Source organism: Bos javanicus, chromosome 3 (assembly GCF_032452875.1).
Source record: "Bos javanicus breed banteng chromosome 3, ARS-OSU_banteng_1.0, whole genome shotgun sequence".
Classification (NCBI taxonomy): domain Eukaryota; kingdom Metazoa; phylum Chordata; class Mammalia; order Artiodactyla; family Bovidae; genus Bos; species Bos javanicus.
The window spans coordinates 79,892,084-79,955,396 of record NC_083870.1 but is presented as its reverse complement, the minus strand read 5'-3'; the positions used below and the strand labels follow the sequence as shown (position 1 = coordinate 79,955,396).

The 63,313-nt window shown below is 41.1% G+C and overlaps 1 pseudogene; it reads right to left on the bottom strand.

The window, feature by feature from the left end:
* Positions 1-37,751: 37,751 nt before the first annotated feature.
* On the bottom strand, positions 37,752-52,307 carry LOC133245208 (craniofacial development protein 2-like; annotated as a pseudogene).
* Positions 52,308-63,313: the final 11,006 nt, after the last annotated feature.

The window sequence follows — 63,313 nt, the reverse complement described above, 5'->3', positions numbered from 1 at the left end:
CTCTTTATTCACAGTTGGTATGTTAATGTTATAAACATAAGTGCTGAGATATGCATCACCAGTTGTTCTATACAATTTAATTGTCCTATTTCACCTTTTTGTCCCTAAATTCATTAAAAAAAAGTGTAAATTATGATGACTGTGAATTTTTCATCACCGTGAATCATAGTGTTGAAATTGATGTGAGATCAAATATGAAAAATGGAAAGTGAAAATAGAATTCTTATGACTTAAGTTATTTTAGGGTTATTTTATCTATTACGTGATTACTACTTTCAGCAAAATTTGGAAAACATGAAGAAATAATCCTTGTAGTTTATGTGAATAGGTAATATATTTATTTTTATTCATTGTTAGCATTTGTGTTTTTAAAATTCTTACAAACATGCTTTGCCTTTAGGGATTTGAAAACATTTCAGATCCAAGCATCACTCTTTATGGTTATTCTCTCTGTATTCTCGATATATCCCCCACACCAAATTCTTGCTGGCATTATAGCCACTTACATGAAAAATTACTCATTTTAAGCAGCAAGAGCTCTTTACTTTGACTCTCTATTTCCTTAAGAAATCTTAATGTACAGTGATCTGTAACATTAGTTTCATCACTTAGCTTTCTGGCAATTTGAGTTTTGGGGCTGGTATTTGGGCTACTATTCATATATGTTCTCTTTCTTGCTTAATTTTAAAATGTAAATAAAACAAACACATACAAAAAATTTCAAACAGTACCGAGAAATATAAAATAAAAAGTGTTGTCTCCTTCCACTCTCAATCTTTATTTTCTATTTCTCAAAATAACCTGTTATTATTATACCACATACTTCTAAAATTTTATATAATTGGGATCATATTCTGCTTGCTGTTATAAAATTACCCTTTTCCTTAATATTTCTTGGTGATATTTCCATATAAGCTCAAACATACTTCATTATTTTAATGTTTGTGTAGTATTCCATTATATCAAAATACAGTTATTTAAGTAAACAGTTCAAAACTGGTGAACATTTAGGTTGTTTCTTTTACTTTTGGGGGCAACATTGAAGTGAGCATTCTTTAAAAAAAAAAACAAGATGTATTTATTTGTCTGTGTGGGGTCTTAGTTGCTCCATGGCATGTGAGGTCTTAGTTCCCCAACCAGGGATTGAACCTGCACCCCTGCGTTACAAGGCAGACTCTCAGTCACTGGACCACCAGCAAAGCCCCTGAAGTGAGCATTCTTATATGTAATTATATCTTGGCATACTTTTTCAAATATACTGTTAAGACTCTTGGTTACAAGTGTAAGAAACCAGCTGTAAATGTCTGAAGTACCTTTTTGCTATTTTAATTTTAACTTGATGAATGACATTGAGCATATGTTCATGTTTATAAGCCATTTGTTTTTCTCTACCTTCCTATTCATTGCTTAATTTTCTATTGTTGTAATTTTATTGCTTTCTAATCATATTTTCATACATGGGATCTAAATGTTCATAATTGAAATATGATTTATGTACTGTAAAATACACATCTTCACTGTGAGCTGAATGAATTTTCACACATTTTCCCCTGAGTAAATGCCTGAGTAAAATAGATAACACGCTGCCGAATAATGGTTGGAAAAATTAACATTGCTCTTCTGGTGCTTCATATACCAATTCCTTAGTCAACATTGATATCATTAGTTTTTAATTTTAGCCATTCTGATGGTTGTGTAATGGTTTTAGTTTGCACTTCTTTAGTGTGTAATGATTTACAAATCCCTCTCCTACTTTTTTTGCTATTTTGTCCTACATTTTATTTCTGTGTATTTCATAAATATCTAAAATATTGTTATATTGATGCCTTAGGCAGTACCTCATCTTTTAAATTTCCCCTTTGTAGTGTTTGTTTGGAGAAGGCAATGGCACCCCACTCCAGTACTCTTGCCTGGAAACTCCCATGGGTGGAGGAGCCTGGTGGGCTGCAGTCCATGGAGTCGCTGAGGGTCGTACACGACTGAACGACTTCACTTTCACTTTTGACTTTCATGCCTTGGAGAAGGAAATGGCAACCCACTCCAGTGTTCTTGCCTGGAGAATCTCAGGGACTGGGAGCCTGGTGGGCTGCCATCTATGGGGTCGCACAGAGTCGGACACGACTGAAGCGACTTAGCAGCAGCAGCAGCAGCAGCAGTGTTTGTTTATTACTTCTTTCTTCTTTCTGTTTCCATCTGGCATAATTTTCCTTCATCCTAAAGAACTTTATTGTACTGTGGATCAATTGTGACAAGGCATTGTTTGGGAAGGTCTATATTTTATCTTCAATTTTAATAGATATTTTTTCTGACTATTGAATTCTAAGTTGGCAGTATTTTCCATCTTTGTAAGTTGTCATTTTGCTGTCTTCTGGTATGCATGGGTGTTGCTGAGAAGTTAGCCATCATTTAAATTGTTATTTCTCATAAAATAATATGTCTTTTTGTTTGTTTGCTTGCTTTTAAGATTGTTCTCTTTATCTTTTGTTTTTAGAAGTTTGACTATTATAGGTTTAGATGTGCTTTCTTTTTTACTTGTCCAGGTTGGTATTCACTGAGCTTTTTCAATGTAAGGGTTGGGGTGTGTGTGTATGTGTGTGCATGGATGTGCACGTGTGTGCTCAATTGTATCTGACTCTTTGTGACCCCATGGACTGAAGTCCACTAGGCTTCTATGTCCATGGAATTTTCCAGGCAAGAATACTGGAGTGGATTGCCATTTCCTTCTCCAGTGGATCTTCCTGATCCAGGGATCAAACTTGTGTCTCTTGTGTCTCCTGCATTGGCAAGTGTTTTTATTACTAGTTGAGCCACCAGGGAAGCCCATGTATGTATATATGTCTCCTGCAGTGGCAGGCAGGTTTTTTTAACCACTCGTGCCACCTGGGAAAACCTTTTATACCTTGAAGATTTCATTAATTTTTGTCCAGCATTAGATGTCTTGTGTGTGGGGGAGTGTCTATTTGTTCGAGACTCTCTAGTCTACCCTCCTGTTCAAAACAGAATCCCCACTTCCACTTTATATAATAGTTTATGTGGTTTTGGACTCCATCTGATTACTTTAAAGTGTTTTATATCTGAGTAGGAAAAGCTTTTTGATTTCAAAGAATAGTTATGTGAATTTAAGGAGACAAGTATTCATTTTAAAAGGAAATAACCTTAGCCAGATAGATCTTCTATGACATGTTTTCCAGTTATTCTGGGATAATGGAACTGCAAAAGAATCACTTTATAAACCTTACTATTTCAGACCTAATGTAAATCTCCCATACTCAAGATGTTTTTATATGTAAGAATCTTTCCGAGTCATTTGTAGTGAGGTGGATGAACCTAGAGTCCATCATACAGAGTGAAGTAAGTCAGAAAGAGAAAAACAAATATTTTATGTTAGTGCATAGATATGGAATCTAGAAAAATGGTACCGATGAACCTATTTTCAGGGCAGAAATAGAGATGCAGACATAGAAGAGTTGTGGACATGGAGTGAGGGGAAGGAGAAGGTGGGATGAATTCAGAGAGTAGCACGGACATATTTACACCAGCAGATATAAAATAGAGAGGTAGTGGGAAGTTGCTGTATAGCACAGGGAGCTCAGCTTGGAGTTCTGTGATGACCTAGAAAGGCGGGATGGGGGCGGTGGGACGGAGGCTCATGAGGGAGGAGATAAATTCATTCATATAGCAGATTCACGTTGTTGTCCAGCAGAAACTAACAAAACATCATAGAGCAATTATCCTCCAATTTGAAAAAGAAAGAATCTTTCCTACTTACTTCTTTAGTTTGCTCCAACTGAGTGTAAAATCTTTCATCTTTGCAAACTTGGTGCTGTTTGAATGAATGGAGATACTTTACATTTAATTTTGAAAAATTACACTCTTAGTTACCTGAGGACTGAGTCCCTGGCCTCTAAGGCTGCCTCTTTTTATTTCCCACTGATGATCCCTGAGCAACCATCTATCTAGTCAACTACTTCTGCTTGAGATTGGTGCTGGCACTGGAACCGGAAGCCTGTCAGAGACAAGGCAGCTCCAGGGGATGCTTATTTCATGATCTTTGTCCCAACAATGGAGCAGGTTATCTTTCAGATACCTCTTTTTCTGAATACGCTCTTCTCTGTATTCCACTGTCTGAATAACAGAGTGACAGTTTGACTGGTTTACTAGTTTCCAGCCGTCCTATTAGGCAGTCCTTTGTGTTTGTATGCATGTTGCATTTAGTTATGTTGCCCACCACTGATACAATCATTGAGTATCAGTGTGAAAAGAATTACCTGTTGTTTCTTCCCTGGGGCAGGGATGGGACAAGGCTTAAAAGTAGAAGGTCACTTTGAATGCTGTGCACACTAAAGCTCTCTACCCACTTATGCATAACATTATCACACCTTTTACACTTCCTAATATCATTGAAACATCAAGTAAAAGGATGACTGTATCTAACAAATGAGGTTATTTAAGTAAGAAAATGCTGAAAGGAAATGAAAGCTTGGTGAAGTGGAAGACAGGTGCACAGCAGGCAGTTATTCTTTCTAAGCTGGGAGGTGTGGGTCTGCAGTCTAGGGCACTTGAAGTGAGAAATGTTCGTTAGTTTCTCCAGGGCAACTGTCCATTAATTTCTCCAGGGCAACTGGCCCCTTAGAGTACTTGCAGCAAATTGACTGCCTCAAATTCCCTAAATAGTCTCCTTTCAGTAACTTCAACAACATGTGCTCAGCACTGTCTGGTACAAGGCTTTCTGCCCTGCATGCTCTGGTCATGAAAACTGAGCAGAGAGACTGCTCCCAGCTGAGATGTACAGCTGGACTGAATAGCTGCATCAGGTGTGTAGGCCAGGCCTGCTGGAGAATAAGGGCATTAGCAGAGGTTTTATAGGGAGTATAGCACAGCAGAAGAGAGAGAATATTTAGAGAGAATAATCAGGCCTGGAAGGAAGACATTGACGCTGTGTAGTACCTGAAAGTATAGAAATACAGGTCAGCCATTTTATCCTTAACTTCATCAGAAATATGCACACTTAAACCTGGAAAAATATATGATTCTGAAAAATTCCATAGGAGAAAGTTAGTTTTCTAAAAATAAAAATTCCTTACAGACATGTAATGTTAATCTTATTTCAAATAGCTAATGTATTATATATCACTGAATTATGTATTATGATCATTACTTTTGAAATCTTACCCAGCAAAAGGCTTTCATTTTAACCACCAGGAGGCATATGCCAAGGAATTTGCAAATTGAAAAATGAAGCCTTTAGCTTTATAGTAATGGCAAAATGTTAGCTGGAGCTACAGTGTAGCTCTGAATGACTTCATGTGAATCAGGCTGAGATGGTGTTTTTGTAGGTTCATGTTGTCTGCTTTATTCCAGCTGGGGTTTGCATCAGCTTTCTAGACAACTCACTTGCACCTCTGGTGTCTACCTTAGGAGCTGGCTACTTAGGTGAGTATTATGACTCATGGCTGGGAAACAGAGAGGCCGATGCAGTGTCCATGCCCTGTCTAAAGTGACTAGTGCAGGTAGTTTTTAAATCCTAAATGGAAAGTATAACTATTCATTTTGTATAATAACACCAATTCTGCAAAGATGAAAAAGGCTACATACAGTTGGGATGAACTAAAATTCTAAGTAGGAAAGATTATAGCATATACTAATTTGTCGAGCTTGGGAGCATTGTATTAGATTTGAAAAACTGAGGTGATAAAGTGACTCAGCTTTAATATTCTCAGAACATTGAAAAATGCAAAACACTTAGATTAAATCCTTTTTTCCAAGGGTTTTTTGTAGTCAAATAATGATGTAGCCATTCCTTTCTTCCAAAGCTTTGCTATTCTAAAAACATCCAATATCAACCAAGGGTGTTCTCTCTACTTAGAACTGTTAAAGGTGGAGATAAAGCTATAATACACACCTGGACATTTACAAATGGACTGGAAATTAGATGATATCTGGGAATTATTGTTCAGTGTTCTTAGGTTATGTAGGAAAATGTCTTCACTCTCAGAAGAGGTATATTGACAGTTTAAGGATGAAATGTCAAAATGACTACAACTTACTTTCAAATGATTGCATATATATGTATCAGTTAAGTTCAGTTCAGTTGCTCAGTCATGTCCAACTCTTTGTGACCCCGTGAATCACAGCACGCCAGGCCTCCCTGCCCATCACCAACTCCTGGAGTTCACTCAAACTCATGTCCATCGAGTTGGTGATGCCATCCAGCCATCTCATCCCCTGTCGTCCCCTTTTTCTCCTCCCCCCAATCCCTCCCAGCATCAGGGTCTTTTCCAATGAGTCAACACTTCACATGAGGTGGCCAAAGTACTAGAGTTTCAGCTTTAGCATCAGTCCTTCCAATGGACACCCAGGACTGATCTCCTTTAGGATGGACTGGTTGGATCTCCTTGCAGTCCAAGGGACTCTCAAGAGTCTTCTCCAACACCACAGTTCAAAAGCATCAAGTCTTCGGTGCTCAGCTTTCTTCACAGTCCAACTCTCACATCTATACATGACCACAGGAAAAACCATAGCCTTGACTAGACAGACCTTTGTTGGCAAAGTAATATCTCTGCTTTTGAATATGCTATCTAGGTTGGTCATAACTTTCCTTCCAAGGAGTAAGCATCTTTTAATTTCATGGCTGCAGTCACCATCTGATTTTGTGATTTTGGAGCACAGAAAAATAAAGTCAGCCACTGTTTCCACTGTTTCCCCATCTATTTGCCATGAAGTGATGGGACTGGATGCCATGATCTTAGTTTTCTGAATGTTGAGTTTTAAGCCAACTTTTTCACTCTCCACTTTCACTTTCATCAAGAGGCTTTTTAGTTCCTCTTCACTCTCTGCCATAAGGGTGGTGTCATCCGCATATCTGAGGTTATTGATATTTCTCCTGCCAATCTTGATTCCAGCTTGTGCTTCTTTCAGCCCAGCGTTTCTCATGATGTACTCTGCATAGAAGTTAAATAAGCAGGGTGACAATATACAGCCTTGACGTACTCCTTTTCCTATTTGGAACCAGTCTGTTGTTCCATGTCCAGTTCTAACTGTTGCTTCCTGACCTGCATATAGGTTTCTCAAGAGGCAGTTCAGATGGTTTGGTATTCCCTTCTCTTTCAGAATTTTCCACACTTTATTGTGATCCACACAGTCAAAGACTTTGGCATAGTCAATAAAGCAGAAATAGATGTTTTTCTGGAACTCTCTTGCTTTTTCGATGATCCAATGGATGTTGGCAATTTGATCTCTGGTTCCTCTGCCTTTTCTAAAACCATGCATACATGTATATAATCTCCTTAGGCATACATATCATTTAAAATGTAGAAAAATGTAAACAATTATTGAATCTAGGTGGTGGTAGTGGCTTAGTTGCTCAGTCATGTCCTACTCTTGTGACCCCATGGATTATAGCCTGCCAGGCTTCTCTGTCCATGGAATTTTCCAGGCATTGCCATTTCCTTCTGCAGGGGATCTTCCCAACCCAGGGATCGAACCCATAGACCTGCTTTTACTGCACTGCAGGCAGATTTTTACTGCTGAGCCACCAGGGAAGCACTGGTGGATTTGTGTGCATTTTATCATTTTTTTGACTTTCTATTTGAAATTTTTATAATAAAATGTTGAAAGAGAAACATAGTTTAAAAAGAAGATGCTTTTTAAAGCCAGAAGATGCTGGCTAATAATCTTACTAGCTAGCACATTGTGAACCTAACATACCTTTTCTTCACAGTAATTTCCTGAATTCTTTATTCCACAGCCATGTACTTATTAAAACTAAGTTATGTCTAAAGTTCATTAGTCCAGGGAATCAGAAAGATATATATTGCTCAGATGAAGAGGTTACATTTCAGCTTTGACTTTCTAAATAAAAAAAATTTTTTTTAAAGACTGTGGCCAAAACCAGAGTCTGGGAAGCCTGAACTTCATCCAAAACAGTAATGCCTTGTTGGTGGGGATAAAGTGCTATGTGCAAAGAGTCATAGCTTAGAGGGTTAATATTAGAGATTATTTTCTAATCATACAGAAAGAGATCTTGCCTCATCTTTAGGGTGGGTGAAATAAGTTGGAAGTTTCTCTTATTAAAAAAAAAAAACTAGAAATGCTCATTAACTATGATAAATATCTTTTAAAATGTATGACTAATCCCACAAAAATGAAAGCATATTTTCATGGGCTTAAAACAAATAGGAACTGAAAACCAGAGCCATAAGCCCCTAAACTTCTGTTGCTGATTCTCTGTACTATTTGCTGGTCGAAGTAACACAGGAGCTTGGGCTTCAGTACCTTCTTAGGGGCAAATGAGATACCAGGCCTTTATTCAGTTGGTGGTTCAGATGGTAAAGTGTCTGTCTATAATGCAGGAGACCTGGGTTCAACCCCTGCATCAGGAAGATCTCGGAGAAGGAAATGGCAACCCACTGCAGTATTCTTGCCTGGAAAATCCCATGGATGGAGGAAGCTGGTAGGCTACAGTCCATGGGGTCGCAAAGAGTCGGACACAACTGAGCGACTTCACTTTCTTTCTTTCTATTCAGTTCAGTTCAGTCGTCAGTCATGTCTGACTCTTAGCGACCCCATGGACTGCAGCATGCCAGGCTTCTCTGTCCATCACCAACTCCCAGAGCTTGCCCAAACTCATGTCCATTGAGTCAGTGATGCCATCCAGCCATCTCATCCTGTCGTTCCCTTTTCCTCCCACCTTCAATCTTTCCCAGCAATCAGGCCTTTGGGAGATATATATTTAGAATTAAATTCAGATTCCTTGAAGGACTCCACCCCTAGTCAAATTATTAGATAAAATCTTGCTATCACCAATGGGAGAATAGCAGTGACCTTATCTATTTGTCCTGAGATCTGAGTGGAAAGATATCTTCCCTGACAATTTATAATCAGAGTTCTGTCATCGCACAAATTTGGGAAATTTTCACCCTTTGCAAGGTCTGGAACCAACAAGCCAAGATGTTAATATACATGTGTGTTGCATGCTAAGTTGCTTAAATTGTGTCTAACTCTTTGCGACCCTATGGACTGTAAGCTGTCAGGCTTCCCTGTCTATGGGATTCTCCGGGCAAGAGCACTGAAGTGGGTTACCATGCCCTCCTCCAGGGGATCTTTGTGAACCATGGATCAAATTATGTCTCTTATATATCCTGTATTCGCAGGCAAGTTCTTTACCACTAGCACCACCTGGGAAGCCCCTAATATGCATGTGGTCCTATGTAATATTCTCACCAAAATCAAATTCTAAACCGCTTAAGAGATATCATCTTCAACACAGACTCCACGGGATTACATAGATTTAAATCAGCCAAACATGAATTCACAGTCCAACATTATGAAACACGGGAGAAAACAGCCTTCCAAGAATAGGAGAGAGAAGACAAACATCAAAATTGGACCATTCTTAGATTCCCAAGAATCTCCAGGAAACCCTGGGTCATGAAGATCCCCTGGAGGAGGAAATGGCAAGCTACTCCAGGATTCTTGCCTAGAGGATCCCCATGGACAGAGGAGCCTGGCAGGCCATGGTCCATAGGGTCACAAAGAGTCAAACATGACTGAAAGCACTTAGCACACATGCTCGCACACGGCTTTTATTAAGTGCTGTCTCCTGGTCTCTTCCACGCCCATATCTATTTTTGAAGTCAGGAAAGCAATTCCATGGCATCGTACTGCATGGTCATTTTCTTTCCCAGAGTACAGTCACCACCGAGTGCTTCAAGGGTGCAGGTGCCCCTCATGAGGACTCAGTTAGTGCCCCGAGGACCCTCACGTCCTCTGAGGAGGGTGTGACAAGAGATGGCTGAACAGGTCACCCGTAATAGATCCATTCCAACCCATCCATTCCTCTGAGATGTTGGTCTCCTTTTTCAAAAGGATATCAAGAAAGTAACAGCCAAACTGTTACCATCCTGAGTCCCAAGAGCTGAGGGGTTGGAGTTCTCCCCAGAGACCATGTGTGTGAGAGAGGCAGACAGACAGAGAGGGAATTAGCTGCTTTGAGAGGAACAGTGGGGTCACTGAGGGACACAGAAAGCTGAAGCCTTGCAGCCTCCATCAGGGAGGGAGCTGGGGAATAGCCACCTCAATATTGCTCTCCTCACCTCCCTCCACTTTCCTCCAAGAGTTTCAACCAGCCAAACCCAACCTGAGAGAGAGAGCTTGGAGCCCTGTTGATGCAGTCATAGATCTCAGCCTTCTGGAGCGAAGAGAAGCATGGATAAGAGGGGAGCATGGATGAGGAAAGGCAGAGAGATGTTTATATCCTCTCTTCAGAAAAGAAGTATCTTTGTAGTTAGTGTCTTTGTTGAAGAAAAAGGTCACATTTCTTCCAGCATAGCAATAATGTAGAAATGTTAAAGCAAGCTGTACTAGTATTTTTTGGTCTTCCTAAAGAAAGCTAAAGAAGAACACAGGAAGATACATCAAGATTGAGAGGTCAGATAAATTAACCTGGGTAAGAACACATTAGAGGCACACTGTCAGAACATCGACAATCTGGTTCTCACTTAGGACCTGTCAACCTGAAATGCTCTACCCTGTTCAGGGGTCACTGCCTCACTTCAGGAATGTCTCTGCTCAGATTGATTTCCTCTCCTCAGAGAGACCATCCAAAACCAAACCATCTAAACTATGCCTTTTCAAGTCATTTTTCTTTTTAAAAAATCATCCTTTAAATTTTAGTAATATTTATTTTGCTTACTTGTTGCTGCTGCTGCTGCTGCTAAGTCGCTTCAGTCGTGTCCGACTCTGTGCGACCCCATAGACGGCAGCCCACCAGGCTCCTCTGTGCCTGGGATTCTCCAGGCAAGAACACTGGAGTGGGTTGCCAGTTCCTTCTCCAATGCATGAAAGTGAAAAGTGAAAGTGAAGTTTCTCAGTCGTGCCTGACTTCTAGCGACCCCATGGACTGCAGCCTACCAGGCTCCTCCGTCCATGGGATTTTCCAGGCAAGAGTACCGGAGTGGGGTGCCATTGCTTACTTGTTATAGCCTGGATATTTCATTAAAATACAAGCTTATACAGGTATAGAATTTGTTTAAAAAATTCTATATCCTTAATGCCTAAAACAGTGCATGAAACATTGTACACCCATCATTTTTTCCCCTCAGTACATACACATTTAACTGCTAGAAGCCTAACCATTATTTTAGCATCATTGGAATCCTTATCACATATCAAGACAGGCGCTTTTCAAAGTCAGTCTTTTTCTTGGTGTTATTTTCTACCCATCATGGTCTCTGCTTAATATATCAAAGTGGCACAACTCAAACAAAATTTAGAGAGTAACTACAAATAAAGCTAGTAGAAGTGATGGAATTCCAGTTGAGCTATTTCAAATCCTGAAAGATGATGCTGTGAAAGTGCTGCACTCAATATACCAGCAAATTTGGAAAACTCAGCAGTGGCCACAGGACTGGAAAAGGTCAGTTTTTGTTCCAATCCTAAAGAAAGGCAGTGCCAAAGAATGCTCAAATTACTGCACAATTGCACTCATCTCACACTCTAGCAAAGTAATGCTCAAAATTCTCCAAGTCAGGCTCAGCGATACATGAACCATGAACTTTCAAATATTCAAGCTGAATTTAGAAAAGGCAGAGGAACAAGAGATCAAATTGCCAACATCTGTTGGATCATCGAAAAGTCAGAGAGTTCCAGAAAAACATTTACTTATGCTTTATTGACTATGCCAAAGCCTTTGACTGTGTGGATCACAACAAACTATGGAAAATTCTAAAAGAGATGGGAATACCAGACCACCTGACCTGCGTCCTGAGAAATCTGTATGCAGGTCAAGAAGAAACAGTTAGAACCAGACATGGAACAATAGACTGTTTCCAAATCGGGAAAGGAGTACGTCAAGGTTGTATATTGTCACCCTGCTTATTTAACTTATATGCAGAGTATATCATGAGAAATGCTGGGCTGGATGAAGCACAAGCTGGAATCAAGCTTGCCAGGAGAAATATCAATAACCTAAGATATGCAGATGAGACGACACTTATGGCAGAAAGTGAAGAAGAACTGAAGAGCCTCTTGATGAAAGTGAAAGAAGAGAGTGAAAAAGCTGGCTTAAAACTCAACATTATGAAAACTAGGATCATAGCATCTGGTCCCATCACTTCATGGGAAATAGACAGGGAAACAGTGGAAACAGTGACAGACTTTATTTTGGGGGCTCCAAAATCACTGCAGATGGTCACTGCAGCCATGAAATTAAAAGACACTTGCTCCTTGGAAGAAAAGTTATGACCAACCTAGATAGCATATTAAAAAGCAGAGACATTACTTTGCCAATGAAGGTCTGTCTAGTCAAAGCTATGATTTTTCCAGTAGTCATGTATGGATGTGAGAGTTGGACCATAAAGAAAGCTGAGCACCAAAGAATTGATGCTTTTGAACTGTGGTATTGGAGGAAACTCTTGAGAGTCCCTTTGACAGCAAGGAGACCCAACCAGTCCATCCTGAAGGAAATTAGTCCTGAATATTCATTGGAAGGACTGATGCTGAAGCTAAAACTCTACTATTTTAGCCACCTGATGGGAATAACTGATTCACTGGAAAAGACCCTAATGCTGGGAAAGATTGAAGGCAAAAGGAGAAGGGGACGACAGAAGATAAGATGGTTGGATGGCACCACCGACTCAATGGACATGAGTTTGAGTAAACTCCGAGAGTTGGTGATGGACAGGGAGGCCTGGCGTGCTGCAGTCCTTGGGGTTGCAAAGAGTTGGACACAACTGAATGACTGAACTGAACAGCTTACATAAATTTGACCAGTTCCTTGAAAGACACAAATTACTTAGTCAAAAAGAAATAGTTAACCTGACCAGTTCTGTATCTATTAAAGAAATGGAATTTTTCATTAAAAATGTCCCCAAAAGAAAACTCTAGGCCCAGATGTTTCCACTGATGAATTCTGCTAACTTAAAGACAGATATAATACCAATTCTGCACAATCTCTTCCAAAATTAAAAAGAGGAAGCAATATTTGCTGGCTTATTTTTGAGGCTATAAATGCCCCAATACTGAAACAAAAGACATTGCAAGAAAAACAAACTACAGTCCCGAATATCAACATAAAATCTTCAAGAAAATAGAAACAAATCAAATGTCTTGTGTTTGTACCTTCAGGGTCTATGATAGTGTGTGTTACCTAGTAAGTCTTTGGTAACTTTTTTATTGAATGTCATTTTTTCAGTCACTCAGTCGTGTCCAACGCTTTGCTACCCCACGGACTGCAGCATGCCACGCTTCCCTGTCCTTCATTATCTCCTGGAGTTTGCTCAAACTCATGTCCGTTGAGTTGATGATGCCATTCAACCATCTCATCCTCTGTGTCCCCTTCTCCTCCTGCCTTCAGTCCTTCCCAGCATCAGGGTCTTTTCCAGTTACTTGGCTCTTAGCATCAGGTGGCCAAAGTATTGGAGCTTCAGCTACAGCAACAGTCTTTCCAATGAATATCCAAGGTTGATCTCATTTAGGATTGACTGGTTTGATCTCCTTGCTGTCCAAGGGACTCTCAAGAGTCTTCTCCAGCAGCACAATTCCAAAGCTTCCGTTCTTCAGTGCTCAGCTTTCTTTCTGGTCCAACTCTCATTGCTGGTGCTAGTGTTGGTTGCTCAGTCATGTCTGACTCTTTGTGACCCCACGGACTGTATGGACTGTAGCCTGTCAGGTTCCTCCGTCCATGGAATTCTCCAAGCAAGAATACTGGAGTGGGTTTCCATTTCCTTCTCCAGGGGATCTTCCAAAGCCAGGGATAGAACCTGGGTCTCCTGCATTGTAAGCAGATTCTTTACTGTGTGAGCCACCAGGGAATTCAACTCTCATTGGATGTCATTGAACAAGACAGTTTGATGTATTGACATGCTTGCATTACACAGCGGGGTTAAAAATAAACTAACAAGGAAAATACTGGTTTAGAATCATTTTCTCTAACTCTTTTAAACTATTTTAAGTGGCACCTCTCCCTGTAATAGATGATCTCTTTACTTACCTTGCCTCTCTGTGGTCTTGGCTAGAGCATCATAGCAGGCACTTACTGAGAACTTCCCATGGGGCTGGTGGTGTGCTGGTGATTTATATTTGTTCTTATTTTAATCCTTGTAATGATAAAATCCCGTGAGAAAATAAATGTAACTTTTCCAATTAAAAACTAGTAAGTGGTTGAGTTAAAAAAAAAACAAAAAGGAGTCCAGACCTAAAGATATATAAAGATAGAAAACAGATTGTCAAATAGTGGGATTCTCATAGGAAAGATCTGTCTTGGAATGCGAAAACTAGAATAGTGGTGGATGAGGACATAGGATCCCCATACTGCAAATCTCCAAAGAGTTAGGAGACAATCATGGGAAAAACAACTGCAGTGGGCTTCATCAAGTTATCCATGAGGCAAAAAAAGTAGCAAACAATAAATATATATATATATGATGGTTCCAACTCCTGGCTTTCCCAGATTCTGCCAACAGCCCTCCTGATTTGAGTTGTGCTCTGCTGCCACCTGCTGCTCATCTATGGGAAGGCAGAAGGAAACTTCATACGTGGTTCTCGCTCTGCTGTCATTACCAGCCCAGCATTACAAAGTGACTGCAGCGTCACCGTCCCCTGCAGCTGTTCTCAAGGAGATGGTTTTGAAATCCTTGGCTTGTCTCTATCTATCAGGTGTTTCTGAAAAGCTCTGAGTGAAGGGTTTGTTGTTTAGTCCCTAAGTCGTGTCTGTTTTGCGACCCCCCGAACTGTAGCCAGACAGGCTACTCTGTCCACGGGATTTCCCAGCAAGAATACTGTAGTGGGTTGCCATTTCCTTTTCCAGGGATTTTCCTGACCCAGGGACTGAACCTGCGTTTCCTGCATTGGCAGGTGGATTCTTTACCACTGAGCCACCAGGGAAGTCCTCTTAGTGAAGGACCTCTCCCCAAAGTCTGATGTTCTGGTCTTCAAACAAGGTGCAGGCCTCTCCCCTGGGTCCCCTGAACCTCCGATATACAAGATGCTTCACCCAGCAGTGCCTGACTGGTGTATAGTGGACATTTTCCAAGTAAGAGTTGTTCCTTCTTCTCCCTGCCCCTCCCACCCCCCAACAAAACAAATGGATAGCCCTTGTAGTCCTCACCATTTAGAGCACACTGAGAGCCTGAAATAGACCCAAGAATTTGGAGCATTCTGGTTGGCATTTAGGACTCCCTTGGCTGAAAATATCTGCCATAGAAGAGAGACTCACCCCATTCGAGGTGCACTCACTACTGGAGAGTCTGCAGGCAGCTGACCTGGTTATGCCAAGACTTCAGCTGGGAGGGTTGTTGAGGTCAGCAGGGGACTCAGACTCCAGATTGTGCAGTAGGACTGAAAAACATCCATTAGTCACTTTAGAAGACTGCCTATTATTTTTTCCCACCTAAAATCTGGGACACATTATGAAATAATGTGTGAATGCATATATTCACACATATACAAAGAATGTAACATGTCTAATAAAAGATCAAATATCAACAGTACTTATTTGACAAGACAAGGTGATGAGATTATTATTTTCCCTTACTGTATTTTATAGGTTTTTTCCCCCTAAGGTGAATATTTATTACTGGTGTAACATTTTTTAACCTACAAAAAAAAAAAAAAAAACAAACTTTTTAATCAGAGACCCGGGTACCTTGGACATTTTGCTGTGGGTAGGACGGATACGGGTCTCCCAGGCAGGAGATGGGAAAGCAGAAAAGAAAAGGCAATTCTGGGGAGTTCCTTGGTGGTCTAGTGGTTAGGATTCTGAGCTTTCTCTGGATTGCCAGGGCTCAGGTTCAATTCCTGGTCTGGGAACTGAGATCCGGCAAACCAGTGCAGCGACTAAAAGGAAAGAAAAAAAAAAAAGCAATCCCTTTTTCTGATTGCAGCTCACTCACATCAGCAGTTTGAAGACAGCAGACTGTTATTCAGCCTTTCTTATGGTACCACCAGTTTGGCTTGGATATCAGGTTGCTGGTTCTGGAATCCAGAGAGTTAGCACCACTCTGTCAACACCTGTTTTCATTCCTGCTTCACCCATGATTTCCTACCACTTGCTCTGTTCCTAGCCCTCCCTGCTTGTGGGAATTGTTCTGTCCTCACTAGGACATCTCTTTCCACTGTCTGGTAAAATGATCACGAACAAGTGGCTAGAGACAGACATTGTTCATTCAGTATTAAGTGAAGGAGGGGGGGGACAACAAGGACTTGATTTTATTTTTGCCATTGGAGATGTTGTAAATATCAGAGTTTAAGACTTAATAACCTATACAGTTTAACATGAACTGAGAGGGGCTAAAATCTAGGCTCTCCCTATTAGTAAGTGAAACACCACATGAATGAAATCAAGCCCAACTTCTCACTCACAATGAGATCTTTTGTTCTTGTCTTCTCCTTTCTGAAAACAGGGCCATCACCCTTCCAGAAACTTAAACATAAAATCTGAGGACTATATTCGCCCCTTTTCCCCATCTAAACAAGTGTTCAGTCTTGAAGATTCTGTCTCAGGGATGTTCGTATCTTCCCTCTTTCCCACTGTGGTTTCCCTGCTCCATCCCAAAGCCTCTGCTCACCCTGTAGCACTGGCCTCTGAAGACCTTTCATGCTCCCAGTCTGCCCTGATCCACTTCATCTGATTAAGACGAGGGCCATTTTTCACCACGCAGCCAAAAGCATTCTCAAGTAGGAGTACTGAAGAAGAAGGTCGCCTGCTGCATCAGTAAACAAAGGATGCTGTGGCCATCAAGCCATCGGCCACTTCAGACACCCCAGGCTGCACCCTGAGGGGGTGAAGGATGAAGGAAGGCAGGATACTGGCCCTAGTAGTTAAGGTGCACCTCAAAGGAATAATTTCAGTGAGCCTGAGGCCGGTCTCTTGAATCCTCCCATACATAGAAACGCACTATATTCATTAACTTGAGAGGCCTTATTTAATTAACAGTAACCTTTTTATGTTCCTGTGTTTTCACTTTTGCAAGATCTCCTTTATATTCTCACTCTTCCCTTATCTCTTTAGAGCAGCCCCTCAGAGCTATCTGAGAGGATGCCTTCTGGACTTAAGTCCTCAGAAATCTGCCAAATAAAATATAATTCTCAAGTTTTAGGCTGTGTATTTTTTTTTTTTCCAGTGGACACCCAGTACTAACCAAATACAATCTGAATTTCAAAGCTGGGCATAGAAGTCCCTCAACAACTCAATCTCAGGCTTATCTTCCCCACTTCCCTCCTTGTAACTTTGTTGTTGTTCAGTCTCTGACTCTTTGCAACCCTGTGAACTGCAGCATGCTGTGCTTCCCTGTCTTTCGCTATCTCCCAGAGCTTGCTCAAACTCGTGTCCATTGAGTCGGTGATGCCATCCAACCTTCCCTTCCACTATCATCCCCTTCTCTTCCTGCCTTCAATCTTTCCCAGAATCAGCTCTGCATCAGGTGGACAAAGTATTGGAGCTTCAGCTTCAGCCTCAGTCCTTCCAATGAATATTCAAGGTTGATTTCCTTTAGGATGGACTGGTTTGATCTCCTTGCTGCCCAAGAGACTCGTAACTTAGCAGACACATTTAATGATTATGTTCCAGCCACTCAACTTGACACTGGGTCTGTAGACATGAGTGAGACACAGTGCACCCCCATCAGCAGCATCGAGTCCCGTTAGAGAAGCAGCGCAGTGTAATGAGTTTTGTAGAGGGATGACCAAGGCTAGGATGGACAGCGTCAGGCTAGGGGCAAGTAAGGAGTGGAATTAGCTTGTTAGCTGGAGTGGGTAAAGGGGCTGGGGACATTTCAGGCGGAGGCAGCAGCTACACAGATGCATGGCCTTGCAAGAATACATGGCAGGTTTAGAACGACTAAAGCAGTTTAGAATCCCAGCTGCTTTCCTACTAGGTTTTACCAATAGGAGGCACTAGAATGAGCTGGAGAGTGAGAGAGGCGGTAAGTTGATGTCTCCTGTTGGCCCTGTTTCTCAAGAGTCATGGGCAGTTGGCTCCAGCCTTTCCATGCCCCTTGGGTTCCAGCAGCTGCTGGGTAGTGACGCTTTTAACAGTGAGTGAACCAGCCCCAGTAGTCCTTCATCAGATGAGCCTTAAAATTCCTTGATAGTTAGTTCAAGCCGCTGCTGGATTCTCCTTCCTTGGTGGTCTGTGTGCCAGCTTTGCAGAGCTTTCTCTCAGAAGTCTAAATTCCAGGCTCTCAGAATTCCTCCTGCAAGCTCTCTAGTCCTGGAAACATCATCAGTTCAGTTCAGTTCAGTTCAGTTGCTCAGTTGTGTCCGACTCTTTGTGACCCCATGAATTGCAGCACGCCAGGCCTCCCTGTCCATCACCAACTCCCAGAGTTCACTCAGATTCACGTCCATCGAGTCAGTGATGCCATCCAGCCATCTCATCCTCTGTCGTCCCCTTCTCCTCGTGCCCCCAATCCCTCCCAGCATCAGAGTCTTTTCCAATGAGTCAACTCTTCACATGAGGTGGCCAAAGTACTGGAGTTTCAGCTTTAGCATCATTCCCTCCAAAGAAATCCCAGGGCTGATCTCCTTTAGAATGGACTGGTTGGATCTTCTTGCAGTCCAAGGGACTCTCAAGAGTCTTCTCCAACACCACAGTTCAAAAGCATCAATTCTTCGGCACTCAGCTTTCTTCACAGTCCAACTCTCACATCCATACATGACCACAGGAAAAACCATAGCCTTGACTAGACGGGACCTTTGTTGGCAAAGTAATGTCTCTGCTTTTGAATATGCTATCTAGGTTGGTCTTAACTTTTCTTCCAAGGAGTAAGCGTCTTATAATTTCATGGCTGCAGTCACCATCTGCAGTGATTTTGGAGCCCCCCAAAATAAAGTCTGACACTGTTTCCACTGTTTCCCCATCTATTTGCCATGAAGTGATGGGACTAGATGTCATGACCTTCGTTTTCTGAATGTTGAACTTTAAGCCAACTTTTTCACTCTCCGCTTTCACTTTCATCAAGAGGCTTTTTAGTTCCTCTTCACTTTCTGCCATAAGGGAAACATCATAGGTTCCCCAGTTCAAGAAGGAACTGTGGTTTGCTTCCTGCATTTCTTACTTTCTGATTATCATCCTGTTCCCCTCTACACTCTCAGTCTGCCAGTGCTTGAGTGATCACTCCTGGTACTAAGTTCCTGCTCCTTAAGAAACTTCATGTGTCCCATTTTTATATCATGTTTATGACTATTTCTCTGTAGGGAAAAGTGAATCTTTGAAGGCACTTAGGCAGAAAACTGACTCTTTGAAGCAGAGCTTATTTTATTCTGTCTTTTGGGAGCATTTGACTCTGTTGATGGGCTTCCCAGGTTGTGCTAGTGGTAAAGAACCCGCCAGCCAATGCAGGAGACGTAAGTGATATAGATTCAATCCCTGGGTCCCTCCAGGGAAGATTCCCCTGGAGAAGGGCATGGCAGCCCACTCCAGTATTCTTGCCTGGAGAATCCCATGGACAGAGGAGCCTGGTGGCCTACGGCTCTGTTGATAACTTTTCCTTCATTTAAACATTACATTATCTTGGCTTCTATCCTGTCATGCTCTCATGGTTCCTCAATAGTTTGACTAGATGGATCCAGATGGCAATAGATGAAACTGGGTTTGACTTTGTTCCTTCCAGTGATTCAAGTGGGTTATGGTATGTTTGTTCTCCCAACCTTAAGTTCTGCTGTGAGAGGTCCCGATTCCGTAAGAGTGGGAGATTCCTCTCCCATGACATGCCTGTGCACAGATCTCTGAATTGGAGGCTGTGGCTGCCACCTTGCCACTTTGGGCTCCTTGTGCACATAACCCATCCAGTAAATAAAAGATTTACCGTGTTGGTTGTCACAGTGAATCCTGATCACCATGAGGGGCTAGTATTGCTGCTACACAGTGGGTTGTGGGCACATAGGAGTATGTTTGAATTCAGAGAATTCATTGAATTCATTCAAGCCTCTAGATCAGAAACGAACAAAAAGTTTTCCCGCAGGGCCAGATAGTAGACATTTTCAGCTTTGCAGACAATATGGTCTCTGTTACAACTATTCAACTCTACTGATGATGCAGTCATAGACAAGGCATAAATAGACGAGCATGGCTGTGTTCCAAAAAACAAAGTTATTTACAAAAACAGGAGCTGGCCTGTGTTTGGGCCTACAGTTTGCTGACTTCTGCTCTAGATTTAACCTCAAGTAAGTGAGTGACTAACACACACACACACACACACAACCAAGAATGAGAGAACATAGAGGAAGATGTCAAATGGTACCATGAAGTCAGCATCAGCCAGATCCAGAATGTGAGCAATTTCACAAAACAAATGTCATGTTTTCTTCAGATATATGATATGAAAACAAAAGAGGAAGAACCTCTCTATATTAAAATCTATCTAAGAACATGTTAATAAAATTCAATATGTGGAGCTTCAGTTATAAAAAAATGTTTTTTTAGATTATCAGGAAAAATCAAACATAAGTTGGGAATTACATGATGCTGAAGAATTGAAAAAAATTTACTGGTATGATATTGATATGTGGCATATATAGTGAGGCTGCTGCTGCTAAGTCGCTTCAGTCGTGTCTGACAGTTATGCACATACTTATATCCACTCCTTTTTAGATTCCTTTCCCATATAGGTCACTGCAGAGTAGTGGGTAGAGTTCCCTGTCGTCTTCTCCATTTTTTTTTTTTTTTTTTTTTAGCATATTGTATTGACTTATAAGCTTTTAACACCCATGATGAAGATAATAAACCCCCAGGCCTATGGATTTTTCAAGGACATATCCTGTGTAAAGTCTAGCCTTAAAGGTTTTAACCTTATTCATTATTCAAAGCCAGCAAAGGCAGAGAAAAAAACACTATTAATTAGAAAGTTGGGGCTGAACTGAGGAGTTTAGCCCTCCCTGAATATCCTTTGGAGGGGCTGTCTGCTGAAGGAGATTGGGAGTCCAGGTGGGGAGAAGCACAGGCCTCCCCATCTTGAACCTTTAAACTCACCCCACACAGAACCTCAGACCCAACATCAGTTCTCCTTGGCTTAGCAAGGAGCCTTGCTAAGCTTAGCAAAGAGGCTTAGCTCTGAAGCCTCTCTGCCTACCTTCTATCACCTGCTCAATCCTGGTTATAAGAAAAAAGGCCTTCATTTAACCCAAGAAGGGTGAACATTTTAAAAAATTCATTTGCCTAGAGGGAGACACCTTTGTTCAATTTTGTAGGATCGTCCTACAGCCAAAAGCTCTAGCTTGCCCAGAGCTTATGAAAATAATCAAGTCCTGAGGAATAAAACATACTGGCTTTAAAATACACAAAGAAAACTGCAAAATTAAAATAAATAAATGAATAATTAAATGTGTTCTCAAGAAAAGTTCACCACTGAACTGAAAAATCTTACACATATATTAAATGTGATATGGGATGTGGGGGCATTATAATGTGCTTGGTATTTGAAAGATGGGCTCTTCAAAAGTAAGCTCTCAGGGCCTTGAAAGGCTAGAAAACAGCCTTATAGGACACAAAAACACTGGGGGTCCTACTTCTCTGGAGACAGCATAGATTCCATTACAGCCCCTCAGGAATCAGAACAGTGACAGGCCTCAGAGCACACTCAAAGTGAGATTTCACTCGGAGTAAAATGTGGGAGTTTTGCTGTCTCCCACTCTTAGCGTGACCCTGTCTTCCCCTTTCTGAGTTTCCATTTCCTCCTCAAGGAAGTAGAGAAGGTTCAGAAGGAAGTCAGCCCCCTGGGTTCAGGAAGACAAATTGTTTTAAGGTCAGAGTTCAAAGCAGTTCTACAACCAGTAGAAGTACTCTAGAGCAGAAGGCTCCTCCCACTCCCACAAGGAGTGTCAAGGAGCAAATCTCCTTCTCACACCTCTGAATCTTAACATCCACCTCACTGGCCCCCACACAATCCCAGAAGTCCATTAAGCTCTGGGTTTCTCGTGCAAATGAATTGTCTTGGCTAAAATTGGTTTAAAGTTCTGCAAAGGACTCTAGCCAGGAGGCTTGAATCATAATCCCAAAGTGATATTCTGGTTTCAGTTGTCATCTCAATGAGTGGCTACCAGGTGGTATCCTGGTGAAAGAAAAAGAATAAAGCAACATTTGAAAACGGCCTGCACTTTTAAATATCTCACTTAACAAACCAATGGTAACCAAACACCTACACTCTGCCGGGTTCCTTCTTGCTTCTGTCCCCGCTTTTCCCAAGGCACCAAACCTCTCCTTCCTCAGCCCTTTGTTTTCAATCCAAGTGTTTAACACATCGTTTCAGACTGTATCTGAAGGAACAATGGAAAAAAACTGAAGTACCTGCTGGAGTATGCTTGTGTGGAATTCACCTTTGGGTATGTCTCCATTTCATGGAGGCAGTGGGAATAGGATGGGTCTTAGAATCCAAGAGGGTATGGGGGAAATGCCTGCTTTCCAAGTTATCTGCTGCAGGATCAAATAGGTCACTTAATCTTCTTGAGTTGAATTTTGTTCTTTAAAAACAGTGATAATTACAATAATAACTACCTAGACAGTATTTGAGGGACTAAATAATGTATGTAGGCAAATTGCTGGCCCATTATAGATTCTTAACAAACATTAGATTCTTCCCATCCCTCCAACCTCCAGTATGGTCTCACTGCGTATTTACCTTGGGCTGCAAAAGTGCTTTTTATTGAAAAACCCAAACTGACTTAATTCTGATGTTACTAAACTCAGGTTCAGCTGCTCACTGCTTGCAAGCCAATACTTGAGAGATAAGTGTTGGCTGGAAAGGAAAGTTTGCTTTGTTCAGGAGACTAGCAACCTGGGGAAAGGTGGACTTGTGTTCATTTTCGTACACATACTACCAGTGGCCAGTGAACAGAAATAAGGCAGACAGTATTGTAATCACAAATGGGAATGGACTGGGGGAGACGAAAATGAATTGACCAAATAGAAGGAATACTGTGTCGACAATATAGTCACAACCTGAATGTAGAGGGTTATTTTATTTGGTGGAAATGTTTAGCACTCTGAGCGCCCAGGAGACAGCATCTCAGTAGCTCTGAGAAAACTACTCCAAATAAATGGGATGGGCAGCCAGGGTATATACAAGTTTGCAACAAAGGGAACAGGAAGTCTGAACATCAAAGATTAGATATCAAGTTAAAGAATTTAGCATTCTATTTATGAGCAAATGCAAGACTTTGGGCTCACTGAAATCACTCCCTTCATATGTACCTCAGCTTGTTGTTGTTCAGTCGCTCAGTCATTTCTTTGTGACCCCATGGATTGCAGCACACCAGACTTCCCTGTCCTTCACCATCTCCTGGAGTTTGCTCAAACTCATGTCCATTGAGTAAGTGATGCCATCCAACCATCTCATCCTCTATCGTCCCCTTCTCTTCCTGCCTTCAATCTTTCTCAGCATCAGGGTTTTTTCCAGTGAGTCAGCTCTTCACAACAAGTGGCTCAGCGATCAGGGGCCAAATCCTGTTTCCTCATTCATAAGAAATGACAGATGGCTGCTTCTTGCATTCCTCCAGCTCCTCAGCAATCACTGTGGTTGGGGCGGCGGTGGCAGCATCTGTTGGATCTCAGTTTTGGGAGCCGTCATTCACTTTTGGAGGCCAGAAATCGCTTATGACTGTGATATTTCTTGTTTATTGATATGGCAGGAGATATTTTCATTTCACAATTGCTTTATGAAAAAAATACATGATCAATATCTAAAATAGATAGTTAATAAGGACATACTCTACAGTACAGCAAACTCTACTCAATACTCTGTAGTGACTTATATTGAAAAAGAATCTAAAAAAAGAGTGGATATGTTTATATGTATAACTGATTCATTTTGCTATATAGCAGAAACTAACACAACTTTGTAAATCAACTCTTCTCCAATAAAAACTGAAAAAGTATATAGGACCGGCTCAGTTCAGTTCAGTTCAGTTGCTCAGTTGTGTCCGACTCTTTGCGACCCCATGAACCACAGTACACCAGGCCTCCTGGTCCATCACCAACTCCTGGAGTCCACCCAAACCCATGTCCATCGAGTCGGTGATGTCATCCAACCAGCTCATCCTCTGTCTTCCCCTTCTCCTCCTGCCCTCAATCTTTCCCAGCATCAGGGTCTTTTGCAATGAGTCAGCTCTTCACATCAGGTGGCCAAAGTACTGGAGTTTGTTTCAACATCAGTCCTTCCAATGAACACCCAGGACTGATCTCCTTCAGAACGGACTGGTTGGATCTCCTTGCAGTCCAAGGGACTCTCAAGAGTCTTCTCCAACACCACAGTTCCAAAGCATCAATTCTTCAGCGCTCAGCTTTCTTTATAGTCCAACTCTCACATCCATACATGACCACAGGAAAAACTATAGCCTTGACTAGACCCAGAAATACCACCAAACATTTGTATCATTTATCTCACCTCTTGGCTTTCACAGATTGAAGGCAGGAGGAGAAGGGGACAACAGAGGATAAGATGGTTAGATGGCATCACCAACTCAATGGACATGAGTTTGGGTAAACTCTGGGGGTTGCTGATGGACAGGGAGGCCTGGTGTGCTATGGTTCACGGGGTTGCAAAGAGTTGGACATGACTGAGCGGTTGAACTGAACTGAACTGAACTTGGCTTTCACTAGATGTGGAATTAATTGCTGTATCCCCAGTTATGTATGCGTTCAGATTTCACTCACAACATTTCCACTTTCCAGCAAGTGTCTGCATTATTATTACCAAAAGGGACACCCAGGAAGTTCCCTATTTCTAACAGTTTTTCTGAGGTGTATCTTTGAAACCAGGCAGGACCCTCCTGGGTACAAATTCTTTTTGCATCTCCCACTTCTTGCTTGCAGAAAAAAGAGTTCTGCTTCCTGGATATTCCCAGAGTATCAAAGGGCACATTTAAAGAGTTGTGAAAAAGAAAGGGAAGGGAATGCAGAAACAAAGGAGCAACCATTGAAAAACAATAGTGTAGCAGTAAAACATGATCCTAGTTTCTCCTCAAGGGATATACATAACAACATCTTTGAGTTCTTCAACATAATCCCAGATGGCTCAACTGGTAAAGAAACTGCCTGCAATACAGGAGACACAAGAGATGCCCGTTTGATCCCTGGGTCTGGAAGATCCCTTGGAGAAGGAAATGGCAACTCACTCCAGTATTTGTTGCCTGAAGCCCATAGGGTCAGGTCACAGAGTCGGATGCCGGGAGCCGGCGAGAGACATTCCGCTCGTGACAAAGGTCATGAGGAAGGAGGCTCGGCATACGCAAAGGCGGGATCGAGCCTCGGGAGTCTCCCCGGATATTCTCGAGTATCTTCCCCCCAAAAAACCAGAGTCTGCCTACTTTATTGCTTTGTGCTCTCACCTCTGACTTTACTGGGGGCTGTCCCCTACCACCATCTCTCTCTCTCTGTCAAAGAGTTAACTTACAGCTCCAATTAATAAAGTTCCTGGGCAATTAGGAGTGTTTAAATCCAAACCCCTCAGATGGCTCTCTAACTCGCCTAACAAGTTTACCCGGACTCCTGCAGCTATGCATAGTATTGTTTACAGTCTCCCAGCCTCCAGAGGCACGGGAAGCTTAAGATATTCAAATAGCTTAGAGCCTCTCAGAGAGTTAGAAACTGTCAGAATAAGACTAGTAAAGGATTTCATTGATGAGCCAATACTTGCTGCCAAGTTTTCACATCCCCTGAATTGTATCCTTGAATATGTATTAATTAATATAGTTGGTATATAGAAAAAATAAGTAGTGGCCTTGGTGTTAGTAACTTTAGACCCTTAAGGTAATAAATTCTTTCCTTTTTTTGTAAACCCATTACACATCCACCCTATAGGAATGCAATTTTATCTTTGGAAGATGGCGCCAAACCTTAAAATAATTACTCTTAGAGAAAATAAGTCTTTGTTGATAAGTCCTTGTCAAGAGTCATAAAATGTTAATAGGCCTTCTGGCCAGAAGATGATGTAAATCACCTAAACCATTTGTATACGATAAATTTGCAGGAAAGAAACCCTGGTTTTTGATAAGAATCAAAGACTGCTGACTTTGCATCCCCTATTATCCTCTATGTGTAACTTAGGGTATATAAGCCCCTGTTGAAAATAAAGCTAGGGGCCTTGCTCACCAGCGCTTGGTCTCCCCATGTCATTCTTTTCACATTCTGGCTGAAGTCTCCATCTGGAGCGCGGAACCCACCACGCTTACTAATTATGCCTGGGCTTCTAAGACCCACTCGAGAAGGTGTCTAGGGTGAGGCACCTTCCGCTATTCGAGAGGGCGCCTGCGGCCTACGTAAGTGGTGCAAACTTCTTGTCTTGAAGTTTTATTGGTCTCCCGCGTAAACCAAGCTACTCAGCCTCTTTTCTCCACTGTATTTTCCTACTGAGCTATCCTCATTCTATTATTCTTTATATCTCTAATTAGCATATAAATAGTCGCCTAGGCCATCTCTCCTTCGAATACCCTGGATCAGCTGGGGCTGGTCCCCGGCAGTCGGACACGACTGAACAACTTTCACTTCAGCAGGAACTAAGGTCCCCACCCAAGTGGAGGATGGTAAATTTGGGCCAAGCACAAAAGTCCTGGAACACTGTCCTGTTATCTCACCAACCGTCAATCAGAAGACAGTCTGCCGCTGCTGCTGCTGCTAAGTCACTTTAGTCGTGTCCGACTCTGTGCGACCCCATAGATGGCAGCCCACCAGGCTCCTCTGTCCCTGGGATTCTCCAGGCAAGAACACTGGAGTGGGTTGCCATTTCTTTCTCCAATGCATGAAAGTGAAAGTGAAAGTGAAATCGCTCAGTCATGTCCGACTCTTCGCGACCCCATGGACTGTAGCTTACCAGGCTCCTCCATCCATGGGATTTTCCAGGCAAGAGTACTGGAGCGGGTTGCCATATCCTTTTCCAGAAGACAGTCCACACAGGGTAAAAGATAGTGAAGACTCTAAACCTCTCTCCAGATGATTAACTGTGATTAACTTCCACTTTCTCCTGTTAGAAACGGTCATGGTTGAGCAGAATCTTCAGAGTTGGTTCTTGGACACAAGTCCACCTTCTCCTGAGGTTGCAGGCCCCCTGAACAAAGCAACCTTTCTTTTCCAACCAACACTTGTCTCTCAGTTGGCAGCCAAACTCCAATTTGGTAACATCTTGATTGTACATATGTTGCCGGAAGGGGGACCCCTTCCAAGGCTCAGGAACGGTCTCTTGTCTAACACTCAGAAATGAATTGTCCCAGGAGACACACATGCTGACACAGTAAGAGACTTTATTGGGGAGGGGCCCCTGGGTGGAGAGCAGGAGGGTGAGGGAAATCAGGAGGACTGCAGTGCCACATGGCTCACAGTCTCAGGTTTTATGGTGATGGAATTAGTTTCCAGGTTGTCTCTAGCCAATCACTCTGACCCAGGGTCCTTCCTGGTAATGCGTGCATCACTTAGCCAAGATGGATTCCAACAAGGAGGATTCTGGGAGGATATATGGACCGTCGTCTCCTGTCTACTTTTGACCTTTCCCAAATTCTTCCAGTTGGTGGTGGCTTGTTACCTTCCCAGTGGCTTGTTATCTGGCCAGGGTGGGCGGTTTCAGTCAGTGTTTCCCCTAACACATATACATCAAAAGCCTTAAAATGGACATGCTCCTTAACTTGGCAATTCTAATTCTAGGAAATTATTCAAAGGAAATAATTACAATGTGCTAAAAAATGTATGAACAAGGATGCTATTTATAAATTAATATGGAATGTTATGTAGCTATTAAAAATGTGTTAGAGAAGAATCATGACATGGGAAAATAGTCATAATTAATTTCTATTCTGGAAAACAAGTAGGCCATGAGGCATTTTGATTTTTATAACTCATTGCTTTAAAATCTGGGCTACATGGCATCTAGAAATAGGCAAATTGTTTCATGATTATTTCTGGATAATAAAATAGGGAGAAAAATTTTCCTTTGTCTTCCTAGGTTCTTCTGACTGATGTAAGAATTAAATTGACATGAGACAGATTAACAGGAGAAAGTAAAGCAAAAGCTGAATAACATGTATATATGGGAGAGTGGGGCTTCCCAAGTGGCTCTAGTGGTAAAGAACCCATTTGCCAATGCAGGAGATATACAAAAAATGCCAGTTCAAGCTCTAGGTGGGGAAGATCTCCTGGAGGAGGGCATGACAACCCACTCCAGTGTTGTAGCCATGCGTTCCAGGAAACAAACTCACTCAGAAGGACAATGCAGATAGTGGAGTGCAGTTTATTACACCGGTGGACCCAAGGCAGCGTCTCCTCTTAGCCAAGGACCCCGACCAGTTTTTGTGCAAACCTTATATACCCTAAGTGTATGTACTAAAACCCACCTCCCCGATTTCCTTGAAACTAGTCTGGACAAGGTAAAAGAGAGATACAATCAAAGTTAACCCATGATTCACATGTCATAAGCCTAGATAGTTAAACAGTGGACATTTATCAATAGGCCTGTGGTCATACCCCGATAAGCATAATGGGATTTACAACTTTGTTCTGTTACAGAGATAATTAGCATATTCATTTAGGCGACGGAAAGTCTAGGTACAAGTCCTGAGGCTCCTTATCTGAGGGGTCTGGTTTTCCAGTTTGTATGTCGTTTCCATAGATACAGGGTATATAGCTCACTGTCCACAGTCTGGCCCAAGATGGAGTCCTGTTTTCAAGATGGAACCTGTTCTGTCTGTTTCCTCCTTCACTGGTATTCTTGCCTGAAAAATCCCATGGACAGAGGAGCCTGGCTAGCTACAGTCCATAGGGTCTCAAAGAGTTGGACATGACTGATGCCACTTAGCATGCACACGCATATATGGGAGAGGAGTAGTAGTCATCATGGTGCGTGCTCGGTCATGTCCAACTCTTTTCGACCCCATGGACTGTAGCCCACCATGCTCCTCTGCCCGTGGGATTTTCCAGGCAAGAATATTGGAGTGGGTTGCCATTCCCAACTCAAGGATCAAGCCCGTGTTTCTGGAGTTTCCTGCATGGGTAGGCAGATTCTTTACTATAGAATTTGTCGTAAAATATGTTTCTTTGGCATATTAATCTTTTTAATATGATAATTTTCTGAGAAACAGCAGACGTGGGAAGGGCTCTGAAAACCTACTAGAATTTGCTTTTTTGTAAGTAACACATATGTCAAGGAAATCACTTGTAAGGGTGTCTCCCTCTCTGTACTTGGAAGAGGATGACCAAATCTCTAGAAACCCTTACTATGAAGAAGACTACAACTTAAATCTGCATTGCAATCACCCTCATCTACCACACTTTTTCCTAGAAATCTATAGGTGACTCTCCCCACCCTCAACACTCTCTTGTCTTTACCTAAAGATGGTATTTACTGTGAAGGATTCCACCATTTTGGAGAGTTACTTAGTTTTCCTGAGTCTCTTCCACATATGAAAGTGAAAGTGTTAGTCACTCAGTTGTGTCCAACTCTTTGTGACCCCGAGGACTGAAGCCCATAAGGTTACTCTGTTCATGGGATTCTCCAGGCAAAAATACTGGAGTGGGAACTTACCTGGTAGTCCCATGGCTAAGACGCTGTCTTCCAATCCAAGGGGCCTGGGTTCAATCCCTGGTCAGGGAGCTAGACCCCACATGCCAAAACTAACAGTTCACATGCTGCAACTAAAACCCGGTTCAGCCAAATACATAAATAAAATACAAGATATATATATATATATATAAAGAATATTGGAGTGGGTTGCCATTTCCTTCCCCAGGGGATCTTCCTGACCCAGGGATCAAATGCATGTCTCTTGTGTCTCCTGCATGGGCAGGCCAGTTCTTTACCGCTAGTGCCACCTAGGAAGCCTACCACAACCTGTTACAATTGCTTCTGTGCTCTTTACTCCCTCTTGCACCTTGAGTTTTTGAGGACAGCAGGGACTAAATCCTCAGCACCAACCATTCTCAGAGATAAATATTTACAGAATATATAAAGTCGGTCAAGACTTGAGTCAGGAAATAGATGGCATCCAGGTTAGACAGTTACGACTGGCCTCCTGTTTGCATTTCATGGGGGCACAAAGAAGTGGGCTTCAGCCTGGATACTTATAAAAGTTAGCTTTTCTTTAGACAAGAGATAGGTGGGCTTCAGTTAAGGCATTTACAATCAGCCTCCAGCCCTCTGAAATGGAAGCAACAACAGAAACAGGGTAAAGAGCCAGTGTTTGTCTCTTGCGGAGACCTTAAGGTAATAGTCATGGCAAGGACAAAGAGGGACAAAACCCTGTTTGAATAAAGGATTAATGGATCTCCACTACCCCCTCTTTTGGGACACGGGAGACACTACACATGCACAGAAAGGCTCCTTGTGTGTCAAAAGTCAAGGGATAACACCTGAATAATGTCTTGTTCATCCCAGAAGGCTTCACTTAAAGGTCCATCTTGGCTGAGGGGTGTGTGCACACCCAATGGAGGGTCCCAGGGTATGGGACCAGAACCCAGATAGTTGGCCTGGAACAATACACAGACCCGGAAGAACTGACCTATATAAATGACTTAAGTGCCTCTTTACAAATGCTTTTCCTCACTAAGGGGGGATGTCCACGTCCTTTCTTTTTGGGTGTGTATCTCTGCCTTGCTTCTGTCTTAACTAAACTGTTTCTCTCTTACCTAGAGCCAGACATCCTGGAGAGCAAAGTCAAGTGGGCCTTAGGAAGCATCACTATGAACAAAGCTAGTGGAGGTGATGAAATTCTAGCTGAGCTATTTCAAATCCTAAAAGATGATGCTGTGAAAGTGCTGCACTCAATACGCCAGCAAATCTGGAAAACTCAGCAGTGGCCACAGGACTGGAAAAGGTCAGTTTTCATTCCAATACCACAGAAAGGCATGTCAAAAAATATTCAAACTACTGCACAATTGCACTCATCTCCCATGCTAGTAAAGTAATGCTCAAATTCTCCAAACGAGGCTTCAACAATACATTCACTGAGAATTTCCAGATGTTCAAGCTGGATTTAGAAAAGGCAGAGGATCAGAGATCAAACTGCCAACATCTATTGGATGAGAATTCCAGAAAAACATCTACTTCTGCTTCAGTGACTATGCTAAATCCTTTGACTGTGTGGATCACAGCAAACTGTAGAAAATTCTTAAAGAGTTGAAAATACCAGACCACCTTACCTCCCTCCTGAAAAATCTGTATGCAGGTCAAGAAGCAACAGTTAGAACTGGACATGGAACAACAGACTGTTTCCAAATTGGGAAAGGAGTATGTCAAGGCGGTATATTGTCACTCTGTTTATTTAGCTTATATACAGAGTAAAAGTGAAAGTCACTCAGTCATGTCCAACTCTTTACTACCCCATGGACTATACAGTCCATGGAATTTTCCAGGCCAGAATACTGAAATGGGTAGCTTTTTCCTTCTCCAGGTGATCTTCCCAACCCAGGGATCAAACCCAGGTCTCCCGCATTGCAGGTGGATTCTTTGCCAGCTGAGCCACAAGGGAAGCCCATATGCAGATTATGGAGTACATCATGCAAAATTCCCTAGCTGGATGAAGCACAAGCTGGAATCAAGATTGCCAGGAGAAATATCAATAACCTCAGATATGCAGATGACACCACCCTTATGGCAGAAAGTGAAGAACTAAAAAGCCTCTTGATGAAGGTGAAAGAGGAGAGTGAAAAAAGTGGCTTAAAACTCAACATTCAAAAAACTAAGATCATGGCAGCCAGTCTCATCATTTCATGGCAAGTAGATGTGGAAACAATGGAAACTGACAGACTTTATTTTCTTGGGCTCCAAAATCACTGCAGAAAGTGACTGCAGCCATGAAATTAAAAGCTGCTCACTCCCTGGAAGAAAAACTATGACCAACCTAGACAACATATTAAAAAGCAGAGGCATTACTTTGCCAACAAAGGTCCATTTGATCAAAGCTATGGTTTTTCCAATAGTCATGTAGGGATGTGAGAGTTGGACCACAAAGAAAGCTGAGCACCAAAGAATTGATGCTTTTGAACTGTGGTGTTGGAGAAGACTCTTGAGAGTCCCTTGGACTGCAAGGAGATCCAACCAGTCCATTCTGAAGGAGATCAGCCCTGGGATTTCTTTGGAAGGAATGATGCTGAAGCTGAAACTCCAGTACTTTGGCCACCTCATGCGAAGAGTTGACTCATTGGAAAAGACTCTGATGCTGGGAGGGATCAGGGGCAGGAGGAAAAGGGGACGACAGAGGATGAGATGGCTGGATGGCATCACTGACTCGATGGACCTGAGTCTGAGTGAACTCCGGGAGTTGGTGATGGACAGTGAGGCCTGGCGTGCTGCGATTCATGGGGTCGCAAAGAGTCGGACACGACTGAGCGACTGAACTGAACTGAACTGAACTGTGGCTCAGCTGGTAAAGAATCCACCAGCAATACAGGAGATGGGTTTGATCCCTTGGTTGGGAAGATCCTCTGGAGAAGGGGAAAGGCTACCCACTCCAGTATTTCTGGCCTGGAGAATTCCACCCACTCCAGGGTTTCTGGCCTGGAGAATTTGAGTCATGTTTGATTCTTTGCAGCCCCTGGGTTGCAAAGAATCAGATGTGATGCGACTTTCATTTTCATGAATACAATTGGGATATTTCTATTGGATTTTCTCATGTTCCCATCCTCTATTTTTATGATCATGATCTAACATTTCTGAAGCAAATATTTTGCATAGGGCACAGTGATGTTTAGAGTGGATTTAAAAACTATTTGCACATCTGTTACCAGGGCCCAAGGCTAGGGAAGCTCACAGAGTTAGGATGAGAAAAAGCAAAGCCCTTGTGTAACAGGAAGGTCATAAAGGGAAGCCACAGTCCCAACACGGCTGGGTCACTGTCCACCTGTGAGTTGCTTTCATTCTCTTCTCATGAGCACCCTCCATTTTCCTTCAAGTGAGAAAACGGGCAAGTACAAATGCAGACAGCCTGCTGGCTGCCGAGAGAGTCCCTGATTAAAGCAGGAGATGGAACTCCTTTTCCCAGTTTCATTTTCTTGAACCTGATAACCAGCTGGGTTTCAAGCTGAGCTACCACACACCTGCTGGGAAACTGTTTGCTACCTGATGCTTGAAAAGGATGGCATTTACTCCTTCAGGTGTGAGAGATGATCGGCTCATTAGGAGGCCAGAGGAAGAAAAAGATTTTTTTAAATTAAGTGTGCATCTTTCATGTTCTGCCCAGTTAAAGGGTTAAGAACAGAAGTGTGTGTGGGAGAGGGGTGGTTCGGGGGTGTATGTTGAACAGTGTTGATGCGAAATTCTCTATTTCCCAAGCATCTATCACTGTAGACAAATTTAATTTCACAAAATTCAAATTGTGGTTGTCATGCTGGCTCTTGAAGGTGCCAGTGGCCTGAAGCTCTGGGGTCTCTCCTCTGCTCTGTCTCTGACCCTTCTGGCTCCATTTGGAAAAGTAGAATTTAGGGAGGCAGAATGTACACTTCTTCCTTGAGTACATTATTAAAAAGCAAGATTTCTTACAAAAAATGGACAGAAGACAAAGAGAAGAGAACAAAGTTTTTCTGTACCAGGCACAGAATGTTTATTTTCAAGAACCTTTTAGAACTTACCCTAGAGGAAAGAAAAAAATTCAATATGCAGTTATCTAAGGGGAAAAATGAAATGTGCTAAGATGGATATTTCTATTCATATATGCACATCATATCTGCCCTGCATGATTAGCACTCCCAAGGAGTAAGAATTTTATTTTTACTTTTTAAAAAAATCCTTTTTTATGATTTGGATTTACAAGTGTTAGAGTATTAGGTGCTGCATGGGGTTGAGATGTTTGGAGTCAGATTGTAAAATTTATAATCTAAATATTTCCTACCCTGATTTTTAGGAAACCAGCCAAACAAGTTTGTGAAAGCCAGCAGCTTCCTTTCAACGTAAGGAACATTTACCTTTCTATGTTGTCATTATATGTTTTTAAGGGTGATACATTTGGCATACAACACAGAATTCATCTGGACCTGCAAGATCATGTCTATCTTGTTCTCTATTGGATTCTCATTGTAAAGCATAGAGCCTAGATCATAGTAGGCCCTCAAGAAAATGTTTTGATGAAACGAGTAATTAAATGATTCTTTCATCATCATTATCACCATCAACACTATCCTCCTGAACACCCAGATTTTGTAAGGTCCTTTCTTCCACTCTGCTTAGCTATAGACACCAATGACCATCATCCCATAGATTAGCACCCAACTCCATCCCTCAGTCTGGGTTAGAAGACTTTGTCATATATTATTTCCTCACTGGTGGGTGAATTCTGGAGTAAATCATGTTGCTCTAAGCCCAGCATTTGCTGTATCTGGATGAAACCTCAGTGTGAAATGCCAGGAGATGCTTAGACCTCCCAGCCTCATTCCTGTGCTTAGGAGTCTGTCCCTCTGTTACTGTCTAGCAGGGGTTTTGCTACAACAACAGTCAACTGATAAACAGCCTTAGACAGTCTAACTGCAAATTTCACCTCTGCCTGGTGCCTCCTGCCATTCTGAGTGCACAGACTTGACCTTGTAACTCAGAGAAATTAACAAATATAACCAATGCTCACTGAGCATTTGTGTACTTGGTATAATTCTAATTGTGTGTCTATTCTAGAATATTTCATCTTCTTAACACTGTGAAGAAAGTACTATTTTTACATATTCTTTATAGATGAGGAGATTGGGTACAGAGAGTCAAAGAAAATTTTTCTGTGATTAAACAGCCACATGATTGAATGCAATTTATTTAATTGAAGAGCACATGTTCCTATATTAATGTCCTAACTAGTATCCCCTTAGGCAGGGAGAACATTCAGCCAATACTTGCAACCATTACAGGTAGTGACCATTCTGACTGGTTGGGAGTCTACTCTGCTTCAGTATTTTGAGTATCAGCTCTTCCCCTTGTGAGGGAAATTCTTGGCCATCTTTTGGAACCTGCTATATAGCTAAGTTCCGTGATGCTTCTCCATCTGGCTGTTGATTTCATTCTTTCTCAATTTGTTCTACACAGTAAGGGTGCGTAACTATAGACGATATGGAGAGGAACAAGGCAAGGTCCTCGATCTCAACCTTGTTAAGAGAGGCCATGAGGGTCATATAACAGACAGTGCCTAGTTAGAGGCATCTAAAAGTTACAAAACACCAGCTCAGGGGCATAGACAAAGCCACACAGAAGCCCAGAAAGGGAAATATCACGGAGACTTCTCCTAAGGGAGGTGGGACTTGAGCTGAGTGTTGAGGGAAAATTTGGGCCAGTAGTATGAAGAGAGACTGGCACCTTTGGCATCAGCCGTTTCTTAAGTGACTTTAATTCAATGTGATCCATATGTGCTTGAGACATATTTTGTGGTGAGCTATCTTAGGCTCAACACTATCATTAAGTCTGCCATTGTTCTCTTAATTTTTTTTTCTTTTGGAGAGGAAATAATGTCCTTTTCCTTGATAAAAGTTCATCTCTGTCAGGTCCCAAGAGACAATTTTGTCTCATTAACTTTAAGTCTGGATCACAAGTTTAAAATATCCAATCCAATATTGATTTTCACTTATATGATAATTGAAAGGTTGGACTTTGTCTAATTTATGAGCCATCAACTTCCAGGGTCTCTGCTCTGTGTTTACTTCCTGAACAAAGAGCCGCTGCTGTTTCTGTCCTTGGCCATAGGGCTTCATGATCTTCAAGGGGACTCACTTTTGGGGGGCTTCTGTGGCCTCAGTGCCGCTCCTTTGATGCAGGCAGTGCTTTGGCTTTTTCTCTCCACCCCTCCTCATCATGCCATCCTAGTCCCTTGTTTCCCAGCTGTCTCTTCAGCAGATTCTCCTTATTGGAGTTCTTCACCCTTCTAGATATTCCTCCAGAAGGGGCTTAACATAGCTCCAGCCTGGCCTTCTCCCTTGTCTGGTTCGTATCAGGCCCACAAAGAACAGACACTTGTGTCTCACCATGACAGCCTGAGAGTGCTGGCTCAGAGCAATGCAGTGGCTTTTATCTTCTGCATGCAGGTCACTTTCATCTTTCTCACATGAGGCTTAAGGCAACCTTTCTTACAGTTCTTCAACTTTAGATACCTGATCGAAACCTCTTGTGGAAGCCAGTGAATGCCCCTTCAGTAGCTAAAGGGGACAGAGATAAACCCTTTTCTCATTTGGTGGTGTAGGTTGGGATTTCACAGGAAAGCCAAACTCTTTCCAAGGAAATTTCTCTATGAGTTCTGTCTTTATATCCACTCTCTCACCCTTTTTATAGGCTGAACTTGCAGTTTGATATCTGCTATGTAACCAAAATTGAGATAAAAAGATCTCATTTTAACATTATGTTACTATTATTTTTAAAATTAATTTATTTTTAACATGTATTTATTTATTTGGCTGCACCAGAATCTTTAGTTGTGGCATGAAGGATCTAGTTCCCTGACCAGGGATCAAACCCGGGCATTGGGAATGTGAAGTCTTAGCCACTGGACCACCCCGGAATTTTCACTATTATTTTTTAATCATAACTGGGCATGGGAAAATCTGCAAAATTTTATTTTTCCCTTTTGCCATATCAAGGACCTAGAGATTCAGCTAAAGAAAATGTCTGATAATCTTTCCATTTTGAAGAATATTGGTGAAGAATCACCTATATAGAAACAAAAAAGCTGGGTCGAGTTTCAGTCAGAAGATGGCAGAAATCTCATGTCTTAAACTGGCAGCTCAATTTAAGCTTCTTTTCTATGTTGCTTATCTCATTAACCACTGGGAAAGGATGCCAGTATGCAGCCTTAGGGACTTGGTTAAAAGCTTTTTAGATTGATAATTGCAGGATCTTGAAATGAATAGTAGTCTCAGCTTTACCAGTGACTTTGCTGAAAACAAACAATTCTTAATACATTTCACTTAAGCTACAGAAATAATTACAAATATGCATTTATATTAATTCAAGTTAGAGATTGTGATGGGGCTCCATGATGGTTCAGTAAGTGGAGAATAACCAATAGTTCTTTCATAATTCTCAAAAATGATATTGATCTCTTTCTTTGTCCTTTTAACCCATAGCAACCACTTTGGTAATAAAAATATTCCCTTTAGGAATAAATTAGCATAAGTACATAAATACTTGGTATTGATGGAGTGTAAGTATATAAGAGCTGTTACATAATCCAGGTGGAAGTGTAATTGTCATAGCCTTTCAAACAATAATTTGATAAAAAGGCACCAAAAGCCTTAAAAATTTCCTACTCTTAAATCCAGTAATTCTCTTCTAGAAATATATCTTATGGAAGAAAAAAACATGCAAAGGTATTTTTTAAAAGACATTTTTATAAGTTGAAGCAATCTTAATATTCAACAATAAAGATTTACTATATTATCACATACATATGATGAAAATTTATGGAATCTTTTAAAATTAGAATATGAGTCCATATTTATCAACACAGACAATGTTGAAATGAAAGCAGGTACAGAGGAATATGTAGAATCAAATATCATTTTTGTTTACATTTTATATATTAATATATGATACACAGGTCAAGAATAACCAATACTGAAATAGTGGTTATCTTTTAGTAGTAGAATTTTGAATGTATTCACCTTTTCTTCTTACCTGTATTTTATAATTTTTCCATTACAGATATGAATCATGAACACTTAAAAAGAAGAAAGTAATTAGAAGAGGTTTCATGTGGTTCAGAAGTAAGGAAAAAATCCAAAGATGAAAAAATACATCTACCCAACATTAATGAAGAGTATAAGAGAAAAACAAAGCTTAGTGCTAATGGAAAAGACAAAACTGGAATCTTCTCAATAAATGTTATTGATCTCCTGCTAACCGCGTGGTTCTGTGCAGCAGAGAATCCCTGAGATACCTAAGGCAAAAGGATAAGATAAAAGGAGCTTTTAAAAAAAAATAAGGACACGTTTTATATTTGAATGAAGAGTTCAATTAAATTTCCTAGATTCTGAATAAATATCTGTCCCCAATAATTCACCTATTAATGTCAATAGATTTTGAATTCTATTTTATTTTTTAACTGAATTAGGTAAAATTGGTCTTTTAGTTTTTGCATGTTTCCCTTCTAGAAGATATCAGTTACCTTCTAGATATTATCTATGTAATTAACGTAGAGCACATCATGGTTGCATTCTATTTGGGTTCATTCAGCTAAAACCTCCTGAATGACCTTTATTCCAAACCCCCATTTGCCATGCAAGTGTATTCTTCTACAAGGCAAATGTTTCTAAGGAAACTTCATGGAAATGAAAAAGCTCCAGACAAATCATCTCATATCCAAAGGAGCAAATGACACACCCATTAATAACAAATGTGATTGTCTCAGGCTCAATGAAGTAAGTTTTGGATGTTGTGTTCCCAATGGAGACCAGTAACTAAAAGGGATTCCCTAGCTCTGTTCTCTTGGAGAAGGCAGTGGCACCCCACTCCAGTACTTTTGCCTAGAAAATCCCATGGATGGAGGAGCCTGGTAGGCTGCAGTCCATGGGGTTGCTAGAGTCGGACACGACTGAGCGACTTCACTTTCACTTTTCACTTTCATACATTGGAGAAGGAAATGGCAACCCACTCCAGTGTTCTTGCCTGGAGAATCCCAGGGACGGGAAAGCCTGGTGGGCTGCTGTCTATGGGGTCGCACAGAGTTGGACAAGACTGAAACGACTTAGCAGCAGCAGCAGCAGCAGCTCTGTTCTATATGCCAAAAGAGAAATGTGTTCACATTGTGAGCTATAAACCATGAAAGGGAGAGTGTGTTTGTGGGAATAAATGGAAAGTCACTAGCAAGTCTCTGTTAAGAAGGAAAGGAAGCTAATGAATTAAGGCCAAACTGACTTCTCAGAATATGTTAATCAAATCTGTTACCTTCCTCCATCAACCCTCTCCCCCTCTTTGCTTTCTCTTTCCAGTTCATCTGAGCCTTGGTCTGTAAGAGAAAGAAGTTATTAATACTTAGATTCTATGGGTAAAATAGCTGACCAACCCAGAATAGGAAGTACAATATAACAGGAGAATGACTGACATTACCTATCAGTAAGGCTTACTATTAAGCCACAATAATCAGCACAGTGCAGTATATGAATAGACCAAAAAAAAAAAAAAAAGGAATACAGGAAAAGATCAATGGAACAGAGTAGAGAGCTCAGAAATAGACCCTCACAGATATAGCCAGTTGATGCCTGATAAAAGAGCAAAAGCAATACAGTGAAGCAAAGACAGTCTCTTCAATAAACGGAGCTTGAAATAATGATATCCACATGCAAGAAAAAAAAGAATCTAGACACAGACCTTACACTCTCACAAAAATTAACTCAAAGTGAACCGTAGACCTAAATGTAAAGCACAAAAATATAAAACTCCAATCTCTTATATGATAATAGAGGAGAAAACCTAGATGACCTTGGATATGGTGATGTCTTTTTATGTACACCACCAAAGATATGATCCATAAAAGAAACCACTGATAAGCTGGATTTCATTAAAATTGAAAATTTTGCCTTTGTAAAAGACAATGCCAAGGGAATGAGAAGACGAGCCATAGACTGGGAGAAAAATATTTTCAAATGCTATATCTGATAAAGGACAGTTGCTGCTGCTAAGTCACGTCAGTTGTGTCCGACTCTGTGTGACCCCATAGATGGCAGCCCACCAGGCTCCTCCGTCCCTGGGATTCTCCAGGAAAGGACAGTTAGCCAAAGTATATACAGAGCTCTTAAAAAGGCTCCCCAGGGGGCTCAGTGGTAAAGAATCCTCCTGTCAATGCAGGAGACATGGGTTCAGTTCCTGAGTCAGGAAGATCCCCTGGAGAAGGGAATGGCAACTCACTTCAGTATTCTTGCCTGGAGAATTCCATGGACAGGGAAGCCTGGTGGGCTATAGTCTGATGGATCACAAAGAGTCAGACATGACTGAGCAACTAAAGAAAATAACTTGATTACAAAATGAGTCATAGACCTTAACAGACACGTCATAGGAAAGATACATAAATGGCAAATAAGCATATGAAAAGATGTCCCATATCATATGTCACCAGGAAAATGAAAATAATGAGATACTGCTGTGCATCTATTAGAATGGCTACAGTATGAACACTGACAGCAGCTAATGCTGGTGAGGATGTGGAAAAACAGTAACTCTTATACAATACAGCACAGTGCATGCTCAGTCATGTCTGACTCTTTGGGACTCCATGGACTATAGCCTGCCAGGCTCCAAATGCAAAATAATATAGTTACTTTGGAAGGCAGTTTGGCAGTTTCTTACAAACTAAACATACTCTTGTCATAAGATCTAGTAATTTCTCTCCTTGGTATTTACTCAAAGAGTTTGAAAACTTAAGTCTCTATAAAAATCTGCATCAGGATGTTTATAGACACTTTGTTCGTAATTGCCAAAACTTGGAAGCACTTGAGATGTCCTTTCATAGGTAAATGGACAAATAAATTGTGGAACATCCAGACAATGGAATAGAATTTAGTAATAAAAAGAAATAGTTATGAAGTCATGAAAAGATATGAAGGAATCTGAAATGCATATTTCTAAGTGAAAGAAGTCAGTTTGAAAAGGCTATGGATGTTTTGATTTCAACTATTTGATCTCTATGGGCTTCTCAGGTGATGCTAGTGGTAAAGAATCTGCCTGCCAATGCGGAAGTTATAAGAGACTTGGGTTCGATCCCTGGGTCAGGAAGATCCCCTGGACTAAGAAATGGCAACCCATTCCAGTCTTCTTGACTGGAAAATTCGTGGACAGAGGTGTCTAGCAGGCTGCAGTCCATGGTGTCACAAAGAGTCCGGACATGGCTGAGCTACTGAACACACACACATTTGATCTCTGGAAAAGTTAAAAATGTAGACAGTAAAAAGATTAATGGTTGCTAGGGAAGAAAAGATGAATAGGCAGAGCACAGAGGATTTGGGGGATGGTGAAATATTCTATATGATATTATAGTAATGGATTCATGTCATTATATGTTTGCCCAAACTCACAGAATGTGCAATAGCAGTAATTATCTCTAAGGTAAAGTGTGGACTTTGGGTGATTGTGATGTATAATATAGGTTCAACCTCTGTAACACAGGTACCACTATTGAGTGGTGTTGATAATGGAGGTGGCTCTACATGAGTATGGAGAAGGCAATGGCAACCCATTCCAGTACTCTTGTCTGGAAAATCCCATGGACAGAGGAGTCTGGTGGGCTGCTGTCTATGAGGTTGCACAGAGTTGGACACAACTGAAGCGACTTAGCAGCAGCAGCCTGAGCTGATGCTGGGAAAGATTGAAGGCAGGAGGAGAAGGGGACAAAAGAGGATGAGATGGTTGGATGATATCACTGACTCAGTGGACATGAGTTTGGGTAGACTTTGGGAGCTGGTGATGGACAGGGAGGCCTGGCGTGCTGCAGTCCATGGGGTCGCAAAGGGTAGGACACGACTGAGTGACTAACCTGAACTGAACTGAGAAAAATCTCTCTCATCTCCTCCACCTTATTGAAGTTATGCATATGGTTAACAGCATACACTGTTCAGTTGTAAAAAAAATGAATTCACTTCTTTACATAAAAATATAAACATTCTAGGAATATGTCCTAAGGAAAAACTGACACATGTATAAAGATGAATTTGTAAGGACAGTAACACAAATGTTGCAGGCTATAAAATAGCAAATGTGATGCAACTTTTATAAAATATATATGTGCCTGTTTCTACATACACATTTCTATCCAGTCATCTGTCTGTATGTTCTTCTATCCAATCTGGGAGAATATACAATAAAATCTTATCAGGTGTCTCCAAGTTGGGAAATTACTTGAGATTTCTCACTTTTTTTCTTATACTTTCAGTTATTTTTCAATTTAATAAAAAGGAATAAAAGCTATTTTCATTAAAAAATGAAAGGCAAATAAAAAATAGAAAATTTTGGTAAAGGATATATAGCACATTATTATCATCCTTCCATATCATGTATTACAAATCAACATCAAAACTGTCTCTCCAAGTAGCACTCAAACATGTACATTACCATATGTAAAACAGACACCAGTGGGAATTTACTAGGCTTCCCTGGTGGCTCAAAAGGTAAAGAATCTGCCAGCTATGTGGGAGACCTGGGTTTGATCCTTGGGTCTAGAAGATCCTCTGGAGAAGGAAATGGCAACCTACTCCAATATTCTTGCCTGGAGAATTTCATGGACAGAGGAGCCTGGTGAAATTTACTGCCTGACATAGGGAGCTCAACCTGGTGCTCTGTGACAACCTAGAGGAGTGGGATGGGGTGGAAAGTGGAAGGGAGGTTCAAGAGTGAGGGAACAGATGTACACCTATAACTGATTACATTGATGTATGGCAGAAAACAAGACAACATTGTAAAACAATTATCCTCCAATTAAAAATAAAAATAAATTTAAAAAACTGACTCTCCAAATAAACACAGTTAAAAATCTTGGAGAAAAAATTCATGAAAGAATAAAAAAGTTAGCCTTCTAATAACCAAAGGAATGCATTAAAATAACCCTTTTTCCTAAGATTTTTCATCACATGGAAAAATATATATATTTTTTTATTTCATTAATGTTGTACATATATCAGAAGATGGATATCCATTAAACCTATTGTCATCATCATTTCATGATGTATGTAAGTCAAATCATTATGTCACACAGCTTAAGTTTATGCAGTGCTGCATATTTCTCAAATATTGTCTGAGAAATCCCATGGACAGAGGAGACTGGTGGGCTATAGTCCACGGGGTCGCAAAAGAGTTAGCCACTAAACAACGTCAATTATATCTCAATTCAGTTCAGTTCCATTCATTTCAGTCGCTCAGTCATGTCCGACTCTGCGACCCCATGAATCGCAGCACACCAGGCCTCCCTGTCCATCACCAGCTCCTGGAGTTCACTCAAACTCATGTCCATCGAGTCGGTGATGCCATCCAGCCATCTCATCCTCTGTCGTCCCCTTCTTCTCCTGCCCCCAATCCCTCCCAGCATCAGAGTCCTTTCCAATGAGTCAACTCTTTGCATGAGGTGGCCAAAGCGTTGGAGTTTCAGCTTCAGCATCAGTCCTCCCAATGAATACCCAGAACTGATCTCCTTTAGAATGGACTGGTTGGATCTTCTTGCAGTTCAAGGGACTCTCAAGAGTCTTCTCCAGCATCACAGTTCAAAAGCATCAATTCTTGGGTGCTCAGCTTTCTTCACAGTCCAACTTTCAGCCTATAAACCCAGACAAAAACAAAATAATAAAATCAAATGAGACTCTTATTTTTCCCTATCAAGGTAGAAAATTACTTTTTAAAGCTAAACAATTCCATGTAGAATATTAGCCAACATTTGGGCAGAACCTCCATTTGTTTTGACTCATATTTACACATGGAAGGACTTCAGCTTGATTAACACTTCTGGCTTCTTTCTTCCCAGCTCTCTCACTGTCCTCTGATTCCCAAGGGAGAAGGGGGTGACTTGGTGTATTTTGGAGAACCAAGAATGTGCATCTAAAGTCTTTCCCTTTTCTGGTTCTGAGCAGGCTCACCTTCTGGAAGCCTCTAATCTTCTATATGTTCAGCTTGCTGGGCGGGACCCCAGAGGGCAGCTTGTGGAAGTGCACTTGGTCCAGGGAGGGAGGCTGTAAATCTGACTGGTTTAGAAATCAGATAACAATCCAGTTTGACTGCAAACCTTCAGCATCATCTTCCAGTTCAGTTTTTATCAGTAATAAAACTGATTTTTTTTTGTCTTCATTTGTCTGAATCTTGCATCTCTTAAAAATCTCAGGAGAAGGGTGAATGGAGAGAAGAACTCATAGACACCACTAGGGGCAGCTTAAGACAACCATCTTTCTGGAGGGCAGTTTCACATTGTGTTACAAAGGGTTTACCTATTCCTGGGCCACTCTTTTTAAGAACACATGCTAAGAAAGCAGTTAGAGTAATGGATGAAATATGTGTATTACAAATGTTTGTGAGTGAAAGTCATTCAGTTGTGTCTGACTCTTTGTGACTGCATGGACTATACAGTCCATGGAATTCTCCATGCCAGAATACTGAGGTGGTTAGTCTTTCTCTTCTCCAGGGGATCTTCCCAACCCAGGGATTGAACCCAGGTCTCCAACATTGCAGGCAGATTATTTACCAGCTGCGCCACCAGGAAAGCCCAAATACAAATGTTTAGTATCGTTTTCATTTTATTTATAACACCTAAAGTTGTTACCAAGCAAAGGGCCCACTTGTCAGCACCCATAGAAGCTAATAGTACAGCACTAGGTTTTGAGAAAAGAAAGAGTTTTATTGCAAGGTTGACCAACAAAGAGAAAGGAGGCAGACTCTCCATCTGGCATTTAGTCAGATTTTTATAAGAGGAGGAAGGCTGATACACGGAAGTGCTGGTGGACAGTGTTTTGATTGGAAGATTTGGAACTTTGTTACTTACGGTATGATTAAGGGGCTTCAGCACATGATCTTCCTGGCCAGTGAACTCTTTGCTTCTGAAAGATTCCTGTCTTTAGGTTCTTGCCGTGTCCTAGTTCTTTGATTATGTGGTGGGGGTGGGAGGTGGGGAGAAGACTTTGGTTCTTGGCATTATTCAAAGTCAAAATTTCTCTGTGCATGCTTTTGCTGTATGACTTGCATTTTTTTTTATTGTTTTCTCTGAAAAACAACTCAGTATCTTATATAAACAAGAAGGACCAATTTGGGCTTCTTCTGCAGTTACGAAATTGGAAAAAAACAAACCAACCCAAATGTCCAACTACATAGTATAATTAAGAAAAATATATTTGTATGTCATACAAGGATATAATAAATCATATTATAGAAGAGTATTTTTGGTGGGGGAAGCTGTTCACTATATATTGCTTAATTTAAAAAATGAGCTACAGAATGTTGTATGCAATGTGATATCAAATTTGTAAAGTATTTTTAAGTCTTATAAGTTTGAATTTAAAAATACTGGTAGACTATGGTATTTTTCAGAGAACTTGAACTAATAATTTCACAATTTGTGTGGAAATACAAAAAACCTCAAATAGCCAAAGCAATCTTGAGAAAGAAGAATGGAACTGGAGGGATCAACCTGTCTGACTTCAGACTATACTATAAAGCTACAGTCATCAAGACAGTCTGGCACTGGCACAAAGACAGAAATATATATCAGTGGAACAAAATAGAAAGATCAGAGATAAATCCACGCACCTATGGACACCTTATCTTTGACAAAGGAGACAAGAATACACAATGGAGAAAAGACAATCTCTTCAACAAGTGGTGCTGGGAAAACTAGTCAATCACCTGTGAAAGAATGAAACTAGAACACTTTCTAACACCAGACACAAAAATAAACTCAAAATGGATTAAAGATCTAAATGTAACACCAGAAACTATAAAACTCCTACAGGAAAACATAGGCAAAACACTCTCTGACATAAATCACAGCAGGATCCTCTATGACCCACCTCCCAGAGTCATGGAAATAAAAGCAAAAGTAACAAATGGGACCTAATTAAACTTAAAAGCTTTTGCACAACGAAGGAAACTATAAGCAAGGTAAAAAGACAGCCTTCAAAATGGGAGAAAATAATAGCAAATGAAGCAACTGACAAAGAATTAATCTCAAAAATATACATGCAACTCCTGCAGCTCAATTCCAGAAAAATAAATGACCCCAAAAAATAGGCCAAAGAGCTAAACAAACATTTCTCCAAAGAAGACATACAGATGGCTAACAAACATATGAAAAGATGCTCAACATCACTCATTATCGGAGAAATGCAAATCAAAACCACAATGAGGCACCATCTCACACCGGTCAGAATGGCTGCTATCAAAAATCTACAAACAATAAATGCTGGAGAGGGTGTGGAGAAAAGGGAACCCTCTTACACTGCTGGTGGGAACACAAATTAGTACAGCCACTATGGAGAACAGTGTGGAGATTCCTTAAAAAACTGGAAATAGAATTGCCATACGACCCAGCAATCCCACTGCTGGGCATACACACCGAGGAAACCAGAATTGAAAGAGACACGAGTACCCCAGTGTTCATCGCAGCACTGTTTGCAATAGCTAGGACATGGAAGCAACCAAGATGTCCATCAGCAGATGAATGGATAAGGAAGCTGTGGTACATACAGAGTGGAATGTTACTCAGCTATTAAAAATAATACATTTCAATCAGTTCTAATGAGGTGGATGAAACTGGAGCCTATTATACAGAGTGAAGTAAACCAGAAAGAAAAACACCAACACAGTATCAGATCAGATCAGATCAGTCACTCAGTCTTGTCCGACTCTTTGCGACCCCAAGAATCGCAGCACGCCAGGCCACCCTGTCCATCACCAACCCCCGGAGTTCACTCAGACTCATGTCCATCGAGTCGGTGATGCCATCCAGCCATCTCATCCTCTGTCGTCCCCTTCTCCTCTTGCCCCCAACCCCTCCTAGCATCAGAATCTTTTCCAATGAGTCAACTCTTCGCAGTACTTTGGCCAAAGTACTGGAGTTTCAGCTTTAGCATCATTCCTTCCAAAGAAATCCCAGGGCTGATCTCCTTTAGAATGGACTGGTTGGATCTCCTTGCAGTCCAAGGGACTCTCAAGAGTCTTCTCCAACACCACAGTTCAAAAGCATCAATTCTTCGGCGCTCAGCCTTCTTCACAGTCCAACTACTACATCGATACACAACCACAGGAAAAACCATAGCCTTGACTAGACAGACCTTTGTTGGCAAAGTAATGTCTCTGCTTTTGAATATGCTATCTAGGTTGGTCATAACTTTCCTTCCAAGGAGTAAGCGTCTTTTAATTTCATGGCTGCAGTCACCATCTGCAGTGATTTGGGAGCCCCCAAAAATAAAGTCTGACACTGTTTCCACTGTTTCCCCATCTATTTGCCATGAAGTGATGGGACCAGATGCCATGATCTTCGTTTTCTGAATGTTGAGCTTTAAGCCAAGTTTTTCACTCTCCTCTTTCACTTTCATCAAGAGGCTTTTGAGTTCCTCTTCACTTTCTGCCATAAGGGTGGTGTCATCTGCATATCTGAGGTTATTGATATTTCTCCCGGCAATCTTGATTCCAGCTTGTGTTTCTTCCAGTCCAGCGTTTCTCATGATGTACTCTGCATAGAAGTTAAATAAGTAGGATGACAATATACAGCCTTGATGAACTCCTTTTCCTATTTGGAACCAGTCTGTTGTTCCATGTCCAGTTCTAACTGTTGCTTCCTGACCTGCATACAAATTTCTCAAGAGGCGGATCAGGTGGTCTGGTATTCCCATCTCTTTCAGAATTTTCCACAGTTTCTTGTGATCCACACAGTCAAAGGCTTTGGCATAGTCAATAAAGCAGAAATAGATGCTTTTCTGGAACTCTCTTGCTTTTTCCATGATCCAGCGGATGTTGGCAATTTGATCTCTGGTTCCTCTGCCTTTTCTAAAACCAGCTTGAACATCAGGAAGTTCATGGTTCACGTATTGCTGAAGCCTGGCTTGGAGAATCTTAAGCATTACTTTACTAGCGTGTGAGATGAGTGCAATTGTGTGGTAGCTTGAGCATTCCTTGGCATTGCCTTTCTTTGGGATTGGAATGAAAACTGACCTTTTCCAGTTCTGTGGCCACTGCTGAGTTTTCCAAATTTGCTGGCATATTGAGTGCAGCACTTTCACAGCATCATCTTTCAGGATTTGGAATAGCCCAACTGGAATTCCATCACCTCCACTAGCTTTGTTCATAGTGATTCTTTCTAAGGCCCACTTGACTTCACATTCCAGGATGTCTGGCTCTAGGTCAGTGATCACACCACAGTGATTATCTGGGTCGTGAAGATCTTTTTTGTACAGTTCTTCTGTGTATTCTTGCCATCTCTTCTTAATATCTTCTGCTTTTGTTAGGTCCATACCATTTCTGTCTTTTATTGTGCCCATCTTTGCATGAAATGTTCCTTTGGTATCCCTGATTTTCTTGAAGAGATCCCTAGCTTTCCTATTCTGTTGTTTTCCTCTATTTCTTTGCATTTATCACTGAAGAAGGCTTTCTTATCTCTTCTGGCTATTCTTTGGAACTCTGCATTCAAATGTTTATATCTTTCTTTTTCTCCTTTGCTTTTTGCTTCTCTTTTTTCACAGCTATTTGTAAGGCCTCCCCAGACAGCCATTTTGCTTTTTTGCATTTCCTTTCCATGGGGATGGTCTTGATCCCTGTCTCCTGTACAATGTCACGAACCTCATTCCATAGTTCATCAGGCACTCTATCTATCAGATCTAGGCCCTTAAATCTATTTCTCACTTCCACTGTATAATCATAAGGGATTTGACTTAGGTCATACCTGAATGGTCTAGTGGTTTTCCCTACTTTCTTCAATTTAAGTCTGAATTTGGCAATAAGGAGTTCATGGTCTGAGCCACAGTCAGCTCCTGGTCTTGTTTTTGCTGACTGTATAGAGCTTCTCCATCTTTGGCTGCAAAGAATATAATCAATCTGATTTCGGTGTTGACTATCTGGTAATGTCCATGTATAGTGTCTTCTCTTGCATTGTTGGAAGAGGGTGTTTGTTATGATCAGTGCATTTTCTTGGCAAAACTCTATTAGTCTTTGCCCTGCTTCATTCTGTATTCCAAGGCCAAATTTGCCTGTTACTCCAGGTATTTCTTGACTTCCTACTTTTGCATTCCAGTCCCCTATAATGAAAAGGACATCTTTTTTGGGTGTTAGTTCTAAAAGGTCTTGTAGGTCTTCATAGAACTGTTCAACTTCAGCTTCTTCAGCATTACTGGTTGGGGCATAGACTTGGATTACTGTGATATTGAATGGTTTGCCTTGGAAATGAACAGAAATCATTCTGTCATTTTTGAGATTGCATCCAAGTACTGCATTTTGGACTCTTTTGTTGACCACGATGGCCACTCCATTTCTTCTGAGGGATTCTTGCCCGCAGTAGTAGATATAATGGTCATCTGAGTTAAATTCACCCATTCCAAGTCCATTTCAGTTCGCTGATTCCTAGAATGTCGACATTCACTCTTGCCATCTCTTGTTTGACCAGTTCCAGTTTGCCTTGATTCATGGACCTGACATTCCAGGTTCCTATGCAATATTGCTCTTTACAGCATCGGACCTTGCTTCTATCACCAGTCACATCCACAGCTAGGTATTCTTTTTGCTTTGGCTCCATCCCTTCATTCTTTCTGGAGTTATTTCTCCACTGATCTCCAGTAGCATATTGGGCACCTACTGACCTGGGGAGTTTCTCTTTCAGTATCCTATCATTTTGCCTTTTCATACTGTTCATGGGGTTCTCAAGGCACGAATACTGAAGTGTCTTGCCATTCCCTTCTCCAGTGGACCACATTCTGTCAGATCTCTCCACCATGACCTGCCCATTTTGGGTTGCCCCATGGGCATGGCTTTGTTTCATTGAGTTAGACAAGGCTGTGGTCCTAATGTGTTTAGACTGACTAGTTTTCCATGAGTATGGTTTCAATGTGTTTGCCCTCTGATGCCCTCTTGCAACACCTACCGTCTTACTTGGGTTTCTCTTACCTTGGGCATGGGGTATCTCTTCACGGCTGCTCCAGCAAAGTGCAGCCATTGTTCCTTAGCTTGGACGAGGGGTATCTCCTCACCACCACCCTTCCTGACCTTCAACGTGGGATAGCTCCTCTAGGCCCTCCTGCATGTGCACAGCCAGGGCTCCAGGGACATGGGGTTGGTCCTCCCGGCCACCGCCCCTGGCCTCGGGCGTGGGGTAGCTCCTCCCGCCCGATGTCCCTGGCCTCCGGCTTGGGGCGTGGGGTATCTCCTCCCAGCCGCCGCTCCTGACCTCGGATGGGGGGTAACTCTTCTCGTCGCAGCCCCTGACCTCGGACGCTGGTTATCTCCTCTGGGCCGCCCCCCACCCCCCACCCCCCGCCCCGAACTTGGACGCTGGGTAGCTCTTCTAGGCCGTTCCTGTGCGGTTGCAGCCTGGTACTGTTGGCCGCTGCCCCTGACCTTGGACGTGGGGTAACTCCTCTATATTAACACGTATATATGGAATTTAGAAAGATGATAATGATGACCCTATATGTGAGACAGCAAAAGAGACACATATGTGAAGAACAGACCTTTGAACTCTGTGGGAGAAGGTGAGGGTGGGATGATTTGAGAGATAGCATTGAAACATGTATATTACCATATGTAAAATAGATTGCCAGTCCAGGTTTGATGCATGAGACAGGGTGCTCAGGGCTGGTGCACTGGGACGACCCTGAGGGATGGGGTGGGGAGGGAGGTGGGTGGGGGGTTCAGTGTGGGGAACACATGTACATCCATGGCTGATTCATGTCAATGTATGGCAAAAACCACTACAATATTGTAAAGTAATTAGCCTCCAATTAAAATTAAAAAATTAATTTACAAAAAAATATTGGTAGAACATATGAAAATATTGATAGTAATTACTTTTAGATTACACGAGATAGTTTCTTTTTTTGCTTTTGCTTTTCCAAGTTTTGTAATGTACTAATAAAGTAACTAGAAAAATATTATTCACGTATAACTGAACAGTAGCTGCAGCAAATCAATAACTTTAATTCATTATTATTATTTATAAAAAACTCTCTTCCCATTGAATGCCAGTTAGTTAATAACTATGATCATGTTTAAAAGAATTTTTAAATATAAAGAAGAAAATTTCTAATTGAAAGGAATGAATTTACCATGGGTCAAAAAGAAGTGGGTTAATGTCCTGGCTTTGTTATTTATATGAATTTATATCTTCTAAGGAGAAGGCAATGGCACCCCACTCCAGTACTCTTGCCTGGAAAATCCCATGGACGGAGGAGCCTGGTGGGCTGCAGTCCATGGGGTCTCAAAGAGTAGGACATGACTGAATGACTTCACTTTCACTTTTCACTTTGATGCATTGGAGAAGGAAATGGCAACTCACTCCAGTGTTCTTGCCTGGAGAATCCCATGGACGGGGGAGCCTGGTGGGCTGCTGTCTATGGGGTCGCACAGAGTCGGACATGACTGAAGCAACTTTGCAGCAGCAGCAGCAGCATATCTTCTAAATCTCAGGGGATTATAATACATACCTTGCAAAATTGTGGAGGATGAAAGATTTATAAATCGGTGAGCCTGAGATGAAATACGATCTCAACAGATGGTTAATATACTGTTATTAAAGCATGATGATGGCATTTAGAGGAATGGGGTGGCTTTCACCTGGGGTCTTAAGAAGATGTAAACCCTTTTCCCATAATTCTAGCAGACTTCCTCTTATATTTTATTTGCCAGAAGATAGTACCTTTTCTAAGCCTATGTTTGGAAAAAAGAATGAGGTGATTTCAGTTGGATTACACTAATTAGAGTTTACTGAAGACTCTTGAGAGTGCCTTGGACTTCAAGGAGGTCAAACCTGTCAGTCCTACAGGAAATCAACCCTGAATCTTCATTGGAAGGACTGAGGCTGAAGCTGAAGCTCCAATACTTTGTTCACCTGATGCAAAGAGCTGACTCATTGGAAAAGACCCTGATGCTGGGAAAGATTGAGGGCAGGAGGAGAAGATAGGAGCAGAGAATTAGATGGTTAGATAGCATCACCAACTCAGTGAACATGAATCTGAGCAAACTCTGGGAGATAGTAAAGGAAAGGGAAGCCTGGCATGCTGCAGTCCTTGGGGTCACAAAGAATTGGACATGACTTAGCGACTGAACAAGAATAACAACTGGAGTTGACTCCCAAGTGGAGTTTCTTCTGAAGCACATAGCTTGGTGAAGTCATGGTGGTTACTTGTACCAAAGCAGAGTTGTTCTAGAAATTTTAAAAAAGTGAGAGTGGTGGGGATTGGGTAAGCAAAGAACAGTGTCTCCTGAAACTTTTACAGAGCTAAACACTTAGCTCTTTTGTTGGATGGAAAATTATGAGAAAAATTATTCCTGTTAAGATTAGGACATATACTGAGGAATGAGGAAATATCCAGATGCAAGGGGGAAAGAGGAGAAATTAGAAAGGAATGAGAGAATATAGAAGGGAAACTCATGACACAAGAATGGCTCAACAGAAGTGTTTGCACAGACGGTGTGAGCCCTGATAAAAGCAGCTCTGGAAAGCCCTCTGGAGAGGAAGCAGGGCATAAAAAACTCAAGATTTTCAGAGATATGGGGTGCATTTGGAGGAGTATCTAAAGAGAGACGAGGAATAAAGTGACAGGTAAGAAATAAGAAATAAAGGGTGAGAAGCCCTGCTGGTCTGTAATGATCAGAGGAAGGTGCTGTTGCTGGGATACCTGTGCAAGGGCTGCTGGGAATCATGTCTCTGACAGCTGGGCTCTGAAGAGAAAGAGTGGCTCTTAAGTGGCTGACATCCTTTGAGCCTCTGGTCATTACAAATGCAATTTAATGATGAGGAGCAGAGCTGTGATTCTGAGGCTATGCATTGTGATTCCGATTCTTGTGCTTACTGTCTGGTAAGAAAAGTTTCCCACTCTGTTTTGCTCCTGGCTGAACTTAAAGCTGGAGTACTTAAGTAAGTGTGGGAGGTCTCAACATTGCAATGAATAGTACCTTACTTCCTCTTCAAATTTTCCCAGAACGTCTGTGTTCAGTTCAATTCCAATCAGTCACTCAGTTGTGTCTGACTCTTTGCAACCCTATGGACTGCAGTATACCAGGTTTCCCTAACTGTTAGTTTTCCCTAACTGTTAAAACTAACAGAAAAAGTTAGTTTTCATCACTAACTCATGGAGCTTGCTCAAACTCATGTCCTTTGAGTTGGTGATGTCATCCAACCATCTCATCATCTGTTGTCCCCTTTTCCTCCTATCTTCAATCTTGCCCAGCGTCAGGATGTTGTCCAATGAATCAGTTCTTTGCATCAGGTGGCCAAAGTATTAGAGCTTCAGCTTCAGCATCAGTCCTTCCACTCTATATTCAGGACTCATTTCCTTCAGGATTGACTGGTTGGATCTCCTTGCAGTCCAAGGGACTCTCAAGTGTTTTCTCCAATACCACAGTTCAAAAGCATCAATTCTTCATTGCTCAGCCTTCTTTACGGTTCAACTCTCACATCCATATATGACTATAGGAAAAATCATAGCTTTGATTATATGGACTTTTTGGCAAAATAATGTTTCTGTTTTTTTTTATATGCTGTTCAGGCTTGTATAGCTTTTCTTCCAAGGAGAAAATGTCTTAATTTTATGGCAACAGTCACCATCTGCAGTGATTTTGGAGCCCAAGGTAATAAAGTCTCTCATGGTTTCCATTGTTTCCCCATTTATTTGCCATGAAATGTTGGGCCAGATGCTATGATCATAGTTTTTTTAATGTTGAGTTTTAAGCCAGCCTTTTCACTCTCCCCTTTCACTTTCGTCAAGAGGCTTTTTAGTTCCTCTTCACTCTCTGCTATAAGGGTGGTGTAATCTGTGTATCTGAGGTTACTGATATTTCTCCCAGCATTCTTGATTCCAGCTCGTTCTTCTCTCAGCCCAGCATTTCTCATGATGTACTCTGCATATAAGTTAAATAAGCAGGGTGACAATATACAGCCTTGATGTACTCCTTTCCCAAATGGAGGCAGGAAGTTGTTCCATATTTGGTTCTAACTGTTGCTTCTTGACCTTCATACAGATTTCTCAGGAGGCAGGTAAGGTGGTCTGATACTCCCATCTCTTGAAGAAGTTCCCACAGTTTGTTGTGATCCACAAAGTGAAAGGCTTTGGGGTAGTATTAAAGCAGAAGTAGATATTTTTCTTCCCTGGTGGCTCAGATGGTAAAAGCATCTGCCTACAATGCGGGAGACCTGGGTTTGATCCCTGGGTTGAGAAGATCCCCTGGAGAAGGAAATGGCAGCCCACTCCAGTATTGTTGCCTGGAAAATCCCATGGACAGAGGAGCCTGGCAGGCTGCAGTCCATGGGGTCGCAAAGAGTCGGACATGACTGAGTGACTTCACTTTCACTTTCACTTTCTTTCAGATATTTTTCTGGAACTCGCTTACTCTTTCTATGACCCAACAGATGTTGCAATTTGACCTCTGATTCCTCTGCCTTTTCTAAATCCAGCTTGAACATCTGAAGGTTCTTGATTCATGTACTGTTGAAGCCTGGCTTGGAGAATTTTGAGCATTACTTTGCTAGCCTGTGAGTTGAGTGTAACTGTGTGGTAGTTTGAACATTCATTGGCATTGCCTTTCTGTGGGATTGGAATGAAAACTGACCTTTTCCAGTCCTGTGGCCACTGCCGAATTTTCCAAATTTGCTAGCATGTTGAGTGCAGCTCTTTCACAGCATCATAATTAGGATTTGAAATAGCTCAACTGGAATTCCATCACCTCCACTAGCTTTGTTAACAGTGATGCTTCCTGAAGCCCACTTGACTTCACATTCTAGGATGTCTGGCTCTAGGCGAGTAATCACGCCATCATGGTTATCTAGGTCATGAAGATCTTTTTTGGATAGTTCTTCTGTGTATTCTTGCCACCTCTTCTTAATATCTTCTGCTTCTGTTAGGTCCATACCATTTCTGTCCTTTATTGTGCCCATCTTTGCATGAAATGTTCCCTTGGTATCTCTAATTTTCTTGGAGAGATCTCTAGCCTTTCCCATTCTATTGTTTTCCTCTATTTCTTTGCACTGATCACTGAGAAAGGCTTTCTTATCTCTCCTTGCTATACTTTGGAACTCTGCATTCAGATGGGTATATCTTTTCTTTTCTCCTTTTCCTTTAGTTTCTCTTCTTTCCTCAGCTGTTTGTAGGGCCTCCTCAGACAACCATTTTGCCTTTTTGCATTTCTTTTTCTTGGGGATGGTCTTGATCACTTCCTCCTGTAAAATGTCACAAACCTCTGTCCACAGTTCTTCAGGCATTCTATCAGATCTAATCTGTTGAATCTATTTGTCACTTCCACTGTATAATCATAAGGGATTTGATTTAGTTCATACCTGAATGGACTAGGGATTTCCCCTACTTTCTTCAATTTAAGTGTAAACATTGCAATAAGGAGTTCATGATCTGAGCCACAGTCAGCTCTTGGTCTTGTTTTTGCTTACTGTATGGAGCCCTCATAGTCAACAAAATAAATGCAGTACTTGGGTGCAACCTCAAAAATGAGAGAATGATCTCTGTTCATTTCCAAGGCAAACGATTCAATATCACAGTAATTCAAGTCTATGCCCTGATCAGTAATGCTGAAGAAGCTTAACAGTTCTATGAAGACCTACAAGACCTTCTAGAACTAACACCCAAAAAAGATGTCCCTTTAATTTTAGGGGACTCAAATGCAAAAGTAGGAAGTCAAGAAATAGCTGAAGTAACAGGAAAATTTTGCCTTAGAGTACAGAATGAAGCAGGGCAAAGGCTAATAGAGCTTTGCCAAGAGAACGCACTGATCATAACAAACACCCTCTTCCAACAACACAAGAGAAGACTCTACACATGGACATCACCAGATAGCTAATACCAAAATCAGATTGATTATATTCTTTGCAGCCAAAGATGGAGAAGCTTTATGCAGTCAGCAAAAACAAGACCAACAGCTGACTGTGGCTCAGATCATGAACTCCTTATGCTAAATTCAGACTTTAATTGAAGAAAGTAGGGAAAACCACTAGACCATTCAGGTATGATCTAAATCAAATTCCTTATGATTATACAGTGGAAGTGAAAAATGGATTCAAGAGATTAGATCTGATAGACAGAGTGACTGAAGAACTGTGGACAGAGGGACAGAGGTTCGTGATATTGTACAGGAGGCAGTGATCAAGACCATCCCTAAGAAAAAGAAATGCAAAAAGAAAAAATGGTTGTCTGAGGAGGCCTTACAAACAGCTATAAAAAGAAGAGAAGCAAAAAGCAAAGGAGAAGAGGAAACATGCCCATTTGAATGCAGAGTTCCAAAGTATAGCAAGGAGAGATAAGAAAGCTTTCCTCAGTGACAAGTGCAAAGAAATAGAGGAAAACAATAAAATAGGAAAGCCTAGAGATCTCTTCAAGAAAATTAGAGATACCAAGGGAACATTTCATGCAAAGATGGGCACAATAAAGGACAGAAATGGTTTGGACTTAAGAGAAGCAGAAGATATTAAGAAGAGGTGGCAAGAATACACAGAAGAACTATCCAAAAAGGATCCTCATGACCCAGATAACCATGATGGTGTGATCACTCACCTAGAGCCAGACATCCTGAAATGCAAAATCAAGTGGGCCTTAGGAAACATCACTACGAACAAAGCCAGTGGAGATAAAGGAATTCAGGTTAAGCTATTTCAAATCCTAAAGGATGATGCTGTGAAAGAGCTGCACTCAATATGCCAGCAAATTTGGAAAACTCAGCAGTGTCCACAGAACTGGAAAAGGTCAGTTTTCATTCCAATCCAAAAGAAAGGCAGTGCCAAAGAATGTTCAGACTACCACATAATTGCACTCATCTCCCATGTTAGCAAAGTAATGCTCAAAATTCTCCAAGCCAGGCTTCAACAGTATGTGAATCGTGAACTTCCAGATGTTCTAGCTGGTTTTAGAAAAGGCAGAGGAACCACAGATCAAATTGCCAACATCTGCTGGGTCATCAAAAAAGGGAGAGAGTTCCAGTAAAACATCTACTTCTGCTTTATTGACTATGCCAAAGCCTTTGACTGTGTGGATCACAACAAACTGTGGAAAATTTATCAAGAGATGGGAATACCAGACCACTCGAACTGCCTCCTGAGAAATCTGTATGTAGGTCAAGAAGCAGCAGTTACAAATGGACATGGAACAACAGACTGGTTCCAAATCAGGAAAGGAGTACATCAAGGCTGTATATTGTCATCCTGCTTATTTAACTTATATGCAGAGTACATCATGAGAAATGCTGGACTGAATGAAGCTCAAGCTGGAACCAAGATGACTGGGAGAAATATCAATAACTTCAGATATGCAGATGATACCACACTTATGCCAGAAAGTGAAGAGGAACTAAAGAGCCTCTTGATGAAAGTGAAAGACGAGAGTGAAAAAGTTGGCTTAAAACTCAAAATTCAGAAAACTAAGATCATGGCATCTGGTCCCATCACTTCATGGCAAATAGATGGGGAAACAATGGAAACTGTGATAGACTTAATTTTGGGGGGTTCCAAAATTGCTACAGATGATGACTGCAGCCATGAAAATAAAAGACACTTGCTCCTTGGAAGAAAAGTTATGACCAACCTCAGCATATTCAAAAGCAGAGACATTATTTGCCAACAAAGGTCCATCTAGTCAAAACTATGGTTTTTCCAGTAGTCATGTATGGAGCCGGGTCCCAGGCCGCCGGAGCGGACAGGGGGCAGTGGCGCGGCCCGCTGGGTCTGGCTATAAAAAGCATTATATTTGGCTGACTTACATTTTAAAAATAAAAAAAATCATGTTACATTCTTTGAGAGACCAAAGCTATTTTTCCCTAGATTACAGTATCAAGGAGAGCCTTCACTACACCTCAGTATAAATTACACAAATACATCAATTTCCATACTTGTTTAGTTGGAATAATTCCACAAAATGTAGAATACCATCCAAAGTGACAAAGCAAGTAGTTTAATATGTATTTAAATTTTACCATGAACATATAAAGCAATCTAAAGTTTAACTTTCATGTATAAAGCAATCTTTTGAGGAGAGGTGTGGGGCTCATTCCAACCTGTGATTTAGTTTCACTGTATAACAGAGTATAACAGGTTATAGTTACTGCAAAGGAATGCTTTAACTAATATTGGGGTGTTATTACACAGAAATTTGTAGTTCCGATTAGAGAACAAATGCCATGTGTTTACCTGCTCCACCAAAATATTCTACTTGTGCACCCTGGGCACATACCCAGCTACATGCTTGGCAGTACTCAATCTGGAAAGTACTATTATATTAGATAGTCCCCTGATCTGCTCAATAGGAATGGAAGAGATTGTCAGTCACATTCAGTCTTGACAGCCCTCTTTGCACATTCAAGAATGAGAACTAATGGTTGTAACATCCCTTCTTTGCTAAATACTCAAGGTAGATTAGGCTTTAGTGGATAAGGAAGTCTGTAATCTCAGCTGCTCCTTGTTCTTACCCATGGTTGTTTGCAGACGGGAAAAGGACTCCTCTGAAAGCTGAAAATCTTGGAGATAGTTTACAGATAACTACTTAGTTATCCCTGGTATCTCAGTGGTAAAGAATGCAGAAGATGTGGGTTTTATCCCTGGGTCAGGGAGATCCCTTGGAGAAGGAAATGGCAACCCACTCAAGTATTCTTGCCTGGAAAATTCCATGGACAGAGCAGCCTGGCGGGCTACAGTCCATGGGGTTGCAAAAGAGTAGGAAATGACTTAGCAACTAAATGGCAAACACTTAGTTAATAAAGTAGGATTTCTCTCTCGTCCTTTTTGGGTAACCTGCACTTGGATATCAATCTGTATCTCTGAGGCCTATACCAACTATTGTTATTTGTGGTCTCAGTTCTACAGTTTTGAGAACTAACAGCTTTCTTTCTGGTACAGAGATCATTCTTATTTTGTCAAAGCTTTTGAAGGAGATAAGAGAATAGCAGTAATCTGGTGATGTAGATTTGGGATACAGATGATTAACTATGGAGCTTGAAAAGTTTGTAAGTTGCTAAAGTGATAAAATCAAAAGTACTAGCTGTTGTAGCTTGGAGAGGTTGGAGAAAAATATCATGCAAATTTTGTATCATGGAAATTTTTTCTTTTCTGGCCTGTGGGAGTATAGCTGCATTACTTGGCACAAAGTAAGTGTTTCATAGATAGATATTGCATGTTGAATGAATGAAATATAAAAACACCATGAACATAGGAGAGTCTTATTTTTCACTAATAACACCTGGGTAAATACGAGAGCATGAAGATGAGTCACATAATTTCCTTCTTAATTATTAATCGAATGAGGGGAAAGAGCAGTAAAACAAATAGAAAATAGGAATTAGCAAAAAAATCTAACAGGTAAATAGGAATAATATAACATTTAAAAATATATGGAGCCATAGAAAGAAAGAAGACCTGAGCCTTGTTTTGTTGGCTCCTGATCTGGCTGGCCCCAATTCCATAAAATCAGTTCTACTGAAAGAAAAGAGGTCAGTCAAATTCTGATCTTTTATTTTTCCTCTCTTGTCTTGGATAGAATAGAATTAACTTCAAGGACAGGGAGAAAATAGGCAAAGTTAATAACTGCTGCTGCTGCTGCTGCGTTGCTTCAGTTGTGTCTGACTCTGTGCGACCCCATAGACGGCAGCCAACCAGGCTTCCCGTCCCTGGGATTCTCCAGGCAAGAACACTGGAGTGGGTTGCCATTTCCTTCTCCAATGCATGAAAGTGAAAAGTGAAAGTGAACTCGCTCAGTCGTGTCCGACTCTAGCGACCCCATGAACTGCAGTCTACCAGGCTCCTCCGTCCATGGGATTTTCCAGGCAAAAGTACTGGAGTGGGGTGCCATTGCCTTCTCCGAAGTTAATAACTAGCATATGCTAACTCTGATGAAGTGTAAAAGCTTCCTATTAAATGGTGGTAATACCAAAAGGCCTGAAGATACCCCTGGTGAATAGATTATATGCCCTCATGTCAAGTAAATAATGATAAGAGATAGTTGACAGAATGCCAAAAGAGAGAACAAAACTAAGACCATATTACAAAAACTGCACTAAACCATCTTGGTATTTCATGAAACCCATTCCCTATTCTCAAACCACAGTTTGGATAAGATAGGAAGATAATTTTAGAGAATTTGTTAATAGAATATCAGAAAAATGAAATACATGCTCAGAGTAGTCAACATTAGCATTGGATATATGTGAAAAAATTGTGTGGCAACCATGCAAACAATTTATAAATTGGAAGTTTAGAGGAATGGAACATGAAAAAGAAAAACGGATAGCTGAGATTGGAAAGCATATTACTCCAGGGTCAGAGGCAGTCACCTGTGACCATTTTTTGCTACAAAAGGATTAATAAAAGCACACATTTGGTAAAATGAGAGTTCTGATAAATCAACAGAATAAGATGGCACAAGAAATTGCAGAAATGAGAAAAAAAAAAGTGTTACCAAAATAAAACCATTACATAATGAGTAAATAAATGGGAAACACCAAGAACAGAGTGTATATGACTCATATTCAAATTACTGATATAGAGAAAAGGGAGGAAATGATCACATTGAAGAGAAAAAACATGAAGAATTTAAGGCAGTTTTAGAGATATTTAGAAGTAAAGAAAAAAGATGACAAAACATTGTTGCACTTGGTCTTTTTGAAGCAGAGATGCCAATAAAGAAGCAGAAAAGATCTTCAAGCATTAATGAAAAAAAAAAACTTTTGAAATGAAAGAATCAAATCTGAAGATTAATAGGAAAATCAATTTAGAATTAGTGACACAGACTGTTTTAAGATCCCTCAAAAATTTAGAAAAAAAGGAAGTAAGAAGTTGAAACCAGAAACCCTTAGAGTTCTATGCTTCTATAGGATATAGGAGTACCTCTCATGTATTGTTTTCAGCTTTGGGTCTTTGAAATGTTGACATACAAAAGCAAAAGTTCTGATCTTTAATCTGTCCCTGTACATAGGCACAAGAGCTACTGAGTATGACATTCATCCCAATGGGTAGAGGAATGTGGCTCAGATATTGTAAAAAATTCCCTCTATTTTTTTTATAATTGGTCTGTATCATGTTACAAATTTAATGCCATTATTCTTTTAAAAACTTCTACAGAATACAAAAATTTCCAAATTTTCTTATGTACTTATATATAAAACAGTATCTATTTGCAATATCCTTTAAGGAATCCTAAACAAGACAAAAGAACTGAGTTCCAGGGTCTATATCTGCCAGCCTTCTGATATGACCATGGACAAGTCACTTACTCTTCTTGTTCATTTTCTTTACCTGTCAGATGGGTAGGTATTCCTATCCTCTCTTTATAGAAGAGCAAACATGCTTGGAGAGATTTAATGAATTGTCCATGCATAGCAAACTTTCTGATTCAAGACGTTGTGACTTACCCATTGTACTACATGTTGAGATAAAATAAATGAATGGTTTGAAAAGTACTTGGAAAACTGTGTATGCAAAGTTTATAGTATCAGTTTTATGGTGGCATCATAGAAGTAGAACTTAGGAGAAACTTCAAGGATTTTACCTTTTATTTTATTATTTTTTTAAACATTAAAGTCAAGTGCATGTTCTATTGCAATGAAAAAGGGTATCTTTTCCTATCATTTTAAGGTGTTTCATGTTCTAAACAGGGCTTCCCAGGTGGCTCAGTGGTAAAGAATCTCCCTGCCAAGGCAGGAGACTCTGCTTTGACCCTTGGGTCAGGAAGATCCCCTGGAGAAGGAAAGGGCAACCCACTCCAGTTCTTGCCTGGAAAATCTCATGGACAAAGGACCCTGGCAGGCTGCAGTCCATGGGGTTGCAAAGAGTCAGATACAACTTAGGGATGAAACAACAACAAAAACAGTGTCCTAAACAAATTTTGGGGACCAAACACTAGTAATACAGGTGAAAGATCATTTCCTCCTTGTTTGAAGGTGGTGAATAAAGAAACATTTCATTTCTGCCAGGCTCGTTTCTGACTCCACTTAGTCTTTACACCCCAGCTTTAGCCTTGTGTAACAGAGGACACACTGTTATTTGCCCTCCTTCCCCTTTGTTTGTGTGAGTGATCTTCATTTACAGTTATATCTGAGCACAGACAGCAGCAAAAGTACATTCCCAGGCACAGGGGAAATGATGGCTCTTCCTGTTCCTTCTTTGCACTCCCTAATTGTAGCTGGTTCACCCAACAATAAGAAGGGAAATAGAGTTTACTAGCACATCAGTACGTGGGATGGAAAAAGAAACCACCGGGAAGAAGGCTTCCGGAAGAAACATTACGATAGGACATTTATTAAATAAAAGTAAACTGAAATATATCTCATCCTTGGAAATCCAATTAAAACATCCAGCCTGGATGAACTTAGTATTTCCAAACCAATTCTTGTCTTACTTTTCTGAAGCTATGCAGACAATACCAGTTGAAGATCTTTGCAGTGTTGCAAACAAAACAAAACATCACCACTAAAAAACCCCTATGCTTTCTGTATACTATTTAAAAACTGTTGTTGTTGAATCATTCATTCAATCAATTCATTAATTCATGTTCAATTCAATTCGTGAATCCATCATTAAGTTCCTACTGTGTGTCAGGTACTAAATTAAATAAGAAATGTTCATTTGCAGCGACATGGATGGACTTAGAGATTGTTATACTGAGTGAAGTAAGTCAGACAAAGGCAAATATCATTTCAAACATCCTGTATTTCCATTATGTGGAATCTAAAAAAATGGTCCAAATGAACTTATTTACAAAACAGAAACAGAGTCACAGATTTAGAAAACAGTCTTTTGGTTACCAGGGGTATGAGGGGGGAGGGATAAATTGGGAGATTGGGATTGACATATACACACTACTATATGTGAAATAGATAGCTAACAAGGAACTCCTGTAGAGCACAGGGAACCCTACTCAATACTCTGTAACGACCTATATGGAAAAGAATCTAAAAGAGAGTGCTTATGTGTATATACATAGCAGAAACTAACACAACACTATAAATCAACTATACCCCAACAAAGATTAAAACACACAAAAGCACAAATAATAATAAAATACTAATATATTCAACAAGGCACTCTGCCTGTTGCTAATGGATGAGACTGATTAGTCTCATAGGACTGATCAATCAGGACTGTCTTGGGTCACCTAAGAAGGGCCAGGCTGGCAGGAACCCTGGTGTGGGGTGCATGCAGGGACTTGACTGTTGGATTACCTGTCTTCTCTCTTCCTTGCTCTCACTCTTGTACTCCCTTTCTTCTTTTCCATCTAAACATCTCCTATTTCTCTCTAGATATTAACTTTTTTCTCCTACTTCTGGCCGTATACCCACCTCCCAGGCCAGGAAACTAGGGTCTGTTACCAGGATGTGAGAAGAGGAGAGGAGAAAAGGGTACAGTATTATGTAAAGAATAGTTGTCTCAAAGGCAACGTTCCACTAGTGTTGTGTTCAAAGACATGCCATGAGAAAAGCCATCTAAAATTATACACTGCCTGTGTAAAAGCAGATGCAATTTCAATTAAAAGTGTGAAAAACAAATAATCATAAAATCTATAAATGACGGGAAAAAACTGTCAAAAACAATTTTTGCAATGTCTTACTAACTCACACTAACCACCAAGACTCAGTTTAATGCCCTGAAGACTGGGTCAGATCAGATCAGATCAGTCACTCAGTTGTGTCCAACTCCTTGAGACCCCATGAATCGCAGCACGCCAGGCCTCCCTGTCCATCACCAACTCCCAGAGTTCACTCAGACTCACGTCCATCAAGTCAGTGATGCCATCCAGCCA